The 71,657-nt window shown below is 28.1% G+C and overlaps 4 protein-coding genes across 5 annotated transcripts in view; 2 read left to right on the plus strand and 2 right to left on the minus strand.

The window, feature by feature from the left end:
- LOC135929306 (PHD finger protein 7-like) overlaps nucleotides 1–19,251 on the minus strand; it is a 19,471-nt gene extending 220 nt beyond the window's left edge. Inside the window, exons 1-9 of one of the 2 annotated variants that reach the window (XM_065465830.1) lie at nucleotides 19,196–19,251; nucleotides 14,377–14,428; nucleotides 10,519–10,613; nucleotides 10,118–10,231; nucleotides 5,537–5,661; nucleotides 3,262–3,703; nucleotides 1,725–1,828; nucleotides 1,524–1,640; nucleotides 1–1,029 (exon numbers count right to left, since the gene is read on the minus strand). The exon at nucleotides 1–1,029 is cut by the window's left edge and continues 220 nt beyond it. In XM_065465830.1, coding sequence (XP_065321902.1) covers nucleotides 531–1,029; nucleotides 1,524–1,640; nucleotides 1,725–1,828; nucleotides 3,262–3,703; nucleotides 5,537–5,661; nucleotides 10,118–10,231; nucleotides 10,519–10,613; nucleotides 14,377–14,428; nucleotides 19,196–19,198 — 1,551 coding nt within the window. In that variant the 5' untranslated portion in view covers nucleotides 19,199–19,251 and the 3' untranslated portion in view covers nucleotides 1–530. Of the gene's footprint in view, nucleotides 1,030–1,523; nucleotides 1,641–1,724; nucleotides 1,829–3,261; nucleotides 3,704–5,536; nucleotides 5,662–10,117; nucleotides 10,232–10,518; nucleotides 10,614–12,024; nucleotides 12,043–14,376; nucleotides 14,429–19,195 lie in introns of those variants that run through there. The other variant, XM_065465831.1, reaches the window with a different exon arrangement.
- A 12,333-nt stretch (nucleotides 19,252–31,584) lies between these two features.
- LOC135929686 (caspase-3-like) lies at nucleotides 31,585–32,869 on the plus strand. Its single transcript, XM_065466381.1, has 3 exons — nucleotides 31,585–31,710; nucleotides 31,758–31,882; nucleotides 31,945–32,869. Exons 2-3 carry the CDS (start codon nucleotides 31,822–31,824, stop codon nucleotides 32,766–32,768), a joined length of 885 nt encoding a protein of 294 aa, XP_065322453.1. The 5' UTR covers nucleotides 31,585–31,710; nucleotides 31,758–31,821; the 3' UTR covers nucleotides 32,769–32,869.
- A 3,189-nt stretch (nucleotides 32,870–36,058) lies between these two features.
- Nucleotides 36,059–36,890, plus strand: LOC135929862 (uncharacterized). The gene is made up of 2 exons (XM_065466596.1): nucleotides 36,059–36,530; nucleotides 36,615–36,890. Exons 1-2 carry the CDS (start codon nucleotides 36,104–36,106, stop codon nucleotides 36,872–36,874), a joined length of 687 nt encoding a protein of 228 aa, XP_065322668.1. The 5' UTR covers nucleotides 36,059–36,103; the 3' UTR covers nucleotides 36,875–36,890.
- Nucleotides 36,891–40,834: 3,944 nt separating this feature from the next.
- On the minus strand, nucleotides 40,835–41,902 carry LOC135930348 (caspase-3-like). Its single transcript, XM_065467130.1, has one exon. It carries the CDS (start codon nucleotides 41,900–41,902, stop codon nucleotides 40,835–40,837), a length of 1,068 nt encoding a protein of 355 aa, XP_065323202.1.
- Between the last annotated feature and the right edge of the window lie 29,755 nt (nucleotides 41,903–71,657).

The raw sequence follows: 71,657 nt of genomic DNA on the forward strand, positions 1-71,657 counted from the left end.
TACGTTTAAAAAAAATAATCAATAAATATAATTTCACAGTATAATAAAAATGGGAATATAATTTCCTTTTTAGCTAATCAGAATCACTAAATTTCACAAAGATTGAGCTAACCAGATTCATTTATAATTTGAGGTATAAAATGATATTTTTATGGCCCCCAATAAGTTTTTTTATCAAAAAAATCACAAATTTACAAATAATTTAAAATCTTATCCATTACATGTTCTATTTAGAGAATTTTAAGTAAATGCTTTTTTGATTTTCCTCTTTTCCTAGGTGATGTAAAAAAAATCTATTTTAATTTAATATTACAAAGGATGGAATTGGGAGAAAGATATGGGAATTTCTTGGCATTTAATTTTAGGTATTAATAATAATTAATTACAAAAAAATAGTTTTGAAAAGGAAATAATTGGTTGATAAAAATATAAACTGTACAAATAATGTTGTTGATGAGGAATTGCGATAATAATAAATTTATTCAATAAATATCGGAAATCATGGAATCAAAATAAATAAAAAAATATGATTAGATATTTGTATTAGAAGTGGAAGGAACTATATCGTTACAGCACTCATAGGGGTCGTAACTGTTAGGGGATAGCGGACGCTGTATTATATCTTCTTGTATATCGCTCGAACTGTTAAAATATTCTTCGGCGTCGCTGTTCGAATCGCTTTGCGTTCGTGTCAATCTATTCTCATGTTCTCCGAACAGCGATTCGGATTTGCGATGATCATCGCCATCTGTATCATGTCCAGAAAGAAAGGGCAATTCTGTAGAGTAACCGTTTGAAGCGGGTAATAGATGATTGACAGGAGGAATAGAGTTCGAATTACATTTCGAAATAGAAGGAATAGGTCTGCGAGAACGTTTGTAAAAACAGGGATCTTTGTGGAGCAGGTGGGAACTTATCGGAGCGCAATCCTGGCAAAACCAAGTGTGAACACCCGCCATTTCGAGACCGGAACAGGCCAAGTGTTGGGCCTGTCCGCCGCAAGATTCGCATAGCGTTAAATCCCAAACCCTTTTTTTGTAAATTAAAAAAAAATTGAGAGATGAATATCAGCTATTTGAAATGCCTCTTCATAATAAACAAAATTTTCCAAGATTTTTAATCTTAATTTTACATAAGATTAAAAATCAATCAGTATATCTTTGCGATTTTAAGTATCAATTAAATAGCTAAAAAAAGTAAAAGAAAAATTATTTTATAAAAAAATGAAAATAAAATGGAAACTTAAAATAAATAAACCAAAATATATGGTGTCCTCGATCAATGCTTTTTAGCCTACACAAAAAAAAGTAATAAAGTATCCAAATTAAGCCGACCTAGGCCATGGCCTCATGATTGAATTGAAATCACAAATTTTTAATAAAATAATTCTTCAATGTAGTGATTTTCAAATGCTCAAAATCTTGGCGCAAAAAAAAATACTAACTACAACCTAAATATGATAGTCCTGAGTAGAGTTACCTATAAAAAGTATCTTAATATTTATTATTTAAATCGAATTTTACGTCAAGTCTTTTTTGTAATTCCTTCCGTCAGGGCATATGCAGTAAAAGGCCGAACATTCGCTGGGCCTTTGGTACAATTCGCGAAACGCGTTTTCCTCGAGTTCCCACGAGGCGTCTCTGAATTAGATGATAAATATTTATATTTAAAAAAAAAATTAGAATAAATAAATGATCATCAAAAGTAAAAAATATTTTTAAAACCTCTCGGGTATATATATCCCCATTTTCAGCATACTATTTCTAAACGTTTCTTTGTTACAGCAAGCTGGGCACTGAAAGAGGTAACCAGAATGAATGGCTTGTTTCTAAAAAAAGAAGAAAAATATTTTTTTAGATATAAAATTTAAGGGATGTTTATGCTTCCTTCGACATTTTGTTTATTTGTTTTGTCGTGTATAAGTAACTTCCGGCTTGCCTTTTTTTTACGTTGCGTTTAAAAAGCTATTCGATTTATAAATTTCAAATCGAATAGCGGTATTCGTTTTAGTATGAATCGAATAATGTATTATTCGTTTTTAAAATTTTGTATAAAAAGATGAGTAGAGAAGAGAAGAGAAAAAAGGAATAAAGTTTTGTTTAATGTTTAATTACTGCCCAAGTCAACATATGACAATTTTCTAAATTAGTTTGTTAAACAACGACCAACCAAAATCTATTTTTTTTTATATATCCAGAGGAATCAAGCGTTCGCTTACGACATTTTTATATATCACCCCCCCCCCCTTTCTAGTACGGAACCACCTTTAATTTCAGAGGAAAGAAAGACATGGTCATTGTATGATTCGAACCTAGAACCATAGGATCAGTTATCCACGCACACCGAGTAGGCCACAGGCGCTACTTCGAAAGCAACGAAATTTTTTTTGTATACAAGGTTACGACATCTTTCATAATTGGGGATAAAACCAACCCCCTGTCCCCCATACTTATCGGAACTCTAATATCTCCTGGACTTAAATATCTAATTTATAATTCATGAACAACCTTACTAAAGAATCCAAAAGTATGAAAAAGTCCGGATTAAAAAAGAAAACACAAAAACCATATGTTTTCCCTATGTAAGAGAAACCATTAAATATATCTAAAAATTAACAAATAATTCAAAAAATTTAGATAAATTCGTAAATTTCGATTTCAAATTACAAATTATATCGCTTATTCAATAAATTTTTGTAACCCCTGTAGGTTGCGCTTATGAAATTCCATGATTCAAAAAAAACAGATAATCTCATTAATTTTAGTCATATTAATTACATGAGTGATGTAACTGTCGATGTATAATTGACATTTATGACGTTTTTCCAACATATTTTTCTAGAAGAAAAGGAAAACATTTTAATTTTCTTAGTTTAACTTTTAAAACATGTGATATGGGGGTATATAAAGAAAAATAAATATTATTTAAATTGGATTATATTGACAATGAAATTATGGGTTGAAATAATAGGTTTTAAAAAAATTTGTTAACCGAATAAAATTGGATCAGCTGTTTATAAAAAAATTCTAATAATCGCGCGAAAAACGCACCAGTTTTGGGGCGTCCGATGCCAATCTTTAAACGGTGCTTTTTTTAAATATAGGTTTAAAACGCAACGTGAAATCAGTATGTCAAGAAGGCTTCTAGAAAACTAACTCATTTCAATTTTAAATTAAAATTTCTTAGAATATTCTCATTTCGACTCTAATAATGAGGCAAGGAAAACTTATCTTTCGTATAAAAATAAAAAATATGCTATACCTGAATACATTCCCTGTGGAAAAAGGCTTTGATGCAACATTCCGACCGTAATACGCTAAATTCCCTCATATCCGCCTGGCCCATCTCCTCCATACAAATCAAACACATGACCTTGTCGCTAGTCGCGCTGGCCCCGTTCTCATCCACATGATCGTTTCCGACGGATTCGCCGCCATTAATATTGGCGTCATCCTTATCCTCCGAATTTTTGCTCGAGGGATCCTCGTGCTCGATTTCTTTGGCAGCTGTCCCCTTTCTCTTTTTGCGGTAATCTATGACGCGGTAAGAACCGGTTCTTCTGGGGCGTCTCTTTTTGGCTATTTTAAAACATCCGTTGGCGATGGAATGGGCGCCTCCGTTGCAAAGTTTGCGGGAAGCCATGTCCTTAAGCGAGCTCAAATCGAGGAGAGGAAATTTGGGACGGTGCGTAGGGCAATAAGAGCTGTCGTTGTTTTTTTTCGACGGTAATAATTATAATTTTATTGACAGTTCGCCACTAAACATTTTACTCGATAAAATGGTGTGTAGGCGCCAAAATTTAAGGTGATAAACTTTTGAAAAGATGGGTAATACAATTCAATAAATTATTCGCAGATGATCAAGCTCCCGTCCGCGACGGGTGGCTCCATAATTCGGTCCTTATGCAACGGAACATTCTTACCAGCCGTTTAGCAACACTAGTTGTGCGCAGAATCTGTCTTAAAAATTCGGTCAATTTCAAAACTTTAAATAATAGCACGTTTTCATTTTTTACACATTTTCGAAAAGTTATGCGACTTTTATTTTTTTGATATTTTGAACACAGTTGTAAAAAAGAATTGGGATTGAAAGATGATGACAATTTTCGTTTTTAAAAAATAATTAATGACGGGAGGGACGCTTGATTGTCACTAAAATTAGGCTCCCGTCAGTCCAATCCAGATCGTGTCGCACTCCGGTCCTAATCGGGGTGGGCTTAAGTGGTCCAAACAACGAGTTCATTATATAACATTCGAAAAGACGTTAATTAGCGTTTCGTTTTAAAAGAAAATTAATAACGGGAGGGACGTTTATTAGTCACTAAAATTAGGCCCGCTCTCAGTCCAAACCAGATCGTGTCACACTCCGGTCCTAATCGGGGTGGGCTTAGGTGGTCCAATCAACGAGTTCAATATATATATAACGCTCGAAAAGACGATTCAGATTTTTTCGACAAAGATTGATATGGTCATTTCTTCTTCTAGATTTTGAATGGTCACTTACTCGCAAGTTTGCGAACAGGGCCACGACATAGTTAAATAAGACGCCGCGCACTTATAGATACGGAGAGAAAAAAAAAATTAAATGAGCTGAGGATTGGTACTTAGGCTTGAATTATGACTTGTTGTATAATGGACAACGAAATTTAAACGAGCGGTCATTTTAAAAATTCTCGTATCTTACTCAAATTGATGTGGTGAGAGGCTTTAAAAAGATATCTTTTTTTTTTATTTAGACGCAAGCCCAGTCCAAGCCAAATTATTTAAAAACCGAGGGCCCTGTCTAGGTTCGCTAGCAGATATGAAAATAGATCCATGAACAGCGGGCCGGTTAGGCTCGTTAAGGTCTCTGCCGGCCGTATCTTCAAAAAAGAATGTTTATATCATAAAAATCTTTCGATTGAAAATACAAGAAACTTCGCAGAAACATAGTTTAGCTATTTATTGGAGAAGGAAAAAAAAACAAGACTTAAACTTAAAATATCGAAGATAGGTGAGTAACTAAAATTCTCTGATGGGGGGGGGGTGTTACTAGGTACCCACGTGACTGAAGAAAATTTATGTAAAATAAGGAGTAAATTTCAAATTTTTACGACGCAACTTGTTTCCCGCGTTTTTCCGTTAACGGAAAAATCAAAGATTGAAAACTTTTTATTCGCCCGGGAATGTCTGAAACCTTTTTTATTTGAACCAGGCCAGTATGGGGTTGGGTGATTGATGAATTCCGACATTCGATAAAAGTGGCAATCAATAAAGCGTCTTTTTTAAATTTAAAAACCACTCCCCTCCCTCCAATAATGTAAACAGTTGTTTTTTTCTTAGTTGTACGAATAACATTATATTTCGGGCTTGGCGTCGAATTTAAAGGAACAGGTTCGGTTCTGGCAAACTTAGTTTATAAGAATAATTGGAAACGGGCAGGAAACGGAAACCAGAATTGATGCTGAAAATTTGTTCCTACCCCCCCTCCCCTCTCCTCCACGGGATTAAAATCTTGTATATATATTATGAAAAAGAGATTAGATAGTCATTTTTACCTGAAACTGCCATAAAATAGATTTAGGGTATCGACGTTTAGCGAACAAGGGAAATGGTAAGTTTTGCGACAAGCTTTGACATTGCACCCCATGCTGGCACCTAGCTTTTTACACCAGCAACATTTCTAAATGTTTTAAATATAAAAAAAAAATACATTGTAATAATGTGAGCTTTTTAGAGAATTATCTGGGTCCAATCTGGATCTCAAGCATTTTTTTCTGATTATCCGGCGCCGGAGTTTTTCCAGTGTTTAGATGGGTGGCGGTTTTAAAGATGCGAGAGGATGTCATAAATGATCCGCGACGTGGGTTTCGCGTGTATCAATATCAGATCCGTCTCACGCTTAGGGGACGTCAATTTAGGATCGTCATCGCGGGTAAACAGGAATTCGACTCATGCGAGAGTACAAATTTGATGATTATATTATTTTTTTTTTAAAAACAGCTGTCCAAAAAAGGGGGGAAGAGGAAATAGTAAAACGGTGTATATTTTTAAAACTCTTATTATAAATTATAATTAGAAAGTTGAGAGAGGCATGACAATGAAATAAACTTAACATCATCTCATAGATAAATTCCAGTTTCGAAGTGGAATATGGTAATGTGAAGGGATCGAGCACTTGGGAACCAAGGATGAAGCCTTTCTCATCCGGGTTATTTAGAGGGAAATCTAAAAAAAGGGGCGAATGATGAACGCGATATGCCAATAAATGAGTATGTCTAAACTAAGCGTCTACGAAAACTGCGCGTCTACTTGGTAAATGGCGTTAAAATATCGGGTTAGCCGCTTTAAAAAAACCGGTTCAACAGGTGGTAGCCCCCTTCTTAATATAACTTAGTGAGAGTTAACACCCAAGCACTGATGAAATCGTCAAAAAAAATTAGCTTCAACCCCCAAGGAATATTAAACTGTACATTATAAATTTTGTATGCTTAATTAATTATATTAATTTTTTATTACCATTTTTAGTTAGTGTTATTAAGTTTGAATTACTTATTTTTAATTTTATAAATAATTTACTATTCATGAATTGGTGCACTAGCACTTGCTTTATGCTCGATGTCGATGGTATGTAAATTATGTTAAAATTTTTTTATGTAATTTATATAAAAAACTAGACGCCCCCCATATAACGTATATCTTTTATTTTTTCTATATTTAAGTAAGTTAGGGCCGGACCGGATCGGTAAATTTATATTTGAAAAAAAATATCGAGTTCCGGCCGGGCCGGTTATGGTCGCTATCTAAAATCGAGTACGGTATTGATTTTAAAAAAATCGATAATTTACGACCGAGCCTCAACTAAAAAATATATAAAAAGGACTTGGACTACAAGAATCTTACAAATTTTAAGTATTATTAACGTTTTAGACAATTCCTTTTTCCGTTAATAATTAAAATCTTCTGAGATTTTTCAAGTTGAATACCCTATTTTTACATGATATTTACAGTGAAGAAGCACCAATTTACATATTGGAGTCGATATCGTACATTAACAATAAGATACGAGTGTGCAAAAATTTAATGATCCTGCTTCACTAACACGCAACCTGAGGTTAATAAAAAAAAATTGATTACGGATATATTTTACGATGATCATTTATTATAAGCTGCTGCCTCACATATTATTTCAACTCTCTCTTGATATAATAATAATTTTAAAAATTGTTTTATATATATATTTTTTTTAAAGACAAAAAGAGATATGGAAAAAGCGACATATACAGGTAGTTATGATAGATCAAAGAGAAGACGATCTCCGACACCTATATGCTGGTTTTGCAAAGGATCACATTATGTTTCAAAATGTCATTCTCTTCCTTTGGCATCATGGAATCAAAAGAACAAAAAAAATTATTAGAAAAAAAGACGGCACTCCTTTTCTGGGTTCGTCTTCTGACGTATTAAATTATTTATTAAAAAATATGCATATCTAAATAAATTATTTTTAAAATTTATATAAATATTAATTTTGATCTATATATATGTATTACATGTCGAAATTTATAAATAAAAAATTGTCTTTCACTATATCGTGTAATATATATGATATGCATTAGTTATCATATAATGCTTAAGTTTCAGTGGATACTAAGGTTTTAGGCGAACCAGGAGTTTTGGCAAACCTCTTCATATCAGTTTTAAAATTAAATAAGACTAGAAGATATTTAAATTTTGATCATAGTAATAGCTATTATTATAAGTAAGCAATCTAATAAGGCGATAAATATGGTTTGTAAACAATTTAGTTTTCATAGTTTGCCCTTCAGTTTTTCTTCTTCCATCTGAACATTCTTCTCTTGTTCTTAATTGCTTTTCTCATCGCCGATTCTGTGATTAGGGGGTATCAGTCATTGAGAATATGAAGCTGAGGTAATTGGATTTTATTATATTGATGGCTAATCTTTGGCGTAGGTAGTAACCCTCGTTGGGATCTTCGGTCCTAGTAGAGATCCGTTTCCCCAGCTCTTTAAAGAAGGCCAGGGCATGAGAACCGAACGACGTTAGAGTCGTGGCGATTAGTGGTAGGAATGTGTAATTGGCCGGAAGCGATGGCGAATACTTAGCGAGTTTATTCGTCTCGGCGTCTACTAGAGCATCTCTATTTATATTGGAAGGGGCAAGGGGATCGATGCATGAGAAATCCCAGGTTAGGAATTCCCCTCTCTTCCAAGGGATCATGGTAGAGCCATCGGGACGCTTACCATCAGAATTGTAGAGTCCAGTAGGTTCGAGGGTTGATGGGATACCGGCAGATTTTAGGGCCCTGGCAATAGTATCATTGCATTTTGAATGTCTAATGAATCTGCCTCTACAGTGCTTGCAGTGTAAAGAGTGACGGCCTTTGGAGTTGACCGGCGTTTGACAAAGGATGCAGTGATAGGGTGTTACCATATCACAATTAAGTCTTAGACCGATGGCGTGACGTAGCTCATCATTGCTTAGGAGCTGGTCAAGGTTTCGCGATGGAAAAGCTTCGAGAAATTCATACCCGCTGTCTGCGGAAATGGAGAAGAGTAGAGAATGGTCCTCGGGTTGGCTCCTCGATTTAAGGTATGCAACGGAGTTGCCAACTAGAGGCTTATCCCATTTTTTAAATAATGTTTTGATCTAATTCAAAAGATTTTTTAAATATGACAGAAATTTTAATTTTTTTCTTTTATTATTAATCTATAAAAATTATTTGTACATAAATTAAATTTTATTGCAAAATTTAACCACCTTTTTATAATTTGGAGAAAATTTTGTTATTTATTTTATCATTATCAGTCAAATTTAGAGGTAAGTAGCAATGTTAAATAAATGGACATAGATGAAATATATGTCATTCTATGAGCTTAAATCTGACTTGAGTAACATTTTCGTCATCAAAACTTTATCATTGGTTTCTTTGAGTTTTTTTTTAAGAGATGGTTAAACTTTGCAATAAAATTTAATATGTATACAAATAAATATATAAATTGATTAAAAATTACAAATTCTGTAATGTAAAAAAATCTTTTAAATTTGATAAATCAAGGTTTTTATTTAAAAAAAATTCTAAATCATTAATTGTCACGCAACATAATTTATTGTCTATAGATGCTTAATAATAATAGCTATTACTATGATCAAAATTTTAAATCTTATAGTCTTGTTTAATTTAAAAATGAGATGAAGGGGGTTTGCCCAACCACTGGTTTACCTAGCCCCAGACTCCTTTTGAAATCTTACCATTTACAACTAATAATATATATTATATATATATACATTTACAAGATATAGTAAGACATTTTTTTATCTATAAATTTTGACATGTAATCTTGATTCCGTGGAGCTAAAGGAAGGGAGGGCCAATTTGGCACAAAATGTGATCCGTTACAAAACCAACATTCAGGTGTCGGAAATCGTCTTCTCTTTGATCTATCATAGCTATTTGTATATGTCGCTTTTCCATTGTCTTTAAAAAATATATATATATATATAACAATTTTAAAATTATTATTATATCAAGGAGAACTTGAATAATTTGCGAGGCAGCAGCTTAAATAATCATAAAATAATATCGTAATCAATCGAAATTTTTTTTATTACTTTGCCAGTCATAGCGCAATTTTCGTCGACGCGTAGTTTACGCATACCCACAAACATTTCCGTTTTTTTTTAAAAAAAATTATAGGTATTATGATACATTTAAATAAACATATGATTTTTAAAACGGTGTAGGTAATAAATGAAGTTTGTTAGGGAGTAATTTTTGCATATACTTATAGCTAATTGGTTGGGGCATTTGCACCGAATATAAGGGTTTTTATTTCGATAAAAGAAGAGAGAGAAAAAAACATATGGATCCATAACCTAATATTATTTATATATTTTTTCAAAAACCTGACCAATGAAATTCCCTAAAAAATTTAAAGCTCGGCCAGGGTTGGCGCTTAAACTTTCGAATAACTGGCATGTCTTTTTTTAAAAAAATTAACCAAGAAAATACTTGGGGTCTAACTCGCGTCCCATCTTTTTCTTTAGGCCGGAAACACATGTTTTTTTTTAAATAAACCAATAAAAATCCCTCGTGGGGGAGATTATTAAAATCTTACCAATTTAGAGGCGCGTCTATATTCCTTGAGTATATCGTTCATGACAAATCCGAATAAATCATCCTTATCTTCCTTGTTGTTCTCACCTTTTTGGGTCAGACCGGCTGAAAATAACTGTAAAAAAAATTGAGTTGTGCCATTATAGTAATTCCCTTAGGATTTATAGGATGTGAGAGATATTAAGTTGGATATATTTATATATATTTTAAAAAATGGTGGAATATATGGTTCCACTGGCAGAATTCGAATATTCAAATTTATTATCACCTGTTTTTACAAATTATCTCTTTTAAAAAAAACAATCTATCAAAATACGTCCAATAATATAACACTCTCCTTTTAACCTAAATCACTATATCCATCCACTCATAAAATAAACATATTATTTTTTTAAATTTTACCAGGCAAAAATAGTGCATATGGATGCCATCTTTGATGATCAATTGATCGAAATCTTGATTATGGAAAGATTGTTGACAAAATATGCACAAACCATCTGAGATATTTTTATTTTTAAAAAATTGCTTATTTTTAATATATGCGTTAAAAAGTCCTTCATTAGCCCGAGAATTAGGTTAATTCCAATATCCGTTTTTTAACTAAAATCAATTTTTTTTTCTCATAATTATGATCGTTTTCGGTGACATGGGTACCGTTTGCGCGGCTCGAACAGGACCGGCTTTTTTTTGTTAAAAAAGAATCTTAGGGTCCATATTTATTTTTGATAGCTAATAATAGCGATTTTCGGACCGACTGGCCCGGGTATATTTAAAAAATGAAAAAAGGCCCAGGTAGGACAGGGGTGTGATGGTCTCTCATGTCTATTTACGTATTTTTTTAAAAAGAATCTTCGGATCCATAATTATTTTATTTATAGCTAATAATCTGGACCGGGTATATTTTATATAAAAAAAAATACGGCCAGAGACGGACCGGGGTTTGATGGTCACCCATATCTTATTTACGTATTTTTAAAAAAAATTAATCCGAAAATAAAATCATAGTCCGATTATTATGATTATTATTCGAATTTCTATCTCTCCGAAAAATTACAAAAAAGGAGTGGAGATGGAATAGTCTAATGCTCAAGCGACGAAAATAAAAAAATGAATAGTTGTGTCGGGATCTAAATCGATCTTTCGCCGGGTTTCTCCCATTGGATTGATAGAATTATAAATTTAAATTCATTTTAAAAAAAATAAGAATCGTTCAAAGATTGATGATCTCTTTTAAAGAGATTTTGATCAAATTTTATACCTAAAATTCCGAATCTTTTTATTAAAGGCCACGTCCAAAATAATTCGAATATTTGGAAAAGTTTTGCAACTTACAAAAGTTTAAAAATTTTTTTAAAATAAATATCCTTATGTCATTATTTATGAAATTTTTAAAAATTTTTATATTTCGGATGGGATGTACCTATACCACTTGTTGGAGGCCGATCCGATCCGATAATCCGGATATTGAATTGATACCGGTTGGATACTATCCGATACCATAATCTTAATTTTGTGTTCTGTATAAAGATTCAAATGGGTTTTTTATTTTTAATATGTACCTTTTTTTTATTAGCAAAACTTTTTATTTCAATTCAATCGCAATTGTGAAAATTTATATAAAAATATTTTTATCAATAAAATCACCTATTCGTAATGAGTAATAAAATTAATCTATTATATTTACACAATTATGCAAATAAAAATATATTATGAAATTTTGAAATAAATATTCAAAATTAAATACATCAAAGATTTATTATTTAGAGAAAAAAAAATTTCCAATTAATCGAACAGCATCAGTATAAGATAACTTAAATATGTCAGTTGAATCTATATTGCTGATGTTGATGGAATTTCTTTGATATCCATATTTTTTTTAAAATTATTATATAGATTTAATTCTTTTACCTAGGTTGGAAGAATTAATTTTCTCACGGGAATTACTGGATTTATTAGTAGATTAAAATCCAATATGGCTGATTATCTAATGCTATCATATGGTTGATAAGTAAGCAAGCGATATAGCTTAGGGTCTTGAATGTTCCCAAATTTCCTGTTTATTTATCAGAACCTGCAATGTTTTCATTTTAATTTCATTCTTATTCCATTTTTTTTATATAAAAATTTTTTTTCAGTCAATAAAATTGCGCATGCGTCGTTACTATTTTTCTCGACGCGCTTCCTCAAGTTTGTCATATGTCTTCCGAGATTTTCCTTCTCTTGAGATCCATGTTACATTTTGTGCCAAATTAGAGATTGGCGAATCCGATTCTGAATAATCCCAAATAAATGAATGAGGAATCCATCAATATTTTATTAATTTAATACTGGAAAAACTAACGTAAATGCGGTGAAATAAAACAATATATTTTGTTTATTAATGTAAAATTTTTTTTTATTTATTTATAAATCATTATACGTAAACAATAATTCCAAAAAACTTTTTGTAAACAGTTATTAATTAATTTAATTTACTGTTTATTAAAATATAAATAGACTAAAAATGGATTTCATACGCCATTTTTTTTATCGGATACGGACAATTTTATAATATTGACCGGTAACCGATATTTTAAAATCGATGAATGATCGGCCAGAACTGACCCGATAAAAAATATCGATACATCCCTATCTGTAGTAAAAGTAGAGATCTGCATCGGGTTGGACCTTGGAATTTTTTTTAAATATATCAAAATTTCTCAATTTTATATATTAAATTTTTTATGTAAAATAAAAATATTTGATTTTATTTATTGACACTATATTTAAATAAATTTGGGCCGGACCGGGTCGGTAAATTTTTAAAAATGAAAAATTAGGCCCGATGCAGATCACTAAGTAAAAGTATTAATATACAAGGCTTTATGCTTATCGTATTGAAAATGATTAGAAACATTAATTTGTTATTTATTTTTTAATTTCTCTCTTCCCGTAAAATTACGGAAAAAAAGCGGAGATGGAACAATCTTCTCGGGCGACGGAAATATAAGAAAGAAAGAAAAAAAGAACGTTGTATCGGGATACCTCCCGTGCCCATTATTATATCTTTTTTGCAACACTCTTATTGGTAGAATCTTAAATTATTAATTAATATCTAATTTCCGGTTCCAAAATTAAAAAAAATAAATATCCTTCAAAGTTTATGATCTTTTAAAAGAGATTTTGGTCAAAATTTACCTTCAAATTCTGAATTTTTATTTATAAAGGACATGTCCAAAAAAAATAGTTTTCGAAAAATTGGGAAAAAAGTTTTGCAACTTTCTAAAGTTTGAAAATATTCATATATTTAGGGATCATTTCATCTTTTTCGATAAAGTTTCGAAAGTTTGCGAATCTAATTTTTTAAAAAATATTTTGTTTTGGACACAGCCTAGGTAAATCTTGCGCGATTTTTATGCATTAAAAAAAAATCTTTCATGATTTAAATCATAAATTTTTTGATTTTTTTTTTTAAAAATCTTCATCGAAGTTTTTTTTCTCAAAATTTTGGGCGAAAAAAAATCTTGATTTTTTTCAAATATTGATTTAAATCATCTTGATGATTTTTTTTTGTGTTTTAATTGTAAACACCTATTTTTTTATTTAATTTCTCTTCCTTAGCAAAAGATTTTTTTTTTTAACAAATTTGAATTTAAAGAAATAAAACGAAATCGATCAAGAAACGGTCGAGCCGACCGGATTTAAATAAATAACCGGGGCTTAGCGGATCTCGTATCCGGTATAACCTAGGGGACGTAAAATAATTATTTTTTTTTAAACTTATAAAAGACAAAGGAAAAAAAACTGTTTGTAAGGGAAAAAACTAGAATACTTATATTAAATTTTTATTAAACCCAAAAATTTAACAAAAAGATCGTCAAATTTGTTGTCGCAAAAATCGCTCTTACGGCTAACTCCGTATTTTACCCTGAAAAAAACCCGAAGATTTTTCTTCTCATAAATGGCACAAAGGTTTGGACACCTATTAGCGGATATCTCGAGGTTTAGGCGATATTTTCTTTGGCTAAAAATATAGTTAGCTATTTTTTAAAAAACCGCCCCAAAAATGGAAAAGCGATTTTGCGTCGCTATGCCCTTATTATATTTAAGGATGAATAGTGAAAAAGAAAAAAAAATTGTAATAAATTATATTTTCTTATAAAGAATTGATAGTTATATTTAAAAAAACAGGAAAAAAAACTGTTTTTTTCATCCCCAAAAAAACGGCCTTTTTATCCCCCAGGTAAATATGTCTAAAAAAATTATTAATATTATTTTTACTTTTTGGCAGATCGGACAATTTATCGATAGTGTGAACAATAACTTTGTTTTTCTATTATTATACAAAATATATATATATTGAACAAATATGTCTACAAGATAACTTACAAACAAATCTTAATATAAAAATTACAAGCTTGCTATGCTAAATTTGCAGATAATCTTGAAATTTTAAATATCGTTTGTTTGCTATTTTGCCAATATGGAATATGGGTAATTCTAGTGTCGATTTTTAAAAGCGGCTTACTCAATATGTTATCCAGAAATCTATAATGCAAGCCTAGAGATTTTGCTCATTAGAAGGCACATAGGATTGAACTTCTATTGACGAAATCTCGACGCTTATACAATATTTTCATGGATATAATGTTAAGCTAGCCGTTTTAACAATAATAGGTAATTCCATGGCATATCGACCAGTGATTTCAGCCGACGAACTCAAAAATGAAGCTTGCCATTTTTAGTTATTTTATGTTGTAAATGGTAAATTTTAGGCCAGCTCAACCTGATATAAAAATATACGCCTTCAAAAATCGAAAATCCGTAATTCATTGAATCTTGTTGTTTTTTTTTAAAAAAATACTTTAATGTATCATTTTTTTAGCCCCTTAAAATTTTTTACATTAGAAAATATCGAAAAAAAATTCTTAAAAATCATTCTAAGTGTTTTAGTATTTCCGGTAAAAATAAAAAAAAATTGATATTTGTTAGGAAGATATATGGGGGGGGGGGGGTGTTGATATTTTCCCAAAAATGTTTATTAGCTCTTTATATTAACTATTTAACAAAAAAATATTATCGGTAGCCATTTTTGTTATTTTTTTTTAAATTTTATTCGAATTTTTTTATTATTTATACAAATAAAAAAAGGTAAAATAGATGGCGTTATATTCAAAAATTATAAAAAAATAAGTATTCGATTGGTTATTTAAATTTTAAAAAATCGATTAATTATAACCAATGGATGTCCATGGAGCAATAATTAAAAAAGCAGTCCATACGGATACAGTTATTAGGAAAATTTGTAGGTACGTCGATCTACTAACGATATTATTTGATTTAATGGGTAACCATATCTTTGCCTCAATTGTGGGATAAAAGAAGGATGGTAGTGGGTCCATGAGGATGTAAAAAGCTTTTTTAGTACTATGGCTAACCACCGAAAATCGTCATAAACACATGTTACGAATCCTTCAATATAGGCAAAAAAGACAAATTATCGGCATGTGAGATATTGTTAATTTGAAAAGTCCTATTCGTTAATTTGAAAAGTCCTATTCATATGAATATATTTTTGATTTTAGTTTATTACTTAAACTCAAATGAAATACAGCATATGTTTTCCGAGATCCTGAAATGGGACAAGCAAGCAAAATGGAATCTTTCAAGTAGTTTAAACTCTTTCCAAATTGTATTATTCGTTGGTTATATAATGTAAAATTTACTGATGTTTTGTTTTGCAAACTGATAAAAAAAAATCAACTGGTATTAAAATGTGCCCAGAACTGGCGCGCTGAAGGCTTGATGGTGCCGCTAATCTTTTTAATGTTCCGCCAAGGCCGTCACGTGGACCTTTCCCATAAGATGTAGCTGAAAAATGCCATTCAGATCTGCCGTATAACTGATTAACGATAACACAGATTTATAAAATTTCAGCTGATCCGTAAGAGCAGTATTGACTTTTTTTCTGAATTGATTAGTCAAAAAAAATAAACGATAGTAGATCCACAAGAAGTGAAAAGAATATATCTACAAATTATGGCCTCAGAGGAATTACTATAAATGAGCACAACGGAATATGATAAAAATAAGAGATATTTCATAATAAGCTTGAATATAAAATTTTAAAATATGTTAATTTTATAATATAGCGTCCTAATAAGCATATCTGTATGGGCTGCTTCTTTACTTATTGGTCCAGGACATCTATCACATTGGTTATACTCAATCGATTTTTAAAAAAATTTAATAACCAATATAATATATATTTCTATTAAAAAATATTATATTTTATAATAATTTTTTAATATAACGCCATCTACATTACCATTTTTTATTAAATAATAAAAATTTTAACTGTCGAGATTTTTTATTAAATAGTTTAATATAAAGGTAATAAAACATTTTTAGAGAATATCAAACCCACCCAAAAATCCCTTCCTAACAATGTTAAGTTAAAAATTTTTACCGGAAATAAGAAAACATTTGGAAAATTTTAAAATTTTTTTTTCGATATTTTCCAATGTAAAATTTTAAGGACTACAAAATGATATGATATATAATTCGAAACTCTATCTTAAGTATTTTTATAAAATCACGCATTTGGCGAAGTAAGACGCGCGAATTACGACTTTGAAGGCGTAATATCTTTGGATCTGGATGAGCTAGCACTCTAAAATTATGAATTTACCAAAATATCTAAAAAAATGTAGATAACAATCCCGCCAAATACCGTTAATTTTAAAAATGGTGGCCCGAAAATTTCGTTTTTTTTGGTCGATTCGACGTGAAATGACCCATGTAGGATCGGATCCTGGGGCAGATATTTATTGTTTTGTGGGGTCAATCCATGTCAAATCAATCAAAAAAAAGATTTTTGTGGGGCCCCCCTGGGATTTAGGTGAATTTTGTGCGCAGACAAAAGTATACGTAATTAATGCAGTGTTCAAATTTTAGCATTCTAGCTCTTATAATTTTTGGTGTTTGGAAGATATCAATCAAGGATGATGGTGTAACAAAAATGACCTCCTCATGCTTATCGATTGTCATTCAATTAAAGATTTATCATAAAAAAACTACAGTTAATTATAACTAATGATTCTAAATATCAAAATAAAGTGTGTATTAGTGTTGTTAAAAAGCCTGCTGATTTTGCTTATAGATGGTAGGCTTCTATTCAATATTATTTTAGCTAAAGTCTTAATTAATCAGCCCAAATTGAACTTTTTAACAATACAAGTGTATATTCTATATTTAATCTTAAATTTTATTATTGTGAGAGTCCATTAACCTCCTTTAAAAGTTTATTATAATCCTCGATTAAACATGAGTTTTTCAAAAATAATTTTTATAAAATTTTGATAAAGTATCATATTACTAATACCAAACTATATTTGATTTTTAAAAAAAATATGGAATGTCAAGTTTTCACTATCATATAAAAAAATAATAAAATAGACAGCAAAAAAATATATAATAATATTTATTTTTAAGCATAGTATGAAATTGTTTGTTCCAATATTATTTAAAAAGGTTTTTTTTTAAATCTATAAAACAGATTTATGCAATATTTTATTTTGTTGGTAAGAAAATATTTAAAAAGTAAAATTATAGTGTGGTTAAACAGCTCGTTTTGAACCAATTTTTAAAAATGGCTAACTCAATATTTCATCCAGAAAAATGTTACACAAGACTGAAGATTTTGCTCATAGAAGAAACAGAGGTCTAGACATGTATCATTAATGAGCTATTTAACAACACTAGTAAATTATATAATACCATATTACCCAACAATATTTATTTCAAATCATCCAATTTCAGATCTTTTTGAGATAAAAAATTGTAATATTATACACAAATATGTATTGTCGATTCTTTACCATTATAAAAATTTTTATATTGAATATGTATTAAATAATACTTCAATTAATTACATAATTGAACAAAAATAAATCACTAGGGGGTTACTAATTTTTATTTTAGGCACCTCCTTACCCATCTTTTGATGACAATAATTATTAATGTTGTTTTAGTTAATATTTTATTGATTTGATATTTGTATAAATTTTATGATTATTTGTTTTATATAGGTATTCAAAACCAAAATTAAAAACAAATCCAATTCAATTTTTTGTAATTTACAGTTTAGTTGAGTAGTTTTAAACCAAACAAGATCTAACTGTGATCTTCACATTCTTATATTTAATGCTTTCCAATTTTTCTTGAATTTATGGTTAACTTTTATAAGTTATAAAATATTATAGATTATATTTAAATTTAATCATCTTAAAAAATAATTAAATCAATAGCTCATCTCACTGTCATGTTCAAGCGATAGTTCTGTCTTTAAATACTTTTATCAAATACCTAAACGAGCCACCCTTTTTTAAAATATTTCAAGTTTACATATCCAAAAATTGTACCCATTATAGGTAGGATATGATTTTCAATCTTATATCTCTTTTCTGACTATATTTTTTATATGAATAATCCATTATATTTTTAGTAAAATTTGAATAAAATTTTAAGGTTGCAAAGTAAAGGACAAGCTTTTCAATAAATGAAATATAATGATACATATTAAGAAATAATTTAAGTTACTAATTTTTAAGAGATTTTCAAACAATGTTGCTTAAGCCAAATTAATTATGAATGCAAAATTATCAATATATAATAATGGCTAATCCTTTGTGCTTAATTTTATTGTATGTCTTCCTAATAGAGCTCTTAACATTCCTATTTATCTGACATTCTTAGATATTATATTACTATTTATCTATATAATATTGAATCAGGTAATTTCATAGTTTAGTAAATATAAAATTAAGTTTTTTGTGTAAATATAAGAGTAAATTGTTTGATGTTTAAAAATACTACTTCTTGTGACAGATAAAAAAACTTTTTGATAAGGGAGTCCATCAAAAAAATTTTTTAAATTTATAACTGTGAAAACTTTAAATATAAATACATTTAAAGTGTTTAATTTTAAATTATCTTTATGATTAATCTGATTAAGGTAATTTTTCTTATGATACAATGATTCTCATATAATTATAGAACAATTGTATAGAATTATGATAAAATATTTTTTAAAATATACCATGGTTTAATATTTTCGGGAATTCATGAGCGGGTATCCATAATATTAAAATCTTTACTTATTAGAATTTAAGTGACAGATATATTTTTTTGCCGCCAGAATCACGTCACATTAAATTTTAAATTATTAAAAGAGATAATAGAGGTTTCTGGGTGCGATTCAACCAGTGCAGCAATTTTAAAAGACTCGAAAAGGAATAAATTAGAAAAGTTATCACATCCCTAATATCACTTTAAACCCCATTGTTTCTGACACAATCAATGCTGGACCCTGAGCTCAGCATTTTAAAAAATGCGCTTAACTTGGGGCGATCCTCACGATGGTTTTTACTTACGTTAGCAAATTTCAGTGAAAATTTGAAAATCACTCGGCACCTTGCTCTACACCTTTTTATACCTTCCGCGTAGACGCTGGTGGGGATTTTTAATTGAATTCATGTTATAAAAAATAACTCTTTTATTTCACATGATTTAATTTTTGTTAAAAAATTTATAAATGATTATCATTAAACTTAAAAAATTTAATTAATCATGTTAAAATATTAACATAGGAGACGGTGAAAATTTTTAGAAGAGTAGATTTATCTTTTTGATGTGGGTTTGGATTCAGTGATTCATGTAGACGCTGTACATGAGTAAGCAAAAATAATTTTATTTTTGGCAATAAAATAATGTATTTCAAATATACAGGACAATATTGTTTGTTTATCAAATAGATGTGACTCATAAATATTCAAATCATTTTATTAATAATTTCTAGTCAGGTAAGTTATACATCAAATTTATATGAAATAACAACAGTAAATCTATGGAATAAACATTTATTTTGTTATTATAATTCTAATTAATCTAAATACAAAAAAGGTATAGGAATCATTCTTTCATCTATAAAAAACTTAAATAAAATAAATATTTAGTAGATATTAAATAGAGCTAGAAATCAACATCAATTATTTTTACAAGATAAAATAAATATTTTTACTATAATGACTATTTTTTTTCATGAATACATTTAGCGTTATAAGAAAACAATTTTACTGCAGTATTGTTGCAGTGCACGCAATTTTAATCCATCTTTTTCCAATTAACATAATTTTTTGGGTCATTTCCAATAAAAGTTTAGATTTCTTATAAAATATAATAGGGCAGATATGATCTTGACCTGATTCTCCTGGTTTGGTCATTTGCTGATATATAGTTAATGCACCTCACAATAATTCTAAAATTTAATTAAATTATTTATATGGTAACATGTATGGAGATCACGAAGAGCTGGATAAAAGGTATAGTCCGAGATAGTAAGCGGTTATATTCATTAGTAATATAGACCATGCTGTGAAAACTTGCTGACCAAAAAGGAACTATGTGGTAGCAGACTAATGAAGGGATAATGGGCAGCAATCAGAAGGAGTGGGTGGGACGCAAGGGCGGGCACACAAGCCATAAAATTTGATTACATAGATATAAGCGTTCCTCAAATAATAAAGGATAAAGTAATCCAGATGACCTATTGATAATTAATAATCATTATGCAAAAAAATTTATAAATATTTTAACACAAATATTACCCCTGATTGATCACTCTACTAAGGCGAATTATATTGATAGAAAGATTGGTGAAGTTAAAAGGTATTGTGATGAACAGGAAATGGATGAAAACATTAATCTATGTGAAGATGAATGGAATATTATTATAGTTTGAAAGCAATGAAACCATCTTTTATTATACCAAACTCAAAACATTGGGAAATTTTATGCAGCTTGGCTAAAATTACACAAGGTACATACATCTTCAGCACCTTCTAACATGTATCAAGGAAAGTAAAAGAATATTAAAAAAGATGTCTTTTGTGCTTATTTATATATGAACCCCGTTATCAGTTATTATTGACTGAAGATGATAAATTGACTTCTAATGATCATTTAAATAAACTTGGTAAGTAGTTAAGATCTACATATTTTATTTAGCCACATTTTTATATAGTCCCGATTTATTTTAATAGCTATTTTTATTTAAAATATATATAGGCATTGGAAAATGATGATAGCTTAGTGATGGAGATATTTCAATCCACACCTACCTCCTCCAAATATCATAAATCAGATAATGAATAAGAAAAGCTATTGTTAGCCCGTGAGTCGTAATTTTTAAAAAAGCTACTTCAAATATACACAAAGAACACAATATTATAAATGTTATTGATTCGTTTGAAGGTGTTGAAAAAAATCTTCAGTTTTTTTATTTCGGGAATTAAAAAAAATTTGTATATTTCTGAATTATAAAAACTTGCTCTTATAGTACTACCGATTCCAGCAACATGTTTCTGTAGAAATGGCTTTTTCGAGCTAATATTTGTGTTATAGTCACAATTATATGAATCCATTTATATTAGAAAATATATTACTTATATGTTTAAATAAAAATAATTATTTTGAATTTTATATATTTTTTTTATATATATAATTCATAGATGCATATAATAAAAATAAATTAGTGTTTGAAAAAATCATATTCACAATTAAAATCATTATATATGGTGTTGTTTCAATAAAAAAAAAGCCATAACCGTAATTAACCATTATAAACGGCTACAATTAGCTGAACAGAACTTTTATAAATTTTTTCCTATGAACCGTAATCAATATGTAACCATTATTTTTTACATTACTTAACCGTAAACAAATTGAACTTTAAATAATGGTTCGGGTCCCTGATTTTCGCAGTTACAAACAAAATTCCGATGGATTTTTCTGAGGCGAATATTGTGAAATCTATTCAATCCTATATTTATACGCATCGTTAAGATGGCTTCTTTTATGGATAGAGGAATTATTCATTATAAGGATTATACGGTGATAATAAGATACTAATCACATACAATATAATCATATTTAATCTCAATATTCCCAATAACCCTATTGAAATCATATTTAGTTATTCATAAACCCATATCGATGTCAATCCAAATCTTTATATTTTATTAATTTTATACATACTATCAAAAGACAATCAAAGCAAAAAAAAATAATCATGTGATTTCGAATAATAATTCGTAAATAATAATCTTCTAGAAAATATACAGGCAAAACGTCAATAAATGTTTATTACAAATTGACAGTTAAAAAAGCTCTTTCACGTAATCACGGAATATAATTTTAATTATAAACTCCGATTATTTTATAATGAATTTCCCCTCAATTCCAATTGTACAAAGTTTGATTATTTTATAAACTCTTAGATGAAGGGATATTGTAGGAACGCCTAGGGAAATGGTGCAATGGTAACCTGAAATATTGGAGAAGAAATATATCCCACTTAGATATTTATTCAATGTTTTTCTAAACGGCCTCATATTTTAGAAATGGGTTAACGTAAATAGTGTGGAGTAGGCACTAGATTAAAAGCTGCCCAGTTATTTAGTGAGTTGATCAACTTAAAAATGTAAGGCCAACAAATTTAGAAAGAGATATCGTGGATAATTAGAGGAGAGGAATTAAAAATAACAGGTCAAAGAGGAAATGTAGGATATATCTGAAAGATATCGTGTTTTCCCCTTAAGTGTCAGAGCCTGTATGGAAAATGTGTTGATTTAATGCAGTAATGGTTAACGTACCATATCTGCAACGGTTGTTATTTATTAATTTTTCACATATAAATTTTGTGAATTGAAATAATTTCACTATAGCGTTAATCTGTGATAACCTAATGTCAAGGAATAGAAATACGAGGTAAAAAATATGGTGGTGCTCTTCATTATATTGATGTAGCAGTAGTAAATTCATGAAAGTTGTGGAATTGTGAATCCCGATAATAAAAAAATCAATAACTAACATTTCGGCGGAAATAACTTGTACACTTTTGAAAAACTCCCATGGTAAAAAAAAGATGAGTACAAGCAGAAGCCGTCCTAGTAAATTTTACCCAATAAGTGAAAATCCGAAAATTCCTATGGTCATTATGTTACAACTATAATGTGGGATATATATGAAAGATACCTTGTTTTCTCCCTAAGTGTCAAAGCCTGTAAGGGGAACAAATTAAGGAAAAGTTGTTGAATAAAAGGTTTCCAAAAGTATATTAAAATTCGGGTTTATTAGAAATATATTTAATTGATATTTTTCCTATTATTATATCAAACTATGCAAATTTATATTATCAGTTTATTATATGCTATATGATTTTTATATACACGTGTAAAAATCATAGTTAAAATATTATCTTATTTTGTATTATATTATAATAAAATTGAAATGGAACTTGCATTTTTTTTGGCATAATATTATTAGTAAAAGAGTTATATTTAACTTCATAAAATATTTTATATACAAAAATTTCAAACAAATTTATAATTTTTTTATCCCTAATTATACACTAAAACAAATATTATGTTATAACGAAATGGTAACATACAATTTTTAACTTAACTATTACAATTTAAGGGATAACAATAAATTTAAAAAAAAGTATCTTATACGTAAGATATAATCTCACTTAACAAATGTTTAACTTATACATATCTATTGGCACGATAAAAGTAAATTGCTAAAAATTATTCTGTACTTCTTTTTCGCAACCCCATTTTCAGGTATTTATTAGTATTTATATATAACTGAAATTTTTAAAGGGTTTGTATGTGTTTATATTCCAATACTAGTGTCGTTAATTTGCTTGGTCGTAAAATTTACTACCCAATTTTGTGCTCAGGCCTGCTCTGAGCAGCCGGAGGCCAGACCCGCCCAAACTCCGGGTCTAGATTTTACACAACCAACCAATTAACAACAACATCCAGCACATTCCTTTGAAAATTTTTCAACCCTTTTTACTTATATATATATATATACATCCTAGTTTTCTTGCACTTCCTAGATATATATACATATATATATTAGCATCAGAGTTCATTTATGAATGAACACACTTAAATAGTTTATATAAATATGCCACCACTAGAAGTGAATAGATCTATTTTCCCATATGTCCCTTTTTTCCGGAAATAAGATATATCTTGGATTCCATTTCTTATCCCCCACCCCTTATTAGTTTATTCAAGATAAATTTCATTTAAAAAAAATTATAGGCATATTTTGCTCCTCCACATACCTCCCATCCTCCCTTCCCTATTGTTTATAGCCCAAAAAATTAAAACATTTAAAATTAATAGCTTATAATGTAGCAATCAAGATCTTTATTCACATTTTTACGTTCCGACTAATATTTTTAATTAAAAAAAATAAATATCAATACATAATTATGAAATCCTTAAAATAAAATCTATTATGGGTAAAAACGAATTACATTTAAAAATAAAGTTAAGTAAAAAAATGTGTTTATATTTATCATTATTTATAATAATCGTAATATTTTTCAACAAATGCAGGAAATTTTGGTTAATGATAGTCATTATCAAGTCAACGTATATCAAATTTCTAAATAACAACCGAGTTTAATGAGAACCTTATTATTTAACATATATTATAACGGAATCACGTGGTCGAGTCCGACTTCCTATATTTCAGTCCCCAAAGAAGGAACCACCAAGTTAGATTAAGAGATAAAATATGATGATTGTTGGGATTCGAACCCATAATCATCGGGTTGATAGATGACTCTAAGGCGATGAAGCCACAGATTTCCAAAAATTTACGATTTTTAAAATATATATTACAAATAAATTTGGTAGTGCCTATCCCAAATGAAAAATAAACAAAATGCAAATTTGATAGGTAATACCTTAAGCTAGTGACTATCATTAACCCGAAATTTTCATTCATTTTTATATTTTACTCTAAAATTGATAATTGATATACATATAACAAAGCATATTTTAAAAAAAAATGTTAAAACAGACACGCTAGATTTTGAAAATCATTATCAAGAAAGGTTGGGGTAAGGTGGGGGCTATAATTCATATAATCATGTGGTTATCTTTTGATTATTTTGAATTAGGAGAACAAAGATCACATTGTGAGTATCGAAAATTTGAACATCTAGTGGCACAAAAATGTTCAATTCCTAGAAATGAAAAAGTTTATATATATATTAATTTAATTATTATTACCATAAAAATTAATGTAAGCCTCCATATTGTTCTGATCTCTGACCCATGAAGCTTCTCCTATAATAAAATATAAATTTAGATGATTCTGAAAATAGTATTTGGCGGGAGACCAGGAATCTTATAAGAAGATCTTGTGAGCCATTAGGTTTTCTCCTTAGAGTAATCAAACTTACATATATACATATGCTTTTATTTTTTCATTATCGGCTCACATATAAGATTTTTATAACACAATATACCATTTTTACCCTCAAATTCTGCAATTTATCAAAAAATGATAAATAATAAAGGTTTTAATTATCCATTAATATATCTTATATAAAAGATCAAACCCTTTTCTATATATTTAAAATATTCATAATTTGAACAATTAATTAGTTTTAAACTACCATAAAATTATATTATAAAGATATTGAGGGTCTTTTCATAGGTTTATACAAGCTTCCTGAACGTTATTTTAAAAAATTTATGTTTACTTTTTTTTAAAATTTGAATATGATAATAATCATATTTAAGAGAGAAAATCAACTTGAGATCATCAAGTAATCTAATATTGATTCTTCATTGCTAGCCATTATGCGGAAAACAGACAGGTTATGCAACAGTAAAAAAAGATATAAATCTAGATTAATGATACAAAAAATTACCATCAAGACAAATTCAACAAAATGAACTGTGTTAAAAACTAATAAATGCATCTAAAAATGTTTTGAGAATCTTTTTCCCACGTAAATGCGTTTTTTTTCTTTCGCATTGATTCTATTGCAATTTTGATCCATTCTGTATTTGTTTAAATTTGTCAATAAAATTTCACTTATTATTTATAATTTACTTTCCATTATGCCTTATCGTAGTTGCAATAATAACATTGTTATTTTAAAAAATAATTAATATTAGCGGTCCAAAAGTGCCTCATGGAAAAGCTCATCCTTCCCCCGGTGTAGCCCATTCCTTTCCTAAATAAATGCTTTTTGGGAAAAATTAATATTGTTAGGGAGAATTATGTATGGCATGGAAGTAAAATAAGTGGAATATAATGAAATATTATTTATTCAATATTAGCAAGCAGTTTTAATTATATCGACGGTTGCCTTTTAGGGGCTCACATACACCCCGGTCTACTAATGAGTTTTGTTTGGTTTTTCTTTTCATCGGTATATGATTTTTATATGGTGGTCACATTAGTTTATAACCCTAAAATGGGGTCTTTTAGACTGGGGCCAGCGGAGCCCTAAATTCATACATGAACTATTGATCTGGCCGAAATTTTTCTTCTACCATTGGGGAACCGGTAGGGACCATAAAATTTCAAAACATACTAACAAAGACATCTCGCGGTTTACAACAGATAGGCCGGACCCAAAAATGCATTGAAAGAGGAAAAAATTGATATCAATTTTATTTTTGTTTTTCGAACCTATCTTTATAATAACAGTAAAATTATGCATTTATATCAATCCTTTTTATGAATTTAGATTATTAATGTTGCATCTGGTGATATGTAATTGACATTTATGGACGTTTTTCAATTGATTTCGAATGAGAGATAATATAACATATTTTTTTTATATTTGTTCATTTTTTTTTAGAATTGTTATCATGTGACATGTTATATATCTCTTATTCCAAATCAATTGACAAACGTCCATAAACGTCAATTATATATCAACAGGATACAACAATTAATATATCATGTAATTACTGCCTATATTTCGACAAATACCAGTGCACTATTTGTTGAGTGAACGAAAGATAGGAAAAAAAAAATTACTTACAGAGTTTCTAAGTAAATATAGTAAAAAACTGAAATTTTTACGATAAAATAAAGTAGGAAAAATTTAATTTTACGAAAAGTTTGTAAGAGGGGGGCAAATAAAATTATTGTAAAAATAGCCACACGTTTTTTAAGCTTTTAAAAGACAATATATTTTATTTAACATATTATAAATCATTTTTTCTTAGGGGCCGAAATATTTTAAAGGTTTATCTAACAAAAAGATCTGTTAAGCAGATAAAATTTTTTATTTTGCATTTTTAAAACAACCCATTTAATCCGAAGTAGTGATTTGAATCGGGCCTAATTATTCGAGCCCGACCCGGCCCGAAATTTTTTTAAAATATAATTTACCGGCCCGGCCCGGCCCGGCCCGGCCCTAATTTATTTAAATAGATTAATAAAATTTTTTTTAATTACTCAAAATAAAAGATATTAATGTTATATGGTGTCTAGTTTCTATAAATAAAATCAAATATTATTTATTTTACATATAAAAAAAAATTCAACATTAAAATTGATAAATTTAAGATATATTTTTTTAAAAAAAAATTCCAAAGCACCCAGCCCGAACCAAATTTTTTTTTAAAAAATAGGACGGGCCCTAAGTCCTTTGAGGACAGGCCTGGCTCGGACCGGGGACAGGCCGGGCCTACTTTTCAGATCTCTAATCCGAATATTTTCAAAATTATTTAATGTTTTTTTTAAGAGAGTTACCTTTGTGAATATATAATGTTGCCAATAAGAATATTATTAAATAAGAAGCTAACATATTTTTTCCTTCTTCAATTAGCGATGATTAATAATGAAAGATTTGAAATAAATTAATTATGTTTCACAATGCATATGCAAGAAATTTTACCTATTTATATACTTTTTTTTTAAAAATAATTCTACTTATTTAATAATAACCTTTTTTTTTAAATTGATTAGAATTGTGTTTACCAAGGTAAAACTTATAATTTATGATATTTTTAATAGAATTTTATTTTTATAAAATTAAATCATTTATTTTATTATATAGCCTCTACTTAATTTTAATTTTTTTTTTAAATACAAATTAAAAAAATTGTTTTCCTTATATCTATTATATTATCGCAATTAATTTTTTTTAAAATATGCTGACCACCTCTTATCCAGGGATACGAATTAGGTTCAAGGATTTAAATTTTTTTTATTTTAATGGAAATTTTGATAACAAGAACTTAATCGAAACCGATATCCCTAAGAGGGGACCGAACCTGCCCCAGATCCGTAATACTCCGGGTTAATGAGTTGCCCTAAAATCGGTCTCAGTTTTATTCCCGCTCTTATCCGATTATATTTTTTATTGGCATTTTTATATTTTATTATATCCTGACAGAAAAATAAAAATAATTTAGGTTCCTGTTAAAAACTGATCTAAAAGATCCAATTTTTTTTATCATTCCATTCATGGCCGCCGATTAATGTCATGACTTCGAAAAATGTTTATTTTGAATATTTTGTAATAGATACGATTAATTTTCCGCGAATTATCAATTGAATTATTTCATACGCTATTTTTAGATAAGGAAGAGTTTTTTTTTGTTTTTATTTATGTGGGTAAGAAATTCCCTCAAAGGTCGAAGGAATTGAAAAGCAAACCTTGATCCTTTTTTTGCTTATACATTCATTATTAGAATAATTTAATGTCGCCGGGGTGGCCCTAGTGGGGTTTATGATATATGCTTGGAAGCCGAAAGTGTCAGGTTCAATCCTGATAAGGAACTGTGATATTTCCTGGTTTTTCTTCGATGACAGATGTATAAAGACATGTGATAAGATTAATTTCTGAGCTTAGAAAGGCCACCCCGGTCACCGACAGGCTTGGACAGCAGGGTGCTAGGATACTTGTCCAATAAAACCAAATGTAAATTAGATAAAAGAGATAACATGAATAACATAAAATGGAGAGAGATATTGAAGGAGCCTACCACCAGAAAAAGGGGAAAGCTAAAAAGAAACAATAAAAACATTAGAATAATTTATTACTATACTATAGACTAACACTATTTAACGAATTAGCCAAATGATAAGATTTGACGAACAAAATCAATTACAGCTACTATGAAATTCATTACAGTGAAATAACTAATAAATATACAATAAAAAGGGGGTAAAAAAACAAAGATTTTAAATTATTAAAGGCCAAACAATTAAATCAAGATTAAATATCATCTTTAAATAATAAGAAATTATGTTGATTTTTTTGAATTACTCCAATTTAATTTATTTTGTATCCATTTAATTCTATAAGAATATGATATATGTATTCTGAACTTTTATCGAATCATTCATGTTGTTCCTCTAATGGTACCTCTTGAGAACATAAAGGAGTTAATCTTATAATTATTACTACAAATCAATTATTTGAGAAATACCTAATAAATCAGTTGTCCGTAATATCCCAACTCCAATATTATATCATAATTGTAGAAATTAGTAAAATCACAAGGAATAAATCCATGTCTCTGAATTATATTATCCAACAATTTAATCTTTTAAACTAGGGCGAGGATTGATTGCTCCATATTTATTTGAGTAGGCATTAAATCCCATAAAATCAAGATTAAAATGGATAAAAACACGTTAGTAAATTCTTGCACAGAACCTATTACTGTACATGACCGGCCATTTAGCTTATTCGATGATTTAACTTAAAAAAAAATTATCAACACAATTATTATAGGACTTGGAGATAATTTTTCTATAAATTCAGAAAATATGCCGAATACTATTAATAAAATGACCAGAATGCCTTGCTAATATAAAAAGAAGAAATCTTCGATAAAATGATTTCTATAAAATTAAATATTGCAACAAGGTATGACAGAGCTATTTTAGGCGTCAATATTTAATTCATATCTGATGGGAGAATACAATTGCGATCAATATGAAAGAGAGAATTTGCAGAAAAGCATATTCAGAAATATCAAAAGAGTTATTTTGGACTCACAACATAGATATCAACGTATATCGTAATTACTGATAATGCATCCAATATGGTTAAGTTGATCGAGCTTCTAATTTAGCATGAAGATAATGACGACAAAGATATGATATAATCGCATGAGAATAATTTATCAAATATTAGTAATATCGATATTGATGAAAAGGATAATATTATATTTAGGATGACTTGATCCTTGTTAGTGGGAGTTCGATGCCCCTCCTACACTCATTTCATTAAGCCATCAATGATTGTATCAAAACATAACCTAGATACAGCGTCAACAATTTGCATCCAATTTTTATTGAGGGGGTATGGGGTAGGCACGAGGGGTAGGATAAATTTATTGGGAGGTTATCTATTAATTTTTTAGATGAAATAGGACAAAAAATATTTCTTTAAAATTTATTACTTATACTATAGACATATTATAATACAATGATATTGCTAATCATCGACCAAATATTGCAAACAATTATAGATATTATTTTCCAAATAAAACTCTGGTTAGACATTCTCAGCAAACTTATATTCATGCCAAGCAATATGCTATGATAATTCATTCATTGTAAATGAAAGGAGTTTTTAATTGAATTTATGATCATAAAAATAACTCTTTTATAGTCACAATATTTTGATAGTTGGTAGTAGAAAAATTAATGAAAGGAGTACCAGTATTAAAATGGTGTAAGATTAATAGGAAAATTTATCCTATCATGTAGACACTGAATGCAGGTATATATTGTAAAATAATATTTATTCATTATGAATTGAATGCGGTTAACTACCTAACTTCTATAGCATCAATCATAAATATTATTTTCGCAATCGATTCCATTTGATTAACAATCTGCTGAATGCAATAACATATAATAATAATATGTCATTGGCTGAATGTATATATTAAAGATTGAGTAAACCTGTGCATTTATAGTTAGTTTCAAAAGTTTTAGTATAATAGATAATAAAATTTATAATAATAAACACTAACTATTACAACAGTTTGTATAAGTTAATTCTCTCCCCCTATCCTCCAAAAATGTATAAACTATGCATATTTCTTAAATAATTTAAAAGAAAGAATGTAAAAGTTAATAATTATTCAATCTAAAGCTAATGACTATAATTCATATTTTTTTTTGGAATAAAGAATTTATATATAAAAAAGTTATAAATCAAAAATATTATTTAAGAAATGAAATATAAGTCAAAGGCAAGTCTTAAGAAAAATTAACTTCCTATTTCATAAAAATATTTTCTATATATAATAAGGATATCATACCAAAGACCGGGCAAAAGTGGACTACCAGCAAAAATGAGAAGCTGGGGACGGTCATTAAAAATTTATTTATCCTCACGCAACTTCTTGGTGGGGTATGTAGATTTTTAATCATTTTATTTTGAAAAATTTTTTCTAAATAGTGGTTTTAGATTTTATAAATCAAAAAAACTCTCAGAAAAAGTAATAATATATTACTTGGTTTTCACCAGTCATATATGATCGACACATGTAACATATAACCAGTATGTCATCCTCATCATATGAAAATAATGTTCAAAATATTTTATTTATCAAAACGGCATTATATGCTTTCAGTATATTTTTATGGACATAGGACATAAGAATATTATTACAGAGAATGCCTTAAATATAATTAAGCATATCAAACTTGAATCTGTATTGTCAATTCTTTTGGCTTCAAAAATATTTAGTAAGCATATGATTGAGAATATTTATCATGGTAAATCACCTTTTCAGCAAAAATTTCAATTTGTTTTGGACATTCAGAAACGTGGTCCTTTGGCATTTAAATGTTTAATCGATGCATTATTTATCACTGGACAACATAGCCTTGCAAATATTTTATGTCCTCGTGAAGATCAGTTAATGATAAGTCAAACTAAACTTACTACAACTAAATTCAATTCATTATTATTTTATATAGAAAAAGAAAGAGCAATATTAGATTTAACCTTAAAAAGTTCAGAAGTGTTATTAGATGATGATATGTACAATATGAGAGTTAAACATAAAGGATTAGCCTTTATAATTAATAATGAACATTTTGAAGTGAATACAAATATGGTTCAGAGAAAAGGAACAGTAAATGATTGCTTAAATTTACTAAATCTCTTTGAAAAATTAGGTTATACTGTTATAGTTAAAAATAACCTAAATATATCAAAAATGCGGGAGGAACTTGATCAATTTTCAAAATATATGAATCATACATCTTCTTGCATAGTCACAATATTAAGTCATGGGATAAATAATAAAATATATGGAACAGATGGAGAATTATTAACATTAGATTATATTGCATCCTTATTTGATGGCAAAAGGTGTCCATTACTAATGGGTAAACCAAAAATTTTTATTTTGCAGACTTGCAGAGCAGAGAATGAAAGAAATGGACTCTTTCATACTGAATTATATAAGGACATGCTTAAAGGTGATTATGCTGATTCAAAAATAGAGATAGAGGAGGAAAGCTTTACAACCAGTAAATATCCTGGTGGTATGGATATGCTTTTTATTTATGCAACCCTACCTGGCTTCATGTCTTGTGGAAATGAGTTTTTGGGTACTTGGTTTATTAGAACTTTTGTAAAGGTATTAGCACATCACTCACATGAATATGATATTTTGACTATGTTGACAAAAGTCAATGAAGTTATTTCTCTCAGTTTCGAATCAATATCTGGCAACAAATTGATGTGTGAATTTATTTCAAGATTATCCAAAAAATTTTATTTTAATAATATATAGTTATTTTGGATGCATTATATTATAAATTATTTAATCATAGTCATTTTATAGTATTTTAATTTATAATTTCGTTTATTTAGTTGCTCAAATTATTTTTGATAAAGAATTTTATATTTGTTAAAAAAAAGTTATTTTTTCTTAAACAGTATAAGATATCTGATTTATTTTAAAATAAAATTATTTAACAAGAGGCCTGTAGATGATTAAATAGATTAGAAAAAAACATACGAATCTCACTTAAATTTTTTTTAACCCAGTTAATTTTTTTCCTCACCATTTTACTGAATCCTGGGTAAACAGAATCCCAGTAAAAAAAACATGGATATTAGACAAATATCTCAATTTAATAATATTTTTTTTGAAATGCTCAGAAAGTGAAATTTTTATGGAAAATTGTTAATTTATTCTATACGTGTTGGAATATTTATAATATATAAATGTTAGTAGCATATTAGAAAACACATCACCCTCATAGCATATATGACCAAATTTTAAAAGATTTTTTTTTTAACATTAACTCAAATCTCTTCAATTGATCATTTTTGGTAAATAAATGTTTTTTTTTATATCGTAATCATTAAACTAAACGCACACTTTAAATCTTTAGCATGTGACCAACTTTTTTTATACCTTTATTTACCTTACCCAGAGTATTGTTTATTCATTCGCATCTTTTTAATCTTTCTACATCCTCTCACATTCTTAATTATCTACTTGAGGGAAAAATATCTTAAAAGTAATACGTTAGCAGAGGGGAAGAATAGAGTTTAATTTTTTTTAAATATAGATTAGATATTAGAGATTTTGAAGATACAAAACTCACCAATTTAATTAGCATCGAAATTTAATCAAGTACTTAATTTAAGAAAGTTATCGAGATGCATGGCACAATTTTTTAAAAATAATGCTCTGTATGCCATCATGAATGATTTAATTTTAAAGAATATTTCATAAAAATGACCCTTTTTTGTGGTACTAAATTTGTGACAACACCTCCATTTAATGGCGATTTCCTGGTTGGACAGTTTTCCCTCTGAGTTATCATTAGGAAATTTTGCGGCAAGGTTTTTACAATCGAATGCCCCTGACATCAACCACTTTAGGTAGTTTTTACCGTCGAGGAGACGGTGATCCAATTCTAGACCCAGACCACAGGGAACCTTTTAGACCTCCATTAGCCTACAAAGGACGTTGCCACTCCCCTGCCACGATGAGGCTGAAAGTAGAACTTTGGTGGGAAATTTGTGACGTCACCAAATAAATTTTTATACCCCAGTGATGCCAATATTTTTTTTGTCAAAATAATTTTATTTAAAACTCATATAATATAATACAAAGAATTTATTACCCATTTAAAAAAAAAAATTCATCGTTTATTTTTTCCAAAGGACAATTTTATCGTTGTATTCATATAATGTAAAGATTTTCTACTAACATATTAATTCCGAAATAGCTATTTTGATTATTATTATTACATGAAAAAGATTATTTGATTATTGTAAAAACTGATGTTTTAATATATGTTATAAGAATAAGAAAAAGTTATCTCCATCCGAGGCTCTACTATATTCTTATTAAATAAAATATATGATAATTTAAATTAAGTAAAATTTCCATAATTATATCTGAAGAATTCACATTACATTGTAACGTTAGTTTATTTTTTTTTTCAACTTATAGAAAAATTATGTATGGTTTAGCAAGGCCTGCTAACTCTAAATTTCTGGATATAATAAATACTCATAAAACTTTCCCAAATTATAAAAACTTCATCAATATTTTATTTCTTAAATAAAATTTTTAATAATTATTTCTTTCCGAAGATTTTTTTTGGCGATTTTTTTTCCTATTTTGTTAATTTTCTAAAAATAATTTAATATTTTATATGGATCAAAAATTAGGGGATTATTTTTCCGGGAATTTTTTTTCATGGGATTTTTTTTACGGGGATTAATCTTCCGGTGATTTTTTTTCCGTCCTAGATTCAAAATTATGTTAAATCTTAATTCCCCTTTTTCCCTCCTATTTTTAGACAACAAAAATATATAAATATATATTTTATTTTCGGATTCAAAATTATGTTAACTCTTAATTCCCCTTCTTCTCTCCTCTAATATATAAATATATATTTTATTTTCGGATTCAAAATTATGTTAAATCTTAATTCCCTTCTTCTCTCCTCTAATAAATTAATATATATTTTATTTTCGGATTTATTCCTTTTGTTCAATAATTTTATAGAATTCAATCGTTATTTTTCTCAATAAATTTTATAATCTAAATTAAACATAAAATCCAAATCTCCTTTTTCTTTTTTTCTCGGCCTAACTTTAGAACAACAAATTAATAAATAGAATTATTTATCTTAAAATTTTGTTCTTTTTTTTCATTTTAAAAGTCTGTAAAAAAACTTTAATATTTTTCATTTCCTTCCGTAATTTAATCTTTATTTTCCATAATTTTATCATTGTAAATTGAGAATTCCTATTTAAAGGTAAATATTAATAATCTTATTTTTGTATATCATTTATAATTTTTTATTTTATAGTTTACTTTTATTTTTAAGAATGCCTTTAAATTATGTCATAAGTGAACGTGGATCAAAACAATTAGTTCATGATCAATACATATTCAGGAAAGAAAGAATTATAAATCAAAAAACAATATGGAAATGTGTAGAGGCTTATAAATTATTGGAAGGTAGACCTACCCGTTGCAAAGGACGATGCCACACATTAAATGAAGAGGTAATTCTTCATATTGATAATCATAATCATGTGATAGATGGTATAGAGGTCTTAAAAACCGAATGCCTAAATAACATTAAAAAACGGGCTATTGAGGTGACTGATACACCTCAAAAAATTATAAGCATTGCAATAACAGAGGGTTCCCCATCCCTTCATGCTGCCCTTCCGCCCATCACGTCAATAAAACGAACCATCCAGCGAGCTAGATCGCTCATGGGTTCTCCATTACCTACCCCGACAAACAGTTATGATCTAGATTTACCTGATATCTATAGAAAAACATGTTCGGGGTTGCCATTCCTTCAATATGATAGCAAGCATCTGCTACCGGAGCTACCAAGAATTTTGATATTCGCCACGGCCCAAAACCTTAGATTGATGGCGAAAAGCAGTCACTGGTATGCAAATGGCACGTTTAAGACAACCCCCTTAATTTTTTACCAACTTTGGACCCTCCATGTCCTATATAATAAAACAGTTATACCCACAATTTTTGCGCTATTACCGAATAAAACCCAGATTACATACATAAGGGTCTTGGGTGAGATAAAAAGATTACAAAACAATGTAAATCCTATATCGGTAATGATCGATTTTGAGCAGGCTGAAATAAATGCCTTTACACATTCATTTCCATCGATAACAATAAGAGGCTGTTTTTTTCATATGACTCAAGCAATTTGGAGGCACATCCAAAGTGATAGCGAATTATTATCTCATTATTTAGATAGAGATGCGGGAAGTGATTGGTCTATAAAAATTAGACAAATGGTGTCACTTGCATTTGTTCCCGTGGAGGACGTGTTTGATGCCTTTTATGGGCTATTACACACACAATTCTATCAAGACAATGAAAGTGTCTTGGACAAACTTATAACATATTACGAAGCCACCTGGATTGGCAAGATTCTTCGTAATGGAGATAGACAAGAACCAAGGTTTCCAATTCCCCTTTGGAATCAATACGCTGCTACATTGCAGGGAATCCCAAAGACAAATAATGCAGTTGAAGGTAATTTTTTTTAAAAATTTGCTATCTTTTTAATCATTATTACACAATATTTTTTATAATTTACTTTGCAATTATTTTCTAAAGGTTGGCACAGAGCATTCTCATCTCTGCTATCATCGCACCATCCCTCTATTTGGAAATTTTTAGATGCTCTACGTTTAGAACAATCGTTAACCGAAGCAAAAATTGAACAATATATTTCTGGTACGCAACCCCCGAGATCAAGAAAGGTGTATCGGGATACAGCTGAAAATATTATATTAATTGTATCTGACTATGTAAATCGCCCGATTAATGATTATTTAAGAGGGATCGCATATAATTTTAATTTACAAACAAATTAATGTTTTTTAAACATATTTTTGGCATGTTTTATATAGTATATTTGTATTTTCTATAGTCATTTTATATATAAATAAAAAAATTGTGCGTTAATTCGTTTTTGATTATTTTATAATAGAAAAAAATAGATAAACATAATATATATTTAAAATGATTAATAGAATTATTTTAAGGATTTTTAATAAATCTAAAAAATGAATCAGTCTTAATTTGAATTTTATTGGATCAACATTAGTGTTGTTAAACGTCCGATTTGGGTCGATTAAGATTTTAGCCATAATAACATGTAAGATTAGAGATAGAAGTCCAAACTTTTCTTACATTTAGCGCAAAATCTCGCTTACATAATATTGGCTACTAATCAAAATAGGGGAGATTGGGGTTAGGTACCGGGGCTTGGCAAACCACTAAATCTCATCTTAAAATTAAATACACCAGATGGTTAAAATTTTATCATAATATAGTTTTTATTAGTTTACGTCTTTAGACAAAAAATCTTTTGAAATAATTATTAAAAATTTTATTTAAGAAATAAAATATTGATGAAGTTTTTATAATTTGGGAAAGTTTTATGAGTATTTATTATATCCAGAAATTAGCAGGGCTTGCTAAACCATACACGTCAATTATGGCAGTTAATAATGAAAAAAATACAAAATGTTTATTAAATTAACCAAAATTAAGTTTCAATTTTTATATATAACTTTCCTTAATTTACCCGCTATTGGGGCTTGTTGGACAAAATTGTTCTTTTACAAAAAGTAAAATTCAAAAAAAAATGATTATATTCTTAAAATTTTTTATAAGGAATTTTTATAGAGTATAGTTTTAGGCATCTAATCATATATTTTTTTTATAATATCTAAAAAACCAGGAGCTATAGCCAATTTTATAAAAATCGGTCCGACTGACCCCAGTCTCCCCTACCTTATAATGTTCCAGCAAGGAAATCGGTATAAATATTGGTTGTTAATTTATTTTATTGATATTACACATTTAGTAAATAAAATTGAGATTTTTGTAAAAAAAAATACGAAGAAATAATTAATATGACCAACATTCAAAATCATTTCTATTTAATCATCCTTTTTTTATGCTAATAAATTTATAATAAATTGCAACTGTATTAGATACGCGCCGAATTGACGCCGCGCTGAATTGACGTTGCACTGAATTGAAGTTGCGCCGAATTGTCGCCGCGCCGAATTGACGTTGCGCCGAGTTGTCGCCGCGCTGAATTAACGTTGCGCCGAGTTGTCGCCGCGCTGAATTAACGTTGCGCCGAGTTGTCGCCGCGCTGAATTGACGATGCGCCGAATTGACGCCGCGCCGAGTTGTCGCCGCGCTGAATTGACGATGCGCCGAATTGACGCCGCGCCGAATTTTCTGCGCCGAATTGTCGTGCGCCGAATTGACGTGGAACCAAAAATTCTGACCTGAAAAAAAATATTTTTTTCACCATATTCCAAATAGAAAATAATGATAAGCTTAGGATGGAAAATTCCATGAGGTTGGCATACAGGCATTTTAGGGTTTCCTATCTGCAGTATTTGTCGAGGGAGGAATATCTTATTCGATTTTTCTTCCGAATATTAGAATGATGACATCTCAACATCAACAAACATATCTCAGAAAATAATCATAATATCCTGGATTAATTACTTATAATATAATTCCGAAAAATTATTCATATAAAAATTTCAATATTTTTGATAACATTTATAATTTTATTTTTTCTTCCATTGATCAAGTTGTTAGTTTCCACTTATCTATTTCTTGTCATAATCACGTGGCTTAGACAGACTAGCCTTAAACTATGAAAACTTTTTTTTTTGTGAAACTATACTCCCGTCAAAAATTTTAAAAATAACAAGCTAAGGCAGAAATTGTAACTAGGGATAGAAATATTTTGGTCAATTCAATCAAATATCTACAAATCCATTTTGATTGGGAAAGCGGTCTCATCGTGCGATGTGCCATTCGTTATAGAATTATATCAAATGTATAAAAAAATAATAATTATTTAATAAATATGATTGAATAAATTTGGCGAATTCATCTTAATTTCTTTGTAAGAAAATTAGATATCAAATAGAAGCTAATAAAAAAAAAAAAACTCCATCATCTCCTTGTCTCCCTTGATTATAGCTACAAAAATACGAATCGAATATTAGCATTATTCGTATTCAAATCCAATAATTTGCATGAATCGTAATTACTTTTTGTTATCATAAGAAAATTAAGTTTTATATAAAAATATTTTCAAAAATTTAAAAAAATTATGATATCATCTCGAAAGATCTACGAAAATTATAAAAGGTTTTTTACTTATAAAAATCTTTTTTTTATTAAACATATTTAAAATTTTAGGGAAAAAACAAAGTTAGGCCCGGTCCGTTCCCGGCCCGAACAAGCTTCGGGCCGGACTCGGGCCTAATTATATTTAAAATAATCGGGTTCGGGCCGGGCCTAATATTTTAAATAAAAATCGCGGTGGGTCGGACTTTGGAATTTTTTTTAAAATTAATGAATTTTTTTATGTTAAATAGAATATATTTGATTATATTTATTGAAACTAAACGACATATAAGTAACATGTGTCTTTTATTTTGAATAATTATTAAAATTAATTTCTATATTTAAATAAATTCGGGCCGGGCCGGGAAATTCTTTTAAGAAAAATTTCGGGCCGGGCTTGAAAAATTAGGCCCGATGCATATCACTAGAAAAAAGAGACAAAGTTAAAAAAAAATAATGTCTTGTAAGAAACATGTTTTGAATACATACAAATATTTTTTAAATATTTATGAATAAGCTTTAATCACATAACGGATAATCCTTATTCTCAGAATAATTTTATTATCCGTAAAATACAAATCGAATAACGAATAATTCGTTTTAGGTATAATCTTGATATTTGGGTTTAGGTCGTGACAGGTGAGACTAAATCTAAAAAGTTTGTTCAATGATAAGTTGCCCTCCATTTTTAGATTTTTAATTGTTTATCGTTTGGACGGATTTGCACCGTATTTTAGTTCGATTTGTACCATCACCGTTTTAGAGATATTCAAAGAGCAAAATGGCAGCCAACGTCGCTCCCCAACTTTTTGAATTTAGAAATAAAAGCATTTAGGTCGATAGAGAATGATTTGTAACGTTTTATTTTTGATTTATAGCATTACCACTGTTATAATAGTTTTGGCGCCAAAAATATAAACGCCTTAAATTCAATCCATTTTAAAATTTTATAACGTATAACGATAGCTAACTTTTTTTCTTCTTCCCAATGATATTACGAAATAATATTTATCTCCATTATATATTTATGAAATCAAATTTCCATCCAACTTAAATTTATAGCGCGAATTTAAACTCCAATACCGCCATATTGAACATTTTTCAAATCTAAAAAAGGAATCGATATATATCGTTTTAAAACTGGATTTGTGTACCATTATCGTTTTTGAGATATTGGCTTTTAAAGTTTTGGCGGTAAAAATCTTTAAAATATGGGTAAAGGAAGTAAACTATATATGTGGAAAAGAAATTTTGATTTGGTAGTTTATGAGGGGAGGGGGTGAGATTGGCAATGCTGGCAATCCCTTCCTTTAGGAGGCCTATTGTTTGACTCCCTATAGAAAAGCTGTCATAAAATTTGTAAAATAAGAGTTAGTCACTATCGGATTGTTTAATATATATGTTTTGTTTTGAAAGCTATAAATAAATTTTACTTATAGCATATAAATTGGGATCTGAGGGTAGCCCATCTAGACTCTTATTCTTTTTAAATGTGCTAAGAATAACATTATGCCTTGTCTATATGATATATTGATTATAATTTTTTTTATGATTTGAGCAATGTTTTTATTAAATAAATATTAATTATAAAATTTCAATATAAATAATACTATATTAAAAATGAGCAATAAATCAATATGAGTAAATTGTTCAGAATTTTTTTTTTATATATTACTAAAATAAAATTTTTTGGATAATCTAGAGGTAAATTCTGACATCATTTTGTGGCCTGATTTTGATTCGTAATTATGGATGATAACTTTATTGACTTTTGTCAGCATATCTAATATGTCATGTTCATGAGAATGTTCTGAAAACACCTTAACAATTGCTCTAACAAACCAAGTACCTAAAACCCCATCTCTCCAAGATACAAATCCAGGAAGAGTGGCGTAAGCAAAAATCATATCCATGCCACCAGGATATTTACTCTGCATCTCCATTGAATCAGTCTGATCATCCTCAATTATTTTTTTATAAAATTGGGTATGAAAAAATCCTTTATCTCTTTCATCCCCTCGACAGGCTTGCAAAATAAAAATTTTAGGTTTATTAATTAATAAGGGGCAAGCCTTGCCATCAAAGAATGTTGAAATATGATCTAATGATAATAATTGGCCATCAATTCCATATATTTTATCATTCATTCCATGGCTTAATATTGAGATTATGCAAGAAGAGGTGTGATCCTTGCGATTTGAAAATTCATCAAGTTCCTCCTTCATTTTTAATTTAGTTAAGTCACATTTAACTATGACTGTATAGCCCAATTTTTGAAACAAATTTTTTAAATTTGCACAATCATTTGCTGTTCCTTTTCTCGGAGCTAAATTAGTATTATATTCAAAATTCTCATTGTTTATTATAATAGCCAATCCTTTATTTTTAACTCTCATATCATACATATCTTGTCCAAACAACACTTCTGAATTTTTGATATGTATATCCAATATTCCACAATCTTTTTCCATATATAATGATAATGAATTCAATTTAGTGGTATCATTAGTTTGATGATTACTTAGTAATTGAATTTCGTGAGGCAGTAAAATATTTTTAAGAGTATATTGTCCAGTGATAAATAATGCATCAATAAAACATTTAAATGCTAAAGGACCACGTTTCTGAATGTCCAAAATGAATTGAAATTTTTGTAGATAAGGAGGGCCACTATGATAAATTTTTTCAATCATATGTTCATTAAAAACTTTTGAAGCTAGGAGAATTGGCATTATGGTTTTAAGATCAATATGTTTAATTATATTTAAGGTATTTTTTCTAATAATAAGTTTATGTTCCTCATCCATAAATAAAATTTCAAATTTTCTTGATTTACATATCAATAAGAAATTTAGAAAGTGACTCTTAAATGACATTTAATTTACATTTGACGACTATTTTTTACTTGTATTATATAGATTTTTAGCTTGAATTTTATGTATTTTTAAAATTGGTTGTTGTAGCAATAACTCTTTTTTAATTGATCAAATATGATCTGATTAATTTTTAACTTATTCAATGATACGTAAAATAGAAATATTCCTAATTATAACTAATATAAGGGGCCCCGCTAGTTAGGTGCTAGGATATTAAAGCATCCCCTTTTAAGAAATTGCACCAATAAATAAATAAGCACCTATTATTGAAAAGGATTAGCACCCAATTTTTAAATAATTTGCACTAATTAAATAAGGGCTTATTTAAATAAACATTATTTTCTTTGTGACAATCATTTTATAAATAAAATTTTCTTCCTCTCGCCTTAAGCAAAAATGAAAAAATATATTATTATATTAAAAAAGTGATATATGATCTATTTATAATTATTTTGTAAATTATTATTTTATTAGATACTATACTACCCATCAAAGTGAAATAAAATCGAATATATAAGATTATATTTTATATTCAGATTTTATTATTTGATATATTTTATATACAACCTCAACATTTATGTATTCAAATTACAATTTCGTTGTCTCATTTTTATAACTTAACTTATCTAGTTCTTATTTTCTATTTTTAATATTACACAAATTATATGTTATTTTTATCATGCTTATAAAGAAAATAAATTATGATATATTTAGTTTTTCGATAGGTAAGATTAAGGTTGTATAAATTCGATATGTATTTATTTTTACGCGTTGTGCTTCAATTAATCTAATGTTCTATTTAATTTAAAAAAAAGCAAAATAAAAGGAATTTTATAATTTTTTATGATTACTGGGGCCATTTAGTTTTTTTTACTGGATATGAGTGTAAAGCATTTGAGTTTGATTCTATATTTGTATTAGATATTTTAAGAAAACATGTAAATATAAATTAATTATAGCAAAGTAATAAATCTAGGGACATAAATTTGACCTAAATGTTGTAGCTGTTGAAAAAAATAAGAAACAAATTTAATTTAATACATCAAATGTCAGTTATTTTCTGACAGGGGAATTGAGTTTTCCTGGGAGATGGAGAAAAAACGTGATCATCATATGGTTGGTATTTAAAGAGTCCTTTGTTTGATATTTGGAGTGAAGATATTGGATTAATTGGAGAAGATGTCAGCTGGGAAGAACAAAGAATGGAGAAGATTCAACTATTTTTATAAATATGAAATCTTCTGATAAATATAATTATGAATAAATATGGATCTTCGTTAATGGTCAATGGTTTTTATTTAATATTATTAGGAGGAATTATTTTGGATTGTTAAGTTATATAATTGAGAGTAAAGGGCATTTTTTATTAAATCTAATTTAAGATTATAAGACTAAAGCCAGACAATTATGGGAATAAGGAAAGTATGGTGGGCGTAGCTCATCAAAAATATATATATAAATAGATTCATCGCCTAGATGGCAGATAATTTGCTGGAGGCAAATTCCCTTTAAAAATCACCCCTACCCCCCTAATTCGCCAAACCGCAATTCTATAGTGTTATTATTAAAAGAATTTTATAATATGCTAATATTTATAACCTCACAACAAGATTTTATTTACATTTTTTCTGGTCTATTTAATCTAGAAAAATCAATTAATTTTTTTGTTGGCGATAATCAGTGTTGTTAAAGTAGAGCAACCCGTTTTTCAGTAGCGGTAGCGCGCTACTTTAAAAAAAATAACGGTAGCTTGATAATTAATACACATAAAAATTTAAAATTATTTTAAATGAATTTTTAATACATAATCTTTTTATTTAATTTAATTTTTGGATATATTTGAAAATCTGCATTATAAATCTAGTTTCTAAAATATGTCGACGATAGAGATTAATATTGAACATAATTTTGGTACAGATCATATCGACAAAGCCCTGGAAAATAATGATAGTATGGACTTTTCCTGAATTCGCAAAATATTTTAATCTATATAAAAAAAATTAATACAGGGTATAAATTTAATTGTAAGATGTGCCGGAAGGTTTTATCATCAAGCAAGACTAGTAGCTTCAACGAGGTAACATTTAAAAGTAATATATCCAACAAATTTATGTGTAGCCCAATCCTTAGTCTTTAAAATAAAATTTGAATCAAAACTGTATATATAATAGTTTTTGATCTAAATGAGTTTATAAGAAAGTTCATTTTCTGGTACAGTCTAATAAGATATTATTCAAGAATTATATTCTAAATTAAAAATCACAATAAATTATTATTAAATTTTCATTTTGTCATCAGGCTCATAATGATATTGTATAATCACTCATCGCAATATGATATTTATAAAAGCTTGTAAATTGAGCAACAAAGAGCTGCAAAATAAGATATTTAAACATAAAATAAATATAATTTTACTGTAATATAGCTTAATTGATAATAAAGAGCTGCAATATGATATTTATAAAAGCTTGTAAATTGAACAATAAAGAGCTGCAATATGATATTTATAAAAGCTTGTAAATTGAGCAATAAAGAGCTGTATATTTAAAAACTTTATCAAAACATGCTAAAAATTACTATTTTCAAATCCTTTCACATTTTAACCATTTTGAAAGAAATTGGTTCTCTGGATAAAAATTTACGGGATGGTGGCCTGACAGTCAGCAAACATTGCCATTTAACCCACCCTAACCCCTATATAATTTTTATTCTAACTAATTACTATTATAATTTTAGACTGACTCTAGCTTAGAGGTCTGCATTAGGTGGGGTTTCGGCCTGCCCGTTCATGCCCGCCTATGTAAGTGGGTTAGCATGTGGGCAGGTTAAAAAAATTTTAAGAACGAGCAGGGGGCGATATGGGCGGGTGGGTCTGCTAAGTAAATATTAATAAAAAAATTGTTCCTATTTTTGGATATTAAAAAATAAAATGTCCTTTTTTGGTATCATAAGATACTTCTATCTTAAAATAAATAAACTTTTTTTGTATATTTAAAAACTACTTTGGTGGAAACGACAAGAAAGAGATTTGTCAAAGCTATCAAGATTAGCAAGAAAAATATTGGAAATTCCTGCAACTAGTGCTTTTTCTGAACGAGGATTTAGCATTGCTGAAAGGTTTTTTAGAACAGAGAAGAACATGTTTGACTCCAGAGAATGTCTATTCATTATTATTTTTTGCATTATTAATTACATATAATATCAATTTTTTATTTATATTATTTTCATAAATAATAATTTAAATTTGAATATTTTTTTTTATGCTTAATATAGTAATTTCCTAAAAACTCTTTTTGTAGAGTTGTAATGCTGAATTTTTATTTATTCATTAGATGCTTAAAAAATTGAAAGAATGGCTATAATTAAATTTTATATTAGCGGGCTTGAGTAAGTGGGCTGGCAGACTGATATATTTATTTTTGAAAACAATGAACCGGCTGGGCGGGATTAAAACATTGGGTGGCAGGGTATGGTCCAAAAAAACCGCCCAATGCAGACTTCAACTTTAGCTAGATCAAAAAAGCGCCTTACTTTAAATAATTTTTTTTGGAATAAATGATAACGCTATTAAAAATTCTTTTAGACATATTTTTGATGATTTTTCTTATAAAAAAAAAATACTAGACGGGATAGCAGTATATAAATGTTATTATTATTGAGGAGATGCAATTAAAAACTAAATTATATAATAATATGCAATATTTTTTATTTGTAGTAATAGAGCTAGTAAAATAATATTTTAAAAATTCCTTGTATCTATTTCATTTTTTTTTATCCACCAAATTTAACCCATGTGCATGGCATCAAATTTAGATGACTTCTGGAACCTCTTTCAATATTAAAGTCTGCATTTCTTGGTATACTCCTCCCATATTCACTGCACCACACATATCTTGCACAACCTAATAATCAAGAGGAAGACCAAGATCTACAAACGTAGAAAAAAACATGTTTCTTTGCATTTTCTCGAGTTCCACAGTATGAGGATGCAGATCATTTTCTAAATACCATACAATATAAATTTAGCAAGAGATCTGGAAATATCATTCTTACTATGCCAAGAATTCCTGTCCGAATATCATGAAGACTCTAAATAAATGAAATCTAAAAATAAATTATTAGACATTTTTGGCAAAAAAAAAAATTCTCAAATTTTCACTAAAATAAAATGCGATTTTTACGAGTAGTTTTGGCGAGTGCTTTGCCAGCCCAGATATATTAGGTATTATTTAAATTGTATTATAAGATATTTAATTTATACATGTTAGATTTTTACAATTTATAAATCATTTTTTGAGCGTAAATTTAAAAATCTAATTATACCAGAAGTATATTCTATCAATGTTTCGAATACTTATCTTATAAATTATAGAAAATTTTGCTGTTAACCTTATTGAGTTATTTGTAATTAATATTAAAAAAATTATATGGGAAATCGAATATATATTATACCAAATTTTTAAAGTTCGTGGAAAAATTGTCTGAAATTCATAGCGAACAAACATGGCGGCATATTTTTCCAGTAAAATCAGTTTTTTTTAAAATTTTTTAAAAACACGCTCAAAAAAAAATGATTTAAACGTAAAAAATAACACATTACGGTATACACATTAACGCTAACATTTATATACGAATAAAATTTTCTGAATTAATGATGGACATGGAATATGACTGTAAATCTAAAACTGTCACTATATTTTTTTTAAAGTTATTATTCCCTATTGAATAGTTTTTTTTTTAACTTTAATCATCGTTTTATAATCTTTGATTACATAATGAATTCAAAGTTCATTCCAAGGCACCCAAAGACCGGGGCTTATCAATCCTTTATAACATTTTGTAAGACAATAGAGCAAAATATGAGAAACTGATCTAAAATCCGACCACTCCCACTCCCCGACTATCCAATATATCAGGCTGACGAATAATGTTTATTTCAAAACACACGAGTTGGCAGGCTAAAATATTTTTTAAACAATGGTATTTTTAAAAAATGACCCTATTAAAATTTTAGTCAACATATTTATTATTTTTAAGTGACAAGGTTGAATCCCATGTGGAAGGGGAGGGGAATATTATTGTACTATTTGGGACGAAGAACTGCCAGCCTCTTATTTTTAGATCTTGAGGCAAACCAATTGTATATAGTTGCTATGAAACCTAGAGATTTGTAAATAGAGGTCCCAATCCTTTCTGTCATCCATGAGCAAAATATCGTGGCGTACATAATATTATTATAGCTAAAATCAAAAATTGACCCAGATAGGGCGCCGTTTAACAACATTAGCTTCGGGTATAGCGAATTAAATTTGTCTCCCCCCAAATATTAAGCTAATATGGCGGGTTTCCAAAATGATGTTTGTCACTCCTAAAACAAATTATTCGTTATTCGAAATATATTACTCGTCGAATTATTTTTTTTTTTTTACCCCTTATTCTATTTTAAATTATTTTGTTAATAAATTTAAAATTATTAAGTTTAAATATTTTAAATTATTTAGTCTTTTAAATTTTTAAAAATATTATTTGCAAATATTTTAAAATTATTCAGTAAATATTTAAAAATTATTTGACATGTTGTTTGTAGAACTTTTTCCTTTTTTCGAACTTTATTTTCATATCTATTTTTTAGAAATCCCAAGACGAACGATCTTCCACTGATCTGGAACTCCACTTGTGTCGATTTTGCAAGACTAACCTCCCATTTTCTGCCATTGAAGAAGGCAGGAGTTCTTAAAAAGAAAATATGCCCTCATATTAACATCTTAGGTAAAAGTGGCCCTTTAATTTTATTAAAACTATAGAGAATAAAAGAGAGAGATTACAGCCGATTCCAAACAAAGGATTCCACCTTCTTCAGCAGATTTCTCTAGAAATCTACCGATACAATTTTCCCTAAGCATTCACTCCTTTTTAAGGTACTTTATTGCACACATTTTTTTTAAAAAAAAATTTTTTTTTATAATGTTTTTAAATATAAAATTTTTTATATAATAATTCAGTTTGATATTATTTTTATGTTTTGTATTTTATTTCTAAAATTTCTAAAATTGATATTTTTTTTCAAAATATATAATTATTTACAAAGATAAAAAATAAATACTTCAATTTTTTTTTTTAAAAATATTTTTAAATAAATTAAATTTTTTTTTTCAAAAGGTCGAATATTTGAAGAATCAATCATATCTCAAAATGTCAAAATGTTTTTCTTATTCGTTACAACTAACGATAAGGAATTAACAGAAAAATTTTCGGGTCGATATTTATCAGAAACCGGCAGAGGAACCATTTGCACGGCTCGGTTCGGATTTTTTTAAAAAATTTTTAGGGCCGATCCCGGTTTTATATTTTTAGGTTCAGTCCGGGCTTAGGGCTGGGCCTGCAGGTCTTTGATATTCATTGCTCATATCAAAAACCATTTATTTTAAATTTTAATAATATTATTTTCATTTCATATGAGGGCTTACTAATTTAAAATTTATAAAAATTTACAAAAAATATGTTTAAATTTAAAAAATATATAAATATATATATTTATTTATATATATAACATTAGAATATCATAAAAGTAATTTTAAAGGGAACATTCACCCTAAAGAATGATTAGAAAAGGAGATTGACAGATTTCGAGGGAAATCTGACTGACGGAGAGAGAATTTCTCGTTAAATTACCAATTTTTTTATTTTTTTCCAATTATTAACCATCATGAATTAACAAAATATATAAATTTTTCTGAAGAAATGTTTGCAGTGGCATTGCTAGCTTTTTCCGACTTAAGGGAGCTCATTCTTTTGAATTTATTTTCCTTTCCAAATTGAATTAAAGAGAAATAAAAAAAATTATTGTCTAAAAGGGCCTCAAGGCGTATCTATAGTGATGATCCAAGGAGATATGGACGTGCCGAAAGATATGCCCAGGAATGGGCCCAGCGGAAAATATTCCCACTTTTGGATATCTCTGGCTGTTATATGATTAAAACATTATAGGAGTAAGGTAAAATTTCTTTATATCTAACCTCTAAGGTAACACAAACAAAAATAGTAAAAACCATATCATAAATTAATTTTCATTGTAACACTTCCAAAGTTTTCAGCTTAGCGACACTATTCGAATGTTTGATTTTTTAAGTAAAAACTTAAAAAAGAGAAAGAAAAAAATGAAATTTTAAAATAGATGACAAGATGCTTATAAAATTCCCAAGGATTTTAAAACGACGATTTTTAGAATAATTCAATATTGATAAAATTCGTTTGAAATATTAAAATGAAACGAATTATAAACACATGCTTTTACATTTACAAATACCTCGATATTATATATATTTTTATTACTGTATAACCCAATTATTAAAAAATTTTAGAGGTTAATAATTAATGTATTTTTCTTTTGAAAAATTAAAAATTACATAAATTTTGAAAGATTCAAAAATTTTGAAAATATTATTTAAAAAAAATACAAAAATTTATATTAAGGAAGAAAAAATCCCAGATGATCCTGACCATAATATTCTTTATAATGTTTCTTGATAGGGGTACACAAAACTCAAGTAAAATTATTATTAATATTTTTTAAAAACATATGAGTTTGATTTTTTTTCAATCCACCAAAAAAAAAGGTTAAATCAAATCAAATTTTGAACAAAGAAAATATAAGAAAGTTATTATTATCTAAGGTTTGGAAGGGTTTCAAAGTAAAAATTACTCTATTAGTTATATAATACATATATGAATTGTTGAAAGAATTTGATAATAATAAGAAAAAAAATTAATCTTATTGGAATATGGAATCCATGGGAATTGGGAATTTTTATATTTTAAAATCATTTTGCAGTGAGCGATTTTAAAAATTCGATTTAATCGGAAAATATATTGAAGCATGTGTAGAGTTAGGAAATTTCAGACAGTTATTTTTTACCATAAACTAATGAAAAATTCATAATAAAAAAAAAATCGATATAAATTAGGAGCAGTTCTATAAAGTTCGCAGCGAAAATTTGTTCGAAATTTAACAGTGTGGCTACTCTATACACATGCTTAAATTACGTTTCAATTCAAAGCAGGGTTTTTTAAAATTCAAAAATCGACCTCAGTATATTTTTCAGAACCGAGAGATCCAGAGTCCCTAAGAATTCCATATTACCAATAACGGCATATATATACATTTTTATAGTTGTCAAAACCATTATAAAAGACGTAATATATTTCTAAATTTCGCTTTATATCTCTTCACTTTATACTTCCATGATCAGGACGCGTGAATTTTTTTCTCTTCTTTGCTAATAATATTTTATTGAAGGTATAATCTCGCATATTCGGATCTTTCATTAATACACTAAGTTTAAACATTTTACTTTATACATAATTTAATGATTTTAATGAATATTGATTGGTTAGAATTTTTATTTCATGAAAATATAATGAACAAAACAAAATAGTTCATATAAAAAAATATTTTAAAAAAAAAATCTAAAATAATTGAATTTTAAAGAATATAGAACAAACAATATATATACCTTTTTATAATTTTGCTAAAAATATATTAATTATTAAATTAAATTTTTTTTTTTTTCAAATTTAAAAATTATCGCAAATATATATATAAAAGTAATTCCACACAAATTAATACAAATTAATTTGGTTCAAAGTAAAGGTTCAATAAGAATTACCATCTGATGGTAATATGTTGGTGATACTCTTCCTCGCATTGGGCACAGCGGTTAAAGGCTCTCGTCCGGGTTATGCGTTCACGCGTTACCTCATTTCTTCTAAATTAGAAATTCTGACCTCTTAGAACTTCTAGAGGTCAAAAGGTCTCATATATGTAAATTCCTGTTGAATCCTCTAATCATGAGTAAATATCATAAAATTGATGAATCCATAAAACTTGACAAAATAATTTCTTCTTTGAAGATTTTATTAGGATAACAGAGATTTTTGACTCTTGGAACTTCAAGAGGTCAAAAAAGTCTCATAATTGTAAATTCCTGTTAAATCCTTTTATCTTTATTCCCCTGCAATTATCGTAAAATTGATGAATCCATCAAGTTTGAAGAAAAAAAATCTTCAAAATACATTTTTTCTTTTAAGATTTTATTAAGATAACAGAGATTTTTGATCCAAATATCAAATTTTTTAAGTAAAATATTTTGTAATTTTCATGCACAAAAAGTCTTACATTTTTTAATTTATAATGGACATCGATTTCATTTATGTTAGTAAACTTAAAATTAATATATTTTAGTATGCCATACATCTAGGGATTACATGCCCGATTGCGAAAAGCGTTGCGTATACGGATATGAAAGCGACGCATTTGGGTGTCACGTATGTCAATGCAAAGCACGCCCAGAAGAGGTGAATTTTGATTTTATTTTGATAAATATATCTTGTATAGATGATATCTAGAAACCTGGGTTTCAAATATTTTGTAAAGTGTTTCCTAAGATTTTGAAAAGGAATTTCTTCGGTTCGTCAATTTTTGAGCCACTCTGAGAGTTACGGGGTTCGGTTCTGGTTACAAAAAAAATTTAACCAATAATTGAAAAGATAAATTGTTAATGGCGTTTTTTTTTCTTCTTCGAAAAGATCAATTTTTATATTTAAACGCTATGTTGTCAAATCTCGATTCCTAAACCGTCAAATGACCGAAAACCAATCATATTTTACTATAAATATATTTATGATAAATACATAATACGTAGAAGAAGAAAAAAAAATATGAAAAAAAAATAAATTAAAAAAAAAAAAATTTTCGCAACCTCCTAAAACTAATTTCAGGCTTTTTAGTCAATTTTAATCACTCGCGCCATCTAACGGATATTAATTAATTAAATTACAAAATTAACAAAGTATCTTAAAAAAAACAAATATTTGATTATTCCTTCATCCTATATTTTTAAATCCTCAATAATTCCCGGAAAATAATTAATTTAGATGTTAAAAAACCAATATGATTTAACACATAAATTAAGATATCTAAAAAAAACAACTACTATGTATGTTATATTAAGACCGTAGGTCACTGTTTTAAGCTAAAATTGTGATACCGTATGAGTTTGTTATACCACAATTAAAAAATAAATTATAAATTTTATGAAAATTTCAAATATTTTTTTAAATTACGAAATTAAAAAACTAATTTTTTGCGGAAATTTTAATATAAAACGTGGAAAGTTTTATTGATTTTAAACAATTATATTTATTTTCGTGATAAATTTTTTAAAAAATTTCGAGCCGGGCCGGGTTTGAAAAATTAGGCTCGATGCTTATCACTAATTTTCCATATTAAACATTCAAAATTCACGTACTCAATTTAATACAAAAGTGAAAGGTTAAACCAATGAATAAATTTAAATTGATTCTTAGATTTTTATTATATACACATGGCTAAAATATAATATATTCTCCATAATTTACGACAAAAACCTTCTTATTTTAACCATTTCCCTATTAATTTTTTAAACAAAAATAAAAATTCGCGTATTGTAAACTTTAGCAATACTCTCGACAAATATAGATAAAATTTGAAGTTAGTAGCGTTGAAATTTAGTACCGTAAAGTAACGCGTTACAAAGTAAAGATCCATCATTCATTATTTTAAGCGGCTTCCATTTAAATATCAATAAGGTCCAAATATTTTTCTTCTTAGATTATTAAATTTAGTTTTAAAAGATTAAGGAATTGCCTAAACATAAATATAAATGTAAATTTTTAAATGTTGATATTATTTTTCCCCCGGGGTTTTTTTTTAGCAAATTTTTAAAAAAATTTAAATTAATTCGCGCCTTTTATTTTTATTTTTTAAGATTATTCTAGGGCCCTCTGGATTGGGCGAAAAAAATTTAAAATATTTTGCCGACCAATCCAATCATAGAATTTTTTTTTTCAAAAAAAAATCCGACTGACCGAGTCGGAGGAAATATGCGTCTAAGTCCGAATTCCAGATAATTTGGACGCGTATTTTTTAAACTACTCTTTAATTTTGTAGGAATAATTTATTTCCATATAACTTAAATAAATTACATTTCAAAGTTCAAAATTCCATGGATGAATTGTTCGGAATTCGCTGGATAGGTTACTCTACTGAAATGCGTTTCCGACGCAAAATCAGATGTTTCAAAAATTAAGAATACGCGCGCTATAAATGAATTTAATTTTTAAGATAATTATTCCGCTAAAAAAACCCCGGGTTATTTGAGGCGCAATCCCGATATCATACCAAACCCCCCTAAGACAAAGGGTAAAACGCTATCGAATATCCCAAGTTTCGAAACATTTATAAACTCTTCCCCCTTCCACTTATTCCTGGATTTGTCGTTAGTCCTAACCCCGCCTTTCACAGTTAGCGGGAATTCGCGGGCTTTTTTTATACTTCGCCGCGAAGTTTCGCGCTGACTGTGAGCTTGCGGGTAACATTTCTAATCATTTTTTAAATATATCTTCCTTTTTTTTATCTTTAGATTCTCAATGATTTTTATGATGAAACAAGTAAAAATGATAATATTAATGATTTTTTTTATGATAAATTTTTTTTTTAGTGACATCGAATGAGTGTGAACCAGTGCTATGTAAAGTTGATTGCGAATTTGGTTTTGAACATGATGACCTAGGTTGCGAGATATGTCAATGCAAAATTTCTACTATATAAATCTGTCTTTTTTCTTATTAATACTATTACTAAACAATGCACATTAATATACGATAAATATTCGTGAAAATTCGTATATGACCATTATTACGTGTCGTAATTTTTAGAGGGATTCAGAACTTTCTTCCAGGGATCATCGTGGGGTTTTAAGGGGATAACTAAAGAAATTAGGGTTTTAAGTTAGGGAATGATAATAGGGTTATTATCATGTTTTAATACCATGATAAAGAGGAATTTTCATTTAATTTACTCGCGTTACGTATATTTCTTTATTTTCAAAGTTGTTTGATTTTTTTTTGGCCTTATGAAAATAGATATTACAAATATAAGTATCAATCGATAGGTATTCAAAAAAAAAATCTCTTCAACTGGAGGACAACTCCACTCCCCCCCTTTGCCCCTTTAATGGGCGAATTTAAGTCTGGGAAGGATGAGGGGATTCAAGAATATTTTTCAACAAAACAAAATATCGATATGAGAATCAAATAAAAACTATAATTTAAATATCCTTTGACTGAAAGTATTCATTCTTGATTTTGATGGGCAAGGTTTGTTCTGACAGGGGGGTGGATGGAGGATGGAGAGGGTGGTAAATAAATAAAAAAATTGGTATCAAATAAAAGGTCATATAAATATACTTCGATTGTAATGATAATTATCACCCCACCTGGGCGTGTCTAGGCCTTGGTGGGATCGAAACAAAATATCGATATGGGGTGTCAAATGTAAACTAATTTAAACATCTTTTGACTGAAAGTATTCCCTCTTCGTCTGTTGAAGAGGGAATTAAAATTTGATATGGTATCAGGAGTATTGTTAAAAAGCCCTATTTGGGTCTATTTTTTAAAAACGGTTCGATTAAGATTTTGGCCAATGCCGCGAGATTTTGCGAATAGAGATCCAAACCTCGTTGCCGTCTATGAGTGAGATCTCCAAGCTTGCACAATATTATTTTCGGCTAAAATTTTAATCCGGCCGGTTTTGTAAATCAACCCGAATCGGTTCTTCTTAAACAATGCTAGGAGGTATCCGAGAGGTAATTAAAGTATATCTCTTGATTGCAATAATAATTATACTCTTAGTGGGCGGGTCTAGGGTTTTGGAAGGAGGGGGGTGTCAGGAATATTTTTTTTTATCAACACAAAATATTGATATAGGAATCAAATATTAAAATTAAAATATTTTTTTTTATCAACACAAAATATTGATATAGGAATCAAATATTAAAATTAAAATATTTTTTGACTGAAAGTACTCACTCTTGGGGGTCAGGAATATTTTTATCAACACAAAATATTGTTAGGAATCAAATATAAAAGGTAATTAAATTATCTCTCGACTAAATACTAGTATTAACTCTTGGTCTCTCGATGGGTTGGATCTGGGTCCAGATGAATAGGGTTTAAAAAATAAAAATTTATTATCAAATAAAATGTAGTTCAAATATTGATTATATCTTGCCTTTATTGACGAATAAATGTTGTGTTTGCAAATATTCTATTCATTATAAATGTCAAGAAAAGATTTTTTTTGTAAATGTAGCGAACAAATATTACAACTAATATTTATAAAAATAAAATAATCAATGTGTTATACGTTTTATTTCGGAAAATATTAGTGTTGTCAAAGTAACTAGTTAAAAGTAAATTTTTGCTAAAAAAATAACTGTAACTAGTTATATTTTAAAAATTATAACTAGTAGCTGCAACTAGTTATATTTTTTGAAATGTAACTGCCAAAAGTAACTAGTTACTTCTAAAAATATGTATGTATGAATCTAAATAATATATTCAAATAATTAATTTTATTATTAATATGTGAATTGATCATTTATTAAAGGAATATTAAAATTATAATTAATGTACTATTAACTTTATAAAAAATATATAATTAAAAGAAAAGAAATTTAAAAAAAAACAAAATAATATATTTAGGTTTGGTCGGCAGGCTTAATGACCCATGATGTATAGTTATACAGTTGGATCGAAAAATTTATTGATATTCTTTGTCATAGGTAGAAGCCTTCTTTTGGATCACCTGTGATTAAACGTAACCTTTGCCTATTATTTTGAATAATTTTAGGGCTTGGGGTCCAACTGATCCACAGGTGTCTGACCGAACAAACAAAAGATTATTAAGGTGGCTATATTTATTTTTTGTATTTTCGGTTTAGTCATGGAGTTAACAGTAGAAGATCTGGCAAAACGATCTACACATCTATAATACCAAGCGAGTGGGTAAACCTTGGTTCCATGGGACTAGCTTTGTGCTAAATTATTTTTAAATTAAATTTAAAATTTTGTTTAAATGTCTGATTGTGATCGTAAAGGCTATGTCAAAATAGATTTTCTTTTCTTAGTTACATTGCTCTGTTTTATAATTTTGTAACCAAATTCAAGTAATATAGGGGAGAAGTGCCATAAATGGCCATGTTTGAAGACTGGCCACCCTTTAACTTTTTTTCTATTGGACCGATTTCTCTCAAAATTAGTCAAAATGTGTATATTTATGATATTTACCTTACCTAAGTTCACTTATTGAATAGAGCAATCCAATATAAAAATATTTTATAAAAACTGTTTTTGGTACCTCTTTCTGGAAAAATCACGTTACACATTTTTTTGTTTGGTGAAAAAATTACTAATTTAGATTACTGATATTTTATATAAATATTATCCTTAGGCATTTAGCATTATTCACACTAAAAATAAGACTTTAAAAGTTTTATTTAATAGACATATAGAGGCGCTTATTAATAATAAACAGGTGAGTATTGTCTGGCCAGGCATTGACTGGCCAAAATCATACATTCATATTGAATTCCTTATTTTTAACTCATTTTTGCAAACTAACAAAAGCATCCAAAACAAATAAAAATTTTTTAATATTAGACAATCATTGTTCACATTGCTCACTAAGATCAATAGATTTTTGCAGAGACAATGGAATAATCCTGTTCACCCTACCACCACACTGCTCCCACAAGTTACAACCACTAGATAAATCAATCTTTGAACCATTTAAAAATTTTTATAATAACAGCATTGACAATTGGATGAGAAACCATGTAGTTAAATCATTTACCATATATGAAATACCATCAATTTTTAAAATGGAGCTTCCTAAAGCTACAACCCCCAAAAATATTCAGAATGGATTTTTAGCCTGTGGGATATATCCCTTCAACCCTGATATATTCTCTGAAGATAGTTATTTAATATCTAATGATGATGATATGTCAGAATTATCCAATATTCCTCTGGCAGTGGGAAAATTAGCTTATTGTGATCCTGAAAATGATACAATAAATTCCACTCTTAGCCCTATGCCTACCACTTCTGATAATGAGTTATGCTTAACATCATGTCATCAGCCCAATAATAATTTGAATTCACAATCTATTCTACCACATCCAATTTTATATAGCAATAATATTATCAAAAAAGACAAGAGGAGAAAGAAATTAGAAATTTTAACCTCATCACCTTATAAAAAACATAAATTAACAAATATTAAAAAAAACAATAAAAAAAAATCTAAAGAAAACTAATGATGAGTGGCTTTGCATAATATGCAAGAAGGCATATTCAAAGAGCAAGAAAGGTGAAGAGTGGATTAAATGCCTGCAATGTGAAGAATGGGCCCATACTCAATGTACTAATAACAATGATTTATTTGTTTGTTATGTATGTAAATAAAGATACTATAATTGTTTCATTTATAAATTAATAAAATGGCTTTCATTATTGTTGTGTATTAATAATTGCCTAATTAAGTTTATTAAACATCATGAATGATTAAATTATTAAAAATCACTTTAACATGTAGATAGTTAAGATAATAATTTATAAAATTATTAAATAGATAGTGATTAATTTTATATTGAAATAAGAATGTTTAACAAAAAGATAATTAAGATATTAATTTATAAAATATTATCATTAAATAGATGATGATAAATTTAGATGTTAATACTTATAATTAAATTTTTATTGTCTAAAAATTAAGAAATATTAACATGAAGTATTTCTAATTGTAATATTTCATATTTATAATAAAATTCTAAATAATATATTGTCTAACTAAGTTTATAAAACATATATTTATAAATTGATGAATGATTAAATTATTAAAATAGTCTATGACATGTAGATAGTTAAGATAATAATTTATAAAGTCATTAAATAGAGAGTGGTTAATTTTATATTGAAATTAAACTGTTTAACAAAAAGATAATTAAGTTATTAATTTATAAAGTATCATTAAATGGATGATGAAAAATTTAGATGCTTATACTTATTAAATTAGTGTATAATTAAATTTTTATATACCTAAAATGGAAAAATATATAAGATAGGTCTTTTGCAAGTATTTCATATTGTAATATTTCATATTTATAATAAAATTCTTAATTAATATATTATGGCCAGTTAACACATAGTATATGGCTATTGACTGGCCAGAAAAATAACTTTCACATAACCTCATCTAGCTCATAAACAATTATAGATAGAGCTTTAATTCAAATTTTATTTTAAAGATTAATAATTTGGCTACACATTGATTCAAATTTGTTTGGTTAAATCCTATTCTTATTACCTTTTTTTCAAAAAAGCAAAAACATGGCCATTCATGGCACTTCTCCCCTACCTATTTTTTAATATTATATTTCATTACAAATTTAGCACAATATTTTCCATATTCTCAAGTTGCTGGCAATGTTTATGCTCTGTAATTTCATAAGTTATAAATGTATTTTTTTATTATATTTTACTAAATTTGAGCATAAAACGTAGTATAAGGTAAGACAAAGATTTAGATTATTTTGGAATTAAATAATTTTTGTATAAAATGCTAAATTAGTCATCATTACTTACTAACAAGAAAAGACAAAGACTATGAAAGAAAAACAAAATATTATAATGCAGATATCAAATATCATTTCCTTCAACAAAAGATTAATCAAATAACCTTCATTCTATAGGCTAATTTAATTTTTTTTGAAAATTGGGGAATTATCTAGGGTATTTTGTCATGATCCTCTCGTTCAGGATTTTTTTGCCTTCCAAATAAATAGGTAAATTCTATGATCTAAAATGTTTTCTAAAATATACAATAGGATGCATGCATATATAATAAAAATCATTAATTCTTAATGCATAACCTGAAATCCATTTGCGAATTAATAGACCATTTTAAAATTTACAAGAACCAAAAAGTAACTTATAAAGTAACTGTAACTAATAACTAGTTACATTTATAAAAATGTAAATACTTTAACTAATTATATTTTTACCAATGTAACTAATTTAACTAGTTATATTTTTACAAATGTAACTAGTAATTATAACTAGTTATGTTTCAAAAGTAAATTTAACAACACTAGCATATATAAACCCATAATTCCCTCAGGTAATTGTATTTCATGTATTTAATAAATAAATCAAAAATACGCATATATATTTGTTAAATAAGTGATCGATATTATTTTATATTAACGTTTTATTTTAACTTTGAATTTGATTTATTTTTTTTGATATCAGTTTAAATTTAAATTTAAACGAACATTTTTATTTTATATAATTGGTTATTTGATGATTTATTTATTGTTCAAAAAGGATATAAAAGGAATTTTTAATTTTTTTGGTTTAAAGGATAATAATAAAATGTAATTCAAGATAATAAAATTAATAAAATGTAATTTATACTATACAATGACATATAACAATACCTAGACTGACGATTCATTCATTCATTAAAATGCATTTTTAAGCGTCGTTAAAAGCAAATCAGCTGTACCCGCCATTTTGGTAACCTTTATAATAATTATTTTCATGTTAAAAACTACTATTAAATTGATAACTTGCTTCCTTGTTATCTCGATTCAGGAACTTCTTTAACAAAGTTTGCATCAGATATAGGGAATAAATTGGGCTTTCGTTTAAAATTTTAATATTAATAACGGTAACCAAGATGGTGTCCCTAGCTGATTTGTATCGATGTACACTTTTAATGAATGAATCGTCAGTCTAGGTATTATTATGCGTCATTGAATTTATAATAATAAAATAAAAGGAAAATGTGACTTAATTTTAATATGAATGTAATAATATAGAAAAAGAGAAAAATTTAAATTTAAATGAACATTTTTATTTTACATAATTGGTTATTTATTTATTGTTCAAAAAAGATATAAATGGAATTTTTATTTGGTTTGTAGGATAATAATAAAATGTAATTCATGATAATAAATATACTAAAATGTAATTTATAATAATAAAATAAAAGAAAAATGTCACTTATTTTAATATGAATATTGTAATAATATATATAAAAAAGAGAATTAATAATAATTCTATGTTAATTCTTCAATATTTTAAAAATAATGAACCAAAATTTTATATTATAATTAAAAATTTATATGAGAAATAATCCGTTAGTTGGCGTTTAATATTTTATAAATTTTGAATACATTGCCGTTTTTCAAAGGCATGATTGGTAATATGTTAAAGTCACGTGACTTGTAAGATTTGACACACATTTATATGTAACACGCTTGAATGCTATAAAATTGTTATATTTTGTCTCTAAATAAAAAAAAATAAACAATTAATATTGATACCACATTAACATAATTTAAAGTTTCCTTTATTCATAACATAACTATTAATTATACCATAATAAATTATACAGTAAAACATGAGATGCAAGGAAGGAAGAAAGGAAGAAAGGAAGAAAGGAAGAAAGGAAGAAAGGAAGAAAGGAAGAAAGGAAAGGAAAGGAAAGAAAAGGAAAAGGAAAGGAAAGAAAGGAAGGAAGGAAGGAAGGAAGGAAGGAAGGAAGGAAGGAAGGAAGGAAGGAAGGAAGGAAGGAAGGAAGGAAGGAAGGAAGGAAGGAAGGAAGGAAGGAAGGAAGGAAGGAAAGAAGGAAGGAAGGAAGGAAGGATAAAATTAAAATAAAATAATTAAAGGAAAAAGAAAAATTAAAAGAAAAGGTTTAAAACGAAATTACATCCAAAATAAAATACTTTCCCAAAATATTAGAAAGTGTTCTAATATTCACAAATTCTCAATTATATATCTTTCTTAAAATCATTTACATTATCTGTTAATTTAAATAATCTTGAAAAAGTTTGAATAAGCCATTTCTTTTTTGTTTAAAAGTACATCTGAAACAATTTGAATAAGACATTTCTTGTTTAACTGAATAATTACCAAATACTATATTTTATTTCCTATTAATGCCAGAGTTGTTAAATTATCTATATACCAAAAATGTCATATCTGTACCTAGATACTATTTAAGAGTATCGATATCTGTTTTAAGATACTTTTTAGATACATTTTGATATACTGTAATTTAGCCAGGGCTTCAAACCGAACCGTACCACGAAACCGGAACGAACCGTTAATTTACTCATCCATAAACGAACCGTTATAAAGAAAATATGAAGAGAGCTAAAGTAACCGTTATATAAATATTTTGAAATTATAAATTATCAACCAAAATTTTTAACTTTCCTTGGGGGCAAATTAAAATTCGTGATTTTTTTACAAATTAAATTTTTTTTTTTTACAATTAAATCACCAATATCTTCATATCAATAAATTACCAAGTTTATTGTTTTTACTTTATATATTCAAATTTGATAGAGATTAGTCAAATTACTAATTAATTGGATAAATCCTCATGGTTAAATTAAATAAGGAATTATAAAAATATAAATTAAACAGATTTTTCTCTAAGATAAATATTTATGGTTTTATAATTAATTTTTTTTAAAAAAAAAATTTATAAAAACCGGAACGAACCTAAAAGAACCGTTGTAAATTCCAAACTTAGCCTATATGAATTTCTTTAAAAAAAAGAAAGAACAAAACATTTATAAAATTTTAAACTAAAAGCCGAAACCGAACCGAACCGCTATACTTGGTTCAAAGCGAATTTAGGCGCTTTTTTTTTAAATCTTAAAAATAAAAACAGTTTGGATACAAAATTCATTTTATCTCATATGAACATAAAATTTAATTAATAATACATATATTTAAAAAATATTTTAAAAAAATATATATACACCAATGACATATATAATACCTAGACTGACGATTCATTCATTAAAATGCTTTTTTAAGCGTCGGTAAAAGCAAATCAGCTGGACCCGCCATTTTGGTAACACGTATAGTAATTATTCTCATGTTAAAAACTACTATTAAATTGAGAACTTGCTTCCTTATTATTTTGATGATTCAATAATTCTTCAATAAAGTTTACATCAGATATAGGAATAAATTAGGCTCTCGTTTAAAATTTTAATAATGATTAGTGTAACCAAGATGGCGTCTCCAGCTGATTTGCATTGATGTACACTTTTAATGAATGAATCGTCTCATTGATATACACATTGCAAATAAGAACTGGTTAAATGATTTAGACAACATTTCAATGGACATAACCTCCACTCCACACAGAAGTTATCCAAAAATGCTTTTAAGATAATTTTATGGAAAAAAAATCGACAATTTAGATAAGGACACTTCGTCTGGCCTCTTCATCAAACACACCTGTCCCCATTAATTTTCAAACCTATACCACCCAATAAGTTATAAAGAACCCCATTCACCCCATATCAGGCAACTACAATTGAATTACCTAGTGTAATTCTCACATCTTACCCAACAGAATTTACCCCAGAGGAAATGAGAAAAGCAATCTCCACCTTTCAAAAATATTCTGCACATGGTTTTGAAGGCATGAGATCGATATCAGGACCTAACCACCCCTATTTTAAGTTCTAAAACTTCGCTACTTAACAGTGTAACTATCCTTTATAACAGGATCTTACATGGTGACGATCCTATCTCCGAACAGCCAATTCTGTTTGAAGCAAAGCTAAATCGCTCTTACAAAACCCAACAAAGACCCTAAGCCCAATTGCGATAGGAATTCTCTTCAAGAGATTAGTATCAAAATTAATCTTGGCTCGATGAGAAAGGCTCCACAATTCTCACTTCCATTCAGCGAGGGGTTGGGTGTCAAAGGTGGCTGTATGTATCCCTTTTCATTCATTATTTGTCTTAATTTTATTACTATTTACTTTTTTAAACATTCTCTCTTTAAATCCCTTTATTTTGGCATTCTATATACCCTCTTTCATAATTTATATCATTTATTTTCATTATGACAAATACAATATCTCTAAATAAAATTTTCTGGTGCCAGCCAGACGGCAAAAAAAAAGAAAGAAAAAAATAAATAATTTAACATGGGGATTCAAAATATTTTTAAATATTTTTTTAAAAAAAAGGTTAAGTATAAAACGCGGGGATTCAAGATCTCAAATCCCCACTTTGGGATTCCCAATCCTACATGATTCCGTATCCCATACATATTTATAAATATTATTGTAATGTATATTTTAGCGGGCAAATGTGTCATTTTTTTCAACCTTCAATCATTTTTGAAAATTTTACCAGAAATTTATTCAATTATGTTTGGAATACCTTACCCTATGAATTTCAGACAACTTTGCCTCGAACCTTTGAACTCAATATAATTTTTATATTAGTATTTCCATAGATTTTTTTACATAAATTATAAATTCCTAACACAGATATTTCCAACATGCTAAAATACGCTCAAAAAATGATTTATTAAAGGTGAAAAAATAACACATTTGCAGCTAATATTATATAAAATTTTGTTTATTTTGATTGGAAAGTTTTTAAATAACATTAGTTTTCTGAAAGGAAGGATGGAAGTAATTAGGAGTTGATTTACCTTAAATTTCTTTAAACCTTTAAAGATGCAATAAATGACAGATTGCTGGATAAAAAATAACAGATTGCTGGAAAAAAAACACATAGCCGCTAATATATATATATAATATAAAATTTTCAATTATTATAATTATTTTTAATATATAAAAAGTTTCAAAAGAACTAAACATTTTTTTTTAAAAAATGTAATTTAATAATGTTGATGCTGCACAAGGTAATTCTAAATCATGTTGCTCCAAGCAGTGTTGTTAAAGCATCTAACTCAGCTATAAAACGGCTTGGCCAAGTTTTTAGTCTAAAAAAAATAGTCTCTATCATTGGGCAAAATTTAGATGTTTAATTTTTCCTTGACCATGCAATATTGAAGTTGGTCATAGTTAGGTGATTTAACATCATTAGTCATGAACTGCAAATAAAATAAATATCCTAGCATTATGAGTAGATTAACCTTTCAATACCCCCTTGTGGATTGATTTTGACAAACCCTAAAATTTGAATATAATCTCCATCACTATTAATTCCTACGATTTTATATATTTTTAATAATAAAAGCAAAGGTTTGAAAAAAAAATTTATATTAATAATAATTTATTTTAATTTCTAAAAAAATAAATTATTTATAACTCCTTTTTTAAACTCTATAAATTTTATATATGAAAAATAGCTTTTCACTTTTTAATTTATTCAATCTATCTCATCCATAATATTGATTTTATATATTTTTCAAAATATTTAAGACTTTTTTTTCCATATTATATTAAATAAGGTTTAAAGAAATTTAAGGTAAATCAACTCCTAATTCCTTCCCTTCCATTCCCTTCAGAAAACTATTGTTATTAAAAACTATAAATAAACAAAATTGTATATATGTTAGCCTTAGCGGCAAATGTGTTATTTTTTTCACTTTTAAATCATTTTTTGAGCGTATTTCAGCATGTTGGAAAATATCTATGTTAGGAAATTAGCATTAATTTCGATTCATTTATAATTTATATGAAAAAAAAATCTATGGAAAAAAAATTAATATAAATTCTATTGAGTTCTCTAAAGTTCGCGGAAAAAATTGTCTGAAATTCATAGGGTTAGGTATTCCAAACATAATGGAATACGTTTCCAGTAAAATCAGATTTTTGAATTTTAAAAAAAAGGCCCTCAAAAATGATTGAAAGGTGAAAAAAGGATAGCGCATTTCCGGAAAAAAATACATTGCCGTTAACATATACAATACTCTTATGATTGAAAGTGGCAGAAGATTTTCAGATAAATAATCATTTAATCCTCCATGTCATGTGATACCAATTTCGAGATGCACTCCCCCACTAGATTATTGAAGGGTCAAATAACAACTCGATTTGAATTTTAAAATATTCTTATATCAATTTTTCAAAATCAAATTTGAGGATTTTTATTTTAAATTTCTTATATCTTATTTCAAATGTTTATATAAATATAAAATTATTTAATTATTTAATAAAATATAGATAGTTTACGTTTCTATTCTGCTGAGAACAATCTCAATAAAACTTAAAATATATTTTATTTAATGATCAGATTCATATTATAATCGTATAATTAAGGATTCATCAATAACTTGTTTTTGATAATCAACTTCTTTTAATAAATATATAAGATGTCTTTAATAAAAATTTATCCATTTATAATCCTAATAATAATTTGGCAGAGTTAAATTTTAATTTAAGCGTTACATACCAGCAGTTACATTTATTTTATATTAAATATGCATTCGATACTTATCCGAATCGGTGCCTATATTCCTAGAGCCTAAGATAAAATATATTTTTTTTTTAAAAAAAAATAAAATTAGGGATTTAAAATAATTACAAAAAAATTATTTTTCTAAATGTAAAGATGAAAACTGATTTATTAGGTATTTTTTTTTTAAATCGATTCTTTAAAATATTTAATAAATTATCCAAACAAAACAGTTTTGTATTTTTGGTTTTTTATGAAGGTCATTTCGAGTAATAATAAATGAATATTGAAAGTTGACAAAATTGGTTCTAACAATTTTTTTTTGTTTGTTAGGTTATTTTTAAATATAACAAATATAAATATTTAAGATTTTCTAAAAAAATGTATTTATATTAAATTTTTGTTTATAATATGGAGCTCGGAAAAGGAATTACTGGTGACATCAAAGCCTTAATCCCATGCCAATTCTCTGTCTTCCTTTTATTTTGTGTATAAGTGTTATAATGGTCTTTTACCATTTGCTGAGTTTAGCCTTAAGGGTTCTAGAGTAATGAAATCTCAAGATTATTTGCCGATAATCTATACATTGTGTCATTTCCCTTTACAAAATTTTCAGGAAAATTTAATAAATACGCATTTTTTATTTAAACCAGGCACATCGAACCGAAGGTTCTAAACGTGTTCCGGGAACAGAACTTGGGGAAAATTTTGAAACAAGCGCAGAATGGGAATCGTGATTCTGGAAAAAGTTCCTGAAAGCAGTTTCTAATGGCTCATTTACATATTTATAAAACTCAACAATGATTTTTGCTTTAAGTTGGCCCTAACCCTAACCCTAACCCTAACCCTAACCCTAACCCTAACCCTAACTTGTCGAAAATCAAATCTACAATGACGTCATTCGTATATAAATAAAAGGTAGTCTTCTCAGAAAAAAATTTGTTTATATTTATAAAATAGATAAAAAAAAAATAAAATAAAAGCCCAATAATTAAAAATCGCTTAAATATTTTATGCATTAATTATTTTGCCTATATTTGTAAAAAAAAAATTGAAATAAAACAATGTGGTTCAACTCATTTAGCCAATGTCCGTTTCAGTGTGCTGACATATTCGTAGCAGAGATAATTTGGTGCAGAGAAATTTCGGCACAAAGCAACAATTCTTCTCCGTCAACTCAATTGGGCACAGAGACAATTGGATGTAGCGATAGGCGCATGTTAATTAGGCACGGAACAAATTGACTCAACAGCATTTCGGCAAAATAAACACTTAAAGGGCCTAAAACAATGTGCCTCTTAGGTGCCCCGACAAATTGATGAGCAAATATTCAGCCTATTATACCTGATGATTTTTATTATCACCTTGAACAAGGAAAATTTTTCTTGATCAATTTATGGCACAAATCATTAAAAATAAGATAATTCTGGTTAATTGTCCTGCGCCGAATTGAAGTGATACTAAAGAAATATGGTCTGTTAAAAAGTATACAGTCAAATTGAATCAGAGGAAAGAAAGGAGTATGGCAAACCATATGTTAAGCGTCAGCAATATAAAAAATTTTCTACTGCAAATCATTTTGAGAGCGTTTTTTTCAAATTTTAGAAATTTGATTTTACCGAAAATGTGTTTCAGCATGTTTAGAGTCACTACCACCTTATGATTTTTAGACAATTATGACAAGAATTTCTGATCTATATAATTTATACACCTTTTTTTTTGCCTAGAATTTTTATATAAATGATAAATAACTAAAAAGCTTAACGGCAAACGTTGCCTGAAATTTATAAGTTACTCTGACCGAACTTACTGAGAAACATTTCCGCTATAGTCCAGACATGTTAAATTAAAAAATAACACGCCCAAAAAGATTTAAAGTTTAAAGGTATACAAATAAAATTGTATAATTATGCGAATAGAACACGAATTATAATTTTAATGGTGATTCTCTAAGACATGAGATTGAGAATAGGATTATCAGGAATAAGGGCATAATTGTTTATTCTTTTGATATCTATTTTTTTTCTACGAGGGCTGAGAGCACCCATAATGGGGGGGGGGCTAGCGCCACACATCTCCTACGAAGAAGATGCTTACGTACAAACCAAAATACAATCTTTATAGATTATGTATTGTATTGGAGTATAGCTCTGTTCTTTTTCCTAATCATAAATCATAGTGCAAAAACACGAGTATGCGCATACTTTGAAAGTTTTATTTTAAATTTCAATTAAAAAGAATTATCGAAGTATATAGATATAATCAACAAAATATTTTTGCTAGATTGGTTCTTCCTCTTTATAATTTCATCCTTTCATTGATTCGAATTAATTTTTTTTTTCCTTGCGAAATTAAGGGCCATATACAACCAAATGACATATAATAATACCTAGACTGAAGATGCGTTCCTTATTATGCACTTGAAAGCGTCTTTGAGTGCAAAATCAGCTGGACCCGCCATTTTGGTAACCCAATATAGTAATTATTCTCATGTTAAAAACTACCGTTAAATTGATAATTTGCTTTCCTTATATTGTCTTGATGATCGGGCAATTCTTTTAACAAAGTTTGCGTCAGGGCATAGGAATAAATTGGCCTCTCGTTTTAAATTTTTTAATAATGATATGGGTAATAAAAATGGCGTCCCCAGCTGTTTTCATTGATTTACACTTTTAATTTAATGAACGCATCGTCAGTCTAGGTATTATTATTATGTCCATTGTATACATCGAATTTTTCTTTCAAGTTAATTTAAAGTTCTAAAAGATTTTCACCTATTTTTTATAAACTAACTTGATATTCTAGAGTCAGCTTACAGTGGTCTTGTTTTTCTGAAAATGAATCTTTCATTGAGAAGTCGCTTTTAAGCTCGTTGGACTTCCGTTATTTTTCTAGGGAATTTCAAGAATCAAACTTTTAACTTCAATTTTTCTCCTCGATACATAATTTTATTAGCTTACAAGATCCTTATTTTTTGATAACATTTTTAGAAAGAAAGAAAGAAAGAAAGAAAGAAAGAAAGAAAGAAAGAAAGAAAGAAAGAAAGAAGAGAGAAGAAGAAGAGAAGACAAAGAAAGAAGAGAGAGAAGAGAAGAGAAGAGTAGAGAATAGAGAAGAGAAAAGAAAAATAAGGAAGAAAGAAGGAATTTATCTAGCACGTTTTTGAAAAAAATAAAATAATTGAGCTTCTTGAATTATTTTTTAGCAATTCTGATCTTACATTTTCCTAGAACTGTCTAGATCAAATTCTAAAAAAAATTTAAAAAAATGTAGGATATTATGTTTCATATATTCTTTAATTAAAATACCAAATTTCATAAAAGGAGGACAATAATGATACGTTTTTAAGATTTAAAAAAGATTTTTCAAAAATAAAAAACGCGACATTTTTTTTTTCTTTTCCGAACCTATCCCCCGGCATAAGGTCAAAAAATTTTATAAATCTTTATTTTTCGCAAATATTTTTCGATGATAATGATACAATTCGCGAAACGGGTAATATCTAACACTTTCATTTTCTCCATAAAATATTCCAAAACATATAAAAAATGTATTTAAAAATATAATTTTAATTATCAATAATGACTTTTTTTTTTAAATTTTATATTTAATCGTAATATGTCTAAAATCAAAATATATATATATATAAAACGAATTAATTATATATATGCGAAATATGAATGACAGGGAATGTAATGACTTCTTTTATTGATTATTTGGAGTGCGCCATATTTGGGGAAACGCCACAATTAATCTGCATTTACATTTAGCGCGAATTCGCTCATAACTGTGAATCCAGGGGTCAAGAGGTTAATTCCACCACCCATACCCAAATGCTTTTCCAGCAATTTTCCCGAAAGTATATTTGTTTGGGCAGTTTAAACCAACTGTCAGGTTGACGAGTGAGGTTCAAGTAAAGGCATATTTATTTTTAATAAGTAATTAGAAGGATGATAACAAAAAATTACTTATGGGTGGATGCATAATGAATGTATAAATGCTAGAATTTATAATTTTATGAATATCTTTGATGGAAGTTTGGGCAGTAAATCAAAAAAAAAAAATTTTTAAGATTATTTGATGGCCAAATTTAAAAAAGAAAAATACAGACGAATTTATTAAAGAAAAAAAAAAATTTAATGCAGACGATCTTAAAATGAAAGAAATCTTATTACATTTCGGGAATTTAAAATGACACGTGTTTCAATATATTTACGATTTTTGTATTTGTCGTTTGGTTGGATTGAAAATGAAAAGCATGAATACTTCGCAGCAATGGTTGAAGAGGAACAAATACCCAATAAGGTATAAATATAAAGGAGTATGCGTTTTAATGGCGTTGTAAGTAGAGACGATGTAGGAGATTGTTATCAGACAAAATTCTATGTTCAGGGTGTGAATCAATAGTACAACTCGACTATCTTTGGCATCCTTTGATTTGACTTTTGATCTCCGGGATGAATTATTAGATAATTTAGATATGATGGGCGACAATTTATCTGACGTCGTCTTGGATTTATGATGCTCATCTTTGTTAGGATTATTGCTCATTTCCTCAGTTATCTTCGATGACGGAGTCAATATCATGATGGACAAGTTATCATTTCGAGTCGAAATGAGCGGAGCAATGACATGCTTCTTCTTGTAAATAATTCTGATCATCTCTAAGTGAGCCACTATCGTGATCACCATAGGTAAAAGGTCATGAACTAAAATCCTTACTAGAGCAGCGACGAAATAATTTCCCTTGACCAAGCAATCATAATGAATGGCATATTCATTTATCGTGTGCTTGCGTAAAAATTTTCCATCATACCATTCGGGGATCGTTACTATGCAACACAGTATCGTGCAAATAGCCAAGGTCCCAATAATTTTTCGAAGTTGTACCCAGTCTTTGTAGCGGAAGGGATATTTGATGGCGACGCATCTTATCACGGCCATGATAACCTTGATATGATTGTTGATCCCGTGAAGCAGGTTCAGGATATTGTTGTGGAACAGACAGCTGTAACGCAAGAAATGTAGAGGCGGCTCCGAATTTTTAAAAATGTGCAAGATGGTGAACATGGAATAGAAAATGAATACGGATATCATTATATCAGTCAAGGACAGAATCCGAATCAATACGATCCACGTCGGCTTATTATCTTGACGATTCGCGCCACTCTTTCTCACGACGATACTTTTCGCGGCTCTTTTTCTGGCGTTACATCTTGAATTGATCGGGTGCCTCTTGAAAATCAAAGATCGGACTTTGTTCGTGGCCCGTTTTATTTTGCCCCTGTTTATACAGCGGAATATTTTGTTCGATATTTCCTTCCTGTCCCACGATATGGCCGAGAGGATAAAGATGGCGTTAGCGACTATCCCCACGAAGGAAACTATCAGAACTATCATCGGGAAGCTGTATATCAAACGAACCTTTTGAGTGTAAGAATGATAAGGACATGTCAAGTTGTCCTTCGTGACATTAGAATTCACATTTCTCATCTTAACAACAAAAACTATTATCTAAATATTATATTTAAAATTCGTGTGATAATAAGAATACAAAAAAAAAATATAAATGATATGGAGGGGGGGGGGGTAAAATTTAGCGTGACAATTTTTTTTTTCCATGTTAAAATCTCATTAAAAATTAATTATTATTATTTTATAAAATCCAGAAATGTTTATTTTAATTACTAAAGGGGGGGGTTCTTATTTTCTACTTAACATTTATTTATGATAAAATTAATATATGATTTTTTTTATTTTTTTGTCATATGAAATCATATAAATATTTTATAATGCCGGCGTGTTTAGTTTTAGATATACTTGGAATTGTACGTCATTCCTGATTCCCTTCCCCCCCCCCCCTCATTTTTAAGATGCGCAAATAATTTTTTTTATATTAAATAATTAATTACCATTTGTACAACTCGGCCCGGGTATATTTAAAAAAAATAGGTATAGGGCCGGGCTTGCGGGACTCTGTAATAAACGTTCAAAACATATGTTATTTTTTTTTGGTTATATAAATGTCATCCATTCTATTCTACTTCTGATTGGTCAGATAGGATAACGATAAACCGAACCAGCCTTTAGTAAATTTTAAATTAAATTTTTTTTTTATTATATTTTATCTTTTTAGCCTAATATTTTTCTTTTATTTTTTTTTACCGACATAATTAGTTGGAAGAAAAAAATAATATTTTCCGCTGCCTCCGAGTTGAGCCAGGAGTCATCTTTAGATTGGATCATTGGGTGCCAAAGAACCCCTCCCCCCAACTTCCGCCCATTTTTTTAAAATAAGCACGCATTCATAAAAAATTAAATTAGCACCCTATTTGAAAAGTAACATTTTAAATAAATAATATTTTCCTTGTGTAACAATAAATCTTTTTTTTTTTTTAAAAAAATTAATATTATTCTCTTTTTTGGCATGTATTATTTCCTACCATAATATATTTATCAGAATTAATTATTAATA

The sequence above is a fragment of the Gordionus sp. m RMFG-2023 genome, chromosome 5 (genome assembly GCF_954871325.1).
Source record: "Gordionus sp. m RMFG-2023 chromosome 5, tfGorSpeb1-WG-v2, whole genome shotgun sequence".
Classification (NCBI taxonomy): domain Eukaryota; kingdom Metazoa; phylum Nematomorpha; class Gordioida; order Chordodea; family Parachordodidae; genus Gordionus; species Gordionus sp. m RMFG-2023.

Bases quoted from the DNA above. Each gene is read 5' to 3' on its own strand.
- LOC135929686 (XM_065466381.1), top strand. From the start codon at position 31,822: ATGCATTATTTATCACTGGACAACATAGCCTTGCAAATATTTTATGTC. The intron at 31,883-31,944 runs GTTAATGATAAG...TATTTTATATAG, and splicing joins TTATGTCCTCGTGAAGATCA to AAAAAGAAAGAGCAATATTA.
- LOC135929862 (XM_065466596.1), top strand. From the start codon at position 36,104: ATGATCGATTTTGAGCAGGCTGAAATAAATGCCTTTACACATTCATTT. The intron at 36,531-36,614 runs GTAATTTTTTTT...TATTTTCTAAAG, and splicing joins GACAAATAATGCAGTTGAAG to GTTGGCACAGAGCATTCTCA.
- LOC135930348 (XM_065467130.1), bottom strand. From the start codon at position 41,902: ATGCCAATTCTCCTAGCTTCAAAAGTTTTTAATGAACATATGATTGAA.